Consider the following 71806-nt stretch of genomic DNA (forward strand, 5'->3'; position numbering starts at 1 on the left):
CCCAACCCGGAGGCCTCTGTGGCCCTCAGAGGACCTTCGAGGGCCCGCAGTCCACAGCGGGACTGTGTCGTACCCCCCACCCAGTTCCCAAGTGTGCTCTAGCCCCAGGCCCTTGGGTGGAAGTGGAGCAGAGAAGGGAACAGTTCTGTCAGGAGGGAGGGGAGACGGGAGGGAAGACAGGTGTGGCTCCGGGAGATTCCAGACTTCCATCTCCTGTGCAGCACAGTGTTCCTTGCAAAACCGTCGAGCAGAGCAGCGTGTGACCCCGAGCAGGCTGAGCTGGTGGTCGGCCCTGGCCACTCTGCAGCGTATGGGGTGTCCTGTCCTCGGAGGAAGGCCCTGTCTCCTGGGTTTAGGGACTCCTGCACGTGAAGGCACCCCCCTCTTCCCAGAGAGAAGACTGAGCAGAGCCCGGGCGGTCCTGCAGTGCAGGCGGCTCACAGTCAAGGCGGGGCCGCCCTGCCTCCCAGCAGGCCCCTGCTGAGTGAGCTCCTGGCACCTGCAGGCCCAGGCCTTAGTGCTCAGGGCCTGAGCATCTGTGCTGGGCCTTGTTCAGCCCAGAGTCCGGTGACACGCTCACCTCTGCTTTAATGGGAGACACCAATGGTGCTCAGCTCCGAGCTGTGGGTCTGAGGCTTTTCTGCTGTGGGTTGTCTGAGGCGCCTTTAAAAACACTGAGAGCTGTGCAGACAGTGTTCCAGGCAGACCGGTGATTGTGATCCACGGACTTCCCGTGGGAGAGGGAGGTCAGAGCAGGCGTGGGCCGAAGGGGAGGTGGGGTGCCAAGGGGAAAGCAGAGCAGGTGCAGGCCCTGCCCTGGGACCTGAGAGCGGGCTCCAGGGGGACCCTGGACGCCCCAACCCCAGACAGCCGATCCTGTCCTAGTCAGCTCCACACCCTCGCGTCAGCACTGCCTTCCCCACATACAGGAGTTTTCCAGCTGCTGGGGATGAGCCCTGAGTGTCTGCGGAGCAGCGGGCGGCCTGTTGCTATTGGAGCCAGGAGGGCAGTGCCCTCCCGGGGGCCCTTTTGCTGTGAAATTGCCGATCTTCCAAATGGACAGGCTTTGGCCCGTCTGACAGAGTGAGCTCTCTTTTCTTCTAACAGTGCTGCTCTTTGCCGTGTGTTTCAGCCGACCCCACTTGGGCAGCGCCCCGGACCTCAGGTTCCCTGTGGCGGACCGGCCGGCAGACTCCTTGGGCAACGGGGCGGTGCTGTGGTGCCCCCAGAAAGGCCGGCTGGCAGCGTTGCACGATGAGCCATCCGAGGCAAGGACCCCGCCGCCCCCTTCCCATCCCTGGTGGGCACCTTGTGAGGCACCTGCCCCCTCACACTGTGGTCCTGAGGTGGGTTTGGAACAAAGCGCTGATAGGTCGCTTTACGTCTTCCCATTTTCCTTTTTCTGGCTAAGAGTTTACTTTTAAGGCATGCTTTTTTTCCTTAACCAATTTTAATAATTTGTGGCCTATTGTGAGGCCCAGCATGGTACTAATTAGCACAGTTTTGAAATCGTCCTACGAGTAAATGGATACACATATCCATCAGCTTATAGTGAGAGGAATTCTCATTGGAAGTTTAAGTGCCTTTATGTTTTCACCTCATTCATGCCATGTATTTGTTCATACATGTCTGTGTTTTGAGCTTCCACATTCAGTGAGCAGTTAGTTTGGGCCAGACATGGTCAGAAGTAGGACTCCAGCAGTGAATTAAAAACCGTGTGTGTTCTTTATCCACTGCTACGTAACGAATCATTGCAGAGCTTAGTGACTTCCCAGGGAGCAGCTCACAGTCCTCAGTGCCTGTGCATTGTAGCAAGCGGGCCTGGTTCAGGGCCTCCTGAGGGCACAGACGCGGGAAGGCACCCCAGGGCTGGATGGCAGGCTTTCAGACTCACCTGGCTGCTGGGGACAGGCCGAGGTCCCTGCCGTGTGGCTTTCCCATGGCCTGGCTTTCCTCGGAACACCCTCTGAGAGCGAGAGTGCGGGGTTTAGCCCGGGGCCCTTCACGCCCTGGTCTGGAGGCCGCACACCTTCACTTATGTTTGCGAGAGTGAGCTGCTAAGTCCTGCCTCGCTCAGGGGCTGAGCAGGAGTTGCCCCTTCTGCCTCTTGAAGGGAGGAGGATGGAAGAATTTGTGGACCCCTTTTTAAACCCGCGCAGCCTGTTGAACAGTAATGAGCAGGGAAAGGAGACCAGAGTGCCTGAGTTGTCCAAGGAGGAGGGGACGATCGTGTGTAAACAGGGTGGCCAGTGAGGTGACACCAGGAGGGTGACCTTGAACCAGAGACCCGGAGGCAGGAAGAGAAGTAGCCACTCGGAGATAGAAAAAGGGTCATGTCAACCAGCGGGGACAAGGGAGAGAGCGGGCCACATCAGGGAGGAGCCTGGGCTCAGGCCTGAGCAGCTCGAGGCCAGAGCCTGTTTCCTGAGGTGAGGAGGGCTGCCGGGGCGGGGAGCTAAGAGCCGGGCCTCAGCCCTGTTGAGGTGGACGAGCCCATGGGGTGTCCCGGGGACGTGTCAGGAGAACAGCTGAGTGTTCCGGCCTGCATCCGGGAGAGGACTCATTCAGCTCAGGGTGGACTTGGGGTCATGGGCATACAGATGGCATTTAAAGGCACGAGCATGGTAAAGTCACCAGGCAGGTGCCGGTGGAGAGAGATGGGGTGCAAGGGTAGAGCTGTGGGGCATCCTGCATTCCAAGGTTGAGAAGGGGCGCAAGGGACTGAGGAATAACCGCAGGGAGGGCAGGGCCTGGAGCCCAGGGAGAGACATGCTGGGGGTGGGGGGGTGGCGTGGGGGAGGGCAAGGAAGGGAGGGGGCTTGGTAGCATGGGTTCCTCGAGCCCCCGGGGAGTTGCCCTGCAGGGCGGGGCTCACCGCCTGCTGGCAGAGAAGTGGAGACCGGGCGGGGAGGGGGACCGTAGAGGCCACTCCCAAGGAGCTTTCAGAGACCCGCAGTGGGCGCTGCAGGGAGCCCTGGAGGAGGAATCTGCTGGTTCCCCTTGTGCGATTGGAAGGCGAGAGAAGGGAGAGGACATGCCGACCGGGCTGATGGGGGTGAACCCATAGGCAGCTGGTTCGCTGGAGCAGAGCAGGAATGATGGCAGGTGGTCCTGGAGCCAGCAAATGGGGTAGCCCAGCCCTGGGGCGGGGTCGTGACGAAGACAGGAGGCGAGGGCACTGGCCACAGGGGACAGGGAGCCAGCAAGCCAGCACCTCGAGGCTGCCCCTCAGTTCCTTTGAGGTCATGTCTGGGAAAGAAGGCAGGACCTGGGTGACAGTGTGGCAGGGGGGACGTTTGCAGAGACAAGGGTGTGAGGTGTGAGAGCGGGAGGGCGGCACGGGGCACCGCAGGCACAATCCCATGTGTCTCTGATGACAGAGCCACCCTTGCGGTGCGAGGAGCCATCCCCCAGAACAGCCCGAGGGCCTGTGTCCCGAGAGGAGAGCCGCGGAGGGGCTGGCCCTCCCGTCTCCTGGCTGCCCCTGTTCGCGCCTCTCTGTGGGTGTTCAGACCAGCCTGGGAAACGGAGGACTGGGAGCCTGCGAGGACGGCACACTCTGGTGAACTGGTACCAGTGATGACCGCTGATAGGGACCCAGCGGCTGCCGAGCTGAAGGGTTCTTTTTTCTTATTTTCTTCCAGCCTGGCTGATGGAGGCATGGATGTATTTTTGTAATTTTCGGTTTCTGTCTCTGACTCCATCAGCCCACCCTTGTGAATAACCTCATAGGATTGCCTGCTGTCCATGCTGAGACCTGGGTGTCACCAGGCCATCTAGGAACTGGATTCTCCCCCTGCCTGTTTCTTGAGTCCTGTTCGCTTAAGAGATGGCAGTGTCTCATGAGCATGGCCCATTTATCCACAGTCAGGGCTTCCATGTAAAATTGGGTTCAGTTCCTGATAGACTTGAGCTGCCCTGAATGTCGCTGACGAGACGTGGTCCTCTCATGCCCAGGTGCAGACCCCGAAGGAGCAGGACTGGGAGCGCACGCAGCAAGCCAGCATGCTGGCCGATGTGGCCCAGGCGTTTGAGAGTGACGAGGGCGTGTCTGACGACGAGGGCGACAGGGTCACCCTCTTCAGCTTGGCCACTCAGCTGTCGCCCAGCAGGCAGGCCAATGCCAAGACTCTGACCGTGATGATGCAGGAGCAGCTGGACGCCATCAACGAAGAGATCCGGTGGGTGATCCTGAACTCAGGTCCCCAGAAACTCGGTTTCTCTGAGGAGCTGTCTTCTCCTAGGGATGTCTGAGTGTTCCATAGTAAGAAACCTGACCTCAGGTCTGCTTCAAGAATTTTCAGTTTTGAGATGGCCCTTGATTACAGAGCTCGGGCAGCCGGGGCGTTCTGTCCACGGTGTGGTGTCAGCGCTCTGTGGGGGCGGGGGGGGGGGCGGCGTTGTGGGGTGTCCCCCCTCAGCTCTGAGCCCCAAGGTGGGTGAGGTGCCGAGGCGGTGTCCCCTGCGGCCCGTGGACCCTCCTGTGTCCCTCAGAGCCCCCCACGTTTTGGTGAAAAGCCACCTGGTGAAAGCTGGGGTTTTGGGGTTGGCAAATTCCCACTCAGATCTGCCTTTTCCTTTTTAACTTAATGTAGTATGAAGATTGGCTTGTTGTAAGACAGTGGTCCAAGGACGTGTGTTTGAGTTTTTCTCATCTCATCAGTATATTTAAGATGTTTTCTTTAGACACCATCTTGGCAGGTATAACAATTTTTAAAACAGGATAGAATCCAAAGGCCTGCCTCGTGGTGAGCAGGGGGCCTTGGGTCTGGGTGCAGCCAGGTGGCTGTGGGCCCCGAGGCCTGCCTGGTGCCACACCTGCCCAGCTATGCCCGTGTCCCGAGTCCACGTTCAGAGTGGCCGCAGGCCGGTGACCCTGCACAGGACCAGGCAGAGCTGCTGCTCAGACTGGTCTCATCACGTCAGCCCAGGCCGAGGTGCCCGTTCCTGTCGGCCGAGCGCGGGGCTCCGGGGGAGAGGCAGGGGGTGAACGGGACAACCAGCAAACGCAGGTGGTGTCACCTGCCCATTTCACGCCAAGACAGACAGCTTTGTGGGCCGTGTTTGAGCACAGACGAGCTCAGAAAGATGGTCTTTCTGCATCCCTGCAGGAAATATGGAACGGTTATAGATTAATATTTTTATTTTTACAGCAAGTTTTCAGGTAAAAGTGATTTTTCCTTATGCGACAAGTTGACTTGATGTAAACGGTCAATTCTGTCCATCAACTTGTTATCAACAGTGAAAAACTTTCCAGATGTATGAGTTGAAGTGAAGCTGGAGAGTTTACTTCCTGTAAGAATCTTGTATTTTAATTTGAAAATCATTGTATTTGCATAATCGTATATTTAAACTGCTATATAAAAACATCCACCACACATTAGGGGAGAAGAGCAGAAACTGTGAATTCTAGGTTAATGCAGCACATTGACATGAATCCAGAAACTCACACAAAGCTGGTGGAGAACTTCATCAAGTGATGCGTTTGTATGTATACAACCTTAAAAAAAAAAAAAATGATCAACTCAGCACTTCATCTGGTCTGGAGACTTGTGTTTAGAAACTGCAGCTTGTTTGTGAATTGCTGTTTTGATTATACAGAGTTCCTGATTCCCAGTGGAAAAGACTTGAGGCACTTGACGTGCATCTCTGCCCTGAGAGCAGGGGAGGTAAGGGTTGTCAACTTGAGGTATCTCTTCACAGGAAAGAGAGTTGCCACCGGGGCCCCTTCAGAATGTTAGAGTAAATAAGTGAAATCAAGCGTGGATGGTCAGGGCCAGTTTGTAAGACTCAAGGCTAAGTTATTCTAAGTTTGAGAATATTCCAAAGAGGAAAGGTAGAACCTTTTGTCTGAGATGTTAATTGAGCAACTGTTTCTGGAATTTGCTAATCATGACACAGAATGCCAGCCCAAATTTATTGTCCAGACAGGTTCCTCTGCTGACAAAGGCAGGTGACGCCTTTTATTCTATTTTAGGTTGATCGAAGAAGAGAAGGAGAACACGGAGCAGCGGGCCGAGGAGACTGAGAGCAGGGAGGGCAGGGGGAGCTTAGGCAGCCTCCGTCGTTTTAAATCAGTGAGCTCCCTCAACCTGCTTCCCACCTCCTCGCATGCTGGCTCCTGCCCGCCCCTGCCCAAGGCCAGAAGGAGGCAGCAGAGCCTGGCGCAGGAGGGAGACCAGCTGGGCATCATGACTCTGGTATGTGACTGCCTCCTCCCTGCCGCATCCCTCCCCCAGCATGCTGTTTTTTGTTTGTTTTTTGTTTTTTCTCTTTATACCCAGAAGAAAATCAGGTACATTTGCTACGCTCAGAGGTCTAAAAGTTTTTAAACTGCCTCGTCTTTAATCATTCCACAATGGCACAGCGACAAATTAGTCTTGATATTTGGACCACCACTTAGCACGTCATCATGAACTCAGCCAGAGCCTGCCTCTGTAACGTTGGGCCTGGCCTTGTGCAGGGCACAGCAGCTGCAAGGGAAGTTTCTGTTCTCAGGGAGCAGACAGCTTCGTGAAAGTAACCATAGGCAGCTCTCATGGCATGGGAAAGCCGTGCAGCAGATTTTCCACTGGGGATGCCTGGCTACAGGGTGCAGGGCATGCGGTGGGAACAAAACCAAGAATCTACATTGGTCTGCTTACTGATGGACCTGGCCACGCGCTCAGGCCAGCTCTGCGTGTGAAACCAGGTTAAAAGCCCAGGGCCCAGGGCCCCAGGGAAGACGTCGGGCTGCCTCACTTTTCCGAGTCTAAAACTGGGATGACGACCTAGGGCTTTTGGTGACAGAGTGTGTGGCTCTAAAGCACATGTTCCAGCTTTCTTGCGTGTTTAGCTTAGGTGTTGTGAGTGCATTGCTGTTCACCCCATGAAATCACGTGTACAACATCCTGCTTTGTAACTGGACTTGTATTGTCTCTGTTTTCTGTTACCACCCATTGCATGTTAGCTGCATTGTTAGTCAGCTTATAATTAAATTAACCGCGAATCATTTTAGCGGCCTGTGAAGTGGTAACTAGTCCATTTTGTGGTCTTTTGACACACTGTTTTTATAATTTGCATCATTGGCTAATTAGTTGATATTTAAAATTCTTTGACGATTTCTCTGTGGTTTCATGCTTGATTTCTTTCCGAATATTTGGAAAAGAACAGTTCTGCATGTTTTCCTTGCTGTTGGAGTTCTCTGACAGTGTGTCTGCTTTCATCATTGGTTTTGATTCCCTCTCTCATCCTGTTGTCTGCTTAGTCGTCATGAATCCAGATCCCCCCCCAGCCCTCGAGGCTGTAGTTTACCCATCCATCTCCCCTCCCCCGTCCCCTCACTTGCTCTGGTCATAGCCGTGCTGTGGTCCACAGCGTGTGTCCCCTTAGTCAGGTTTGTGCTTTGTCTTCATGTCTCATTAAATGGTGTTTTTCCCCCATAGCAGTAAGTTGAATTGGTGTATCACTATGCAGTTACAGGAGAAGGCAATGGCAACCCACTCCAGTACTCTTGCCTGGAAAATCCCATGGACGGAGGAACCTGGTAGGCTGCAGTCCATTGGTTCGCACAGAGTCGGACACGACTGAAGCGACTTAGCAGCAGCAGCATGCAGTTATAAGCATAATGTATGTAGATGGATCCTAAACTACATATCATGTATAATTCATAAATGAGATTGTGCTTACATAAAGAAATGACCCTCTTAAGTGTAGACTTAGTAGAGTTTTAGATATGCAGATAACATCACCCTTAAGGCAGAAAGGGAGAGGAACTAGAAAGCCTCTTGATGAAAGTGAAAGAGGAGAGTGAAAAAGTTGGCTGAAAGCTCACCATTCAGAAAACTAAGATCATGGTATCTGGTCCCATCACTTCATAGGAAATAGATGGGGAAACAGTGTCAGACTCTATTTTGGGGGGCTCCAAAATCACTGCAGATGGTGACTGCAGCCATGAACTTAAAAGGCGCTTACTCCTTGGAAGCAAAGTTATGACCAACATAGATAGCGTATTCAAAAACAGAGACATTACTTTGCCAACAAAGGTCCATCTAGTCAAGGCTATGGTTCTTCCAGTTGTCATGTATGGATATGAAAGTTGGACTGTGAAGAAAGCTGAGCATCAAAGAATTGATGCTTTTGAGCTGTGGTGTTGGAGAAGACTCTTGAGAGTGAGTCCCTTGGACTGCAAGGAGATGCAACCAGTCCATTCTAAAGGAGATCAGTCCTGGGTGTTGATTGGAAGGACCGATGCTAAAGCTGAAACTCCAGCACTTTGGCCACCTCAAGTGAAGAGTTGACTTATTGGAAAAGACTCTGATGCTGGGAGGAATTAGGGGCAGGAGGAGAAGGGGACGACAGAGGATGAGATGGCTGGATGGCATCACCAACTCAATGGACATGAGTTTGGGTGAACGCCAAGAGTTGGTGATGGACAGGGGGTCCTGGCATGCTGCGATTCATGGGGTCACAAAGAGTCGGACACGACTGAGCGACTGAACTGAACTGAACTGACACAGTATCCTTTCTGTGTTGGTGCTTGTATTTAAGACTGTAAATCTCATCAGCTTTTGCACAGTTAATGTCTCTATTAGACTCGTTAAAAAAGTATCTTCTATGGTTAATAAAATGTAAAGACTGCACCTGCTATTGTGCTAGCTTTCATTCTTACATATTTTCACAGGGAACTTGCTTTAATGAATTTATTTTGAGAAGTTTTAAATCAAATTCTATGTCAGGATTTTACATGAATGTCCAAGAGGTGGTTAGATTTGTTCAATGTTAAACTAGGTATTATGGTAACTTCCTCATCAGTTAAATTACTAATTTAAAGTGTAACATGTTTTTGATTAAGAGAAACTAACTTATAGAGAGATTTGGCTGAGAATAGACACCTGTTAAGGCCCTTTGTTGTACAGAATGCTGTGCTTTAATAAATCATGATGTTGTAATAGAGTGGTATCTTCCTGAGTAATAATTTATAGTGTTTCTCTAGTAAATCTTGAATAGCTTATTTAACTTCTGTGGTCAAAAAAATGTTCTGTTTCCAGTCACATTTCTCTAAATCTTCATGTCACTTACATGTTTGCCATCATTTTTGCTTTACTGTATTTGCCTCTACGGATTCTTGAAATTTTAGCTTCCAAGTCGCAATGAATCTGGTTTCTCTTCATTTCTTTGCATGCACCTATCAGCCTAGTGATTTAAGGAAGCAGCGTCGAAAGGTAAACTATTGAGTAATTTAGCAGGCCTTTGTTTCTCTGTGAAGTATTGAAGAGTCCTTATCGTTTAACGTGAATGAACAGTGTGTGGTTATGTCCTGGTGAATAATTGACAGTTTAATGGAAGTGATGAAACTCACCCACCACTTAAAATGTGCTGATGGTTCTGTTGGAAATTGGTCATTCGTTGGGACAATTGTAACAGTGTGCCTTTCTCCCACTTGTTGGCCTTCTGTTCATCTCATGCTTGTTTATAATAGACATAGTATTATTTATTATTTTTAAAAATTTCTGTACTTATGTTTTTGGCCATGCTGCACAGCTTATGGGATCTTAGTTCCCCAACCAGGGATCAGACCAATGCCCCGGCAGTGAAAGTGCCAAGTCTTAACCTTTGGACCACCATGGAATTTCCGCTTAGTGTTTTCATATAAGAAATGACTGAATCAGAGCCATAGATGTTAGATTTGCGGGAAGCCAATTTAATGATGGTGGGTAGCAGTGTGCAGGAGACTCTGTGTGCCAGGCACGTGCTTTCTGAGTCTGTCATCTCATCCCCAGGTGAGGTCCAGTCTACTGCTATCCCCATTCAGCAGACATAGACACTGAGGCTTAGGGAGGCCGGGCACCCTGCCCAGGCTCTCACACCCAGCAGCGTGGTGTGGACTGGTCTGATCAGAGCCTGGACACTTAACCGTGGTGCTGTCCAGCCCGCTTTCCTCCAGAGGCTCTCGTGTCCATCACGGCATCCCTGATGGAGGGAGCATCAGGAGGGAGCTCTCTGCCTCTCCCCTCGGGTCACTTGGATGAGCCCCTGTTGTTGGAGTCCAGTGCCCCAAGGGCTGGCCTTCCTTGTCCCTCTCCTGCTCCCAGCCCGCTGGCCGAGCACTCCTGGGCCTTCCCGCAGGACTGGGGTGGCCGTGCTCCAGTTCAGGCGGCTCAGTGCCCAGGAGCCCTTCTGCTGGGCACAGCAGAGCAGCGCCGTCCCCCTGGGGTTGGTGACCTGGGCGTGCCGCTCGCCCGCTCTGTGGCCTGCTTTGCCCTCCTGTTCAGCGAGGACACGGCACTGCCCTTCCTAGCCACATGTGGCACCAGTGGGGCAGCTCCCATCCTGGGGGAGGGCAGCCAGGCTGCACACCCAGAGGCCTTCCTCAGGAGGAGGCCCGGGGGAAGGGGCTGGCCTGGGCCCTGACTCCGAGGCAGGTGTTTGTCTCCACTGAGTCCATAGTCAACCCAGGTGTGTCACTTCCCTGCTCTGTTGGTTGTTGTTTTCTGATTTTTATAAATGCTTATTTTAACTTGAATTTGAGATTGATCCCTGTTCAGTTCCATGTGGAAAATTTCTAGCCTTTGTAGCCTTCTGTTGTCTGAGGGTTCTTGTCAGAGCTCAGGGGAGGGAGCCCAGTTTATCCAGCTGCTGTTAAATGTGTTCAGCTGTATTTTGCACTAAGTTACTTTGTTGTCACCAAGCTTCTCTGGGGCTGCACGGGATCAGTATTCTTTACAGAATCCCACCAAAAAGGCACAGGTTAGTTGGTTAAAACAACGCACTCATTGTTTATAACAATACATGCCATGCATGTTTCCTAAAACCTCCCCAGGTTTAGCCACACACCAAAATGTATCAGTGAGACCTGTTTGGACCCTGCAGGGTTAATCTGTTCCCACACTGTCTTTCCTTTCCTCACACTCAGGACCAGCGGAAACGCTGGGAGTCCAAGAGAAATCATCTTCTTTTTTTTTTTTTTTTTAATTAGTTTATTTTTTAATTGAAAGATAATTGCTTTACAGAATTTTCTTTTCTGTCAAACCTCAACATGAATCAGCCATAGGTATCCATATATCTCCTCCCTTTTGAACCTCCCACCGCTCTAGGGTGATACAAGATCATCTGTTAGTGAAGACCTGGGGGTGCCTTATGGAAACCACTGTGAGCGAATGACACTCGAACTGCGTGTAAGTACTTCAGTGGGTAGTCCCCAGTCTGTATGTTACCAAGAAATATGATCCAGGCACATGGTGTTCGCGTGGAGGGGTTAGGTACCTTTTCTGTGTTTCCCTTGTTGTCATGGGTTCCAGTAACCTGCATCATCACTACAAATGATCTTGGATGGTGGCACAAGCTGTGTCTTTTTCTCCTTCAAACAGAAAGGTCTGGACGGCTTTGCTGAGAGGTTTTGTACTCTAGCTGTGGTGCTTCTGAGCAGCATCTGGCGATGAGCACAGTCCTGTCATCAGGGCAGTTCATGCCGTACAGGATCCACGGTGCCAGCATCGCTCTGCTGTCCTGCCCTACAGGGCCATCTGGTCGCTGGATTCCAGGGAGGGCCGAGGCCGGCTGCAGGGAGGCTCCCGTCCGGGGTCTCTGCACTCAGTCAGATGCTCTCGCTGCCCCATAGCCCCACTTTTTTTGAACAAGACAGTCCCTTAAGATGGCATTAAGCTATAACAAGGGTTTTTTTGTACTTGGGGGAAAGCATAGCTAATAGATTTTCAAATAAGTTTCTGGTTATAATGTAAAGCCTGTGTGATTGCCTTTTTCAGAACAGTCTATTGTTAGCCAATTTGACACTTAGCTCACTCCCTCAGCTGCCAGCTTTACGGGAAGAGGTAGAAGATGACAAGACCACCATCAGATGTGAACCCTCGACCCTCGCCTGGCCGCGGTCCCTTCGGCTGGGCCGCCTGCACACGGGGGCGCTGCGCACAGCCACCCACGAGGACCTCAGGGACGCCCACAAGTAAGCGGCCTGTGTGTGCGTCGTCAGTTTCAGGAGCCCTGCGCCTCTTGTCTTGAAAGAGTTGCAAGGATGATTTTAAAGGAATACCACTGAGTTCGGTGCCTGTGTTTAGTGGTGAACTTCAGGTGCTGGGGAAGAAGAGCTCAGTGACCTCAGTGATTTTAGAAAACGTCCATCTCTACAGATTGACTCCTGTGGGAGCTTTCTTCCTGCTCTTGGTAGAGGTCTGCCCGGCCTGGGGCACGTTCCTGACGGTGACGGCCCCGTGCCTCTCGGGTTCGCTCTTGAGGGTCCCTCCCTTTCCTGCAGGGGTCTCCTCTCAGGAGACCCTGTCCCCTCCTGTGACTGACACTGTCCTCATTCAGACCACCACTTGCTGAGCTCCCGTCCTGAGCCAGGCAGCACTCGATGGAGGGCACATGTGGTCACCTGACCAGCGGCCCTGCACGGTGACCGTCGCTCTCCTGCCACGGCCGGGGATGGTTACCCTGTGGGAGGCGGGGGGATCTACCCAGAGCAGGGGAGCTCGTCTTCTCCTGGAGCGTCGTCACCTGCCGAGCAGCGACCCTAAGGGAGGGTCAGAGCGCCCTCTGCACCAGCTGGCCTGGAGTCAAGCCCTCCTCGCGGGAGAGCTCGAGGCAGAGAATCTCAGCTTCCCAGTGCGGTTGTCTGACGCCGGGAGCCTGCATTGCTTGTGTGGAGTGTGGTTGGTGAAGGAGACTCCAACTGTCAGCTGCGAGGTTGAGGCACGGGTGTTGCTGGGTGCCCGTTTCTATCAGTAGCTCTTGTGGAGGGGTGTGTGTTTGCACAAGGGTGCCAGTTAAAGGTCGTTTTCTCTCCCCGAAGCTCCACAGGCTCTCAGGACAGCCCCGGGAACAACCCCAGCAGCAGCACCAGCAGCCAGGGCTCGCTGCACAAAGCCCCAGAGAAGAAGGGCATCAAGTCCTCCATCAGCCGCTTGTTTCGCAAGAAGGAAAAGGGCCGGCCTGAACACCCCAGCAAGGAGGCGTTAGGACCAGGTGGGTGCTTCACCGTTCAGAGGGAGGAGGGCCTGCAGGCATCTCCCTTCTGTGTCTCCCCCGTCGTCCCCACGAGGCTCCTGTCAATCACGCTGGGGGTCCTCCTGGGAGCAGGAGTAGAGGAGGCATCTGTGTTCTCAATGGGTCTGAGATGATCGGCTGAGTTAATGAGTGGATGGTTGGGTGGATGGATGGATGGATTAGTGAGGGGTGGATGGATGAACAGATGGCTGGCTGGATGGGTGGATGAATGGAGCATGGAATGAATAAAGCAGATGATTGTACTCCAGTGCTAGAAACATATTCTACGCAATTGATTGAGTAGGCGCTGGGCAATGATTGTTTCATCCTAACAGTGACATGTGTTTGGAAACGGCCTAAGTGGTCCTCAGTGAGGGGTGAGGTACAATCTGTGGACACCCCACCAGGAACAGCCCGCCCTCCTTCCTGCCACCTTCCCCATCCCCAGGAGCTCATCAGGGGTTCTGCCCATGCCCCCACCCCACCCCACAGCCACACAGGTCCTCCTGGGGTCCCCTCATCACACAGGGTTATCATCAGGCCCCCATATCACTCAGCTTCCTCTCCTTGAGGACAGACAGCATATGTTCCTGCCTCTTCAGCCACAAATTTGTTGAGTCTTGTTTGTGCTGGGTGTGGGATGTACAGGGGTAAGTAAAGCAGATGTGGTCTGGAGCACAGCTAAGTGACAAGAGAGAAAAAGGAGCAGATTATTAAATGCTATCTCTATTATTAGTAAATACAATGCTGAGATGGATGGTGCATTGATTATGTACCAGATGCTGTGTGTGCCTCTTAGCAAGCAGGTGCTGCCCCCTCCCGATTCACAGAGGAGGACACAGTGACAGTCACGTGGTTAGGGAGCGGTGAGGGCAGGTTCACACCCACCCAGTGGGACCAGGCACTTTGCCGAGCCCCAGCCACCTCTCTCGTGGATGAAACAGGAATGAGATGGCTCTATGGCATGATGGTTCAATGGACATGAGTTGGAGCAAACTCCAGGAGATAGTGAAGGACAGGAAAGCCTGGAGTGCTGCAATCCAAGGAGTGACAAGAGTCGGACACAACTGATCGACTGAACTAAAACCTGAGTGTGTGCTAACCCGCTTCAGTCGTGTCTGACTCTGCGACCCCAGGGACTGTAGCCCGCTAGCTCCTCTGTCCATGGGATTCTCCAGGCAAGAAGACTGGAGTGGGTTGCCATGCTCTCTTCCAGGGCATCTTCTCAACCCAGGGATCGAACCCACATCTCTCGTTATCTATTGCATTGGCAGGCAGGATCTTTACCCCTAGCGCCACCTGGAAAGCCCCAGTGAGTGCTGACAACTAGAAACGCAGAACATAAGGGCCGCTCCTAAGTTAAACTGGAAGAGCAGCAAGCACAGGTTGTAAAGAGGAAAACACACGATGAGCGACAACAGCGAAATATCTGTGCCATTCGGAAGAGGAGCCCGTCAGCCCTTGGAGGGACAGCTGGAACCAGAATGAAAACCGAGGCCATGGTCAGCAGTGCCCACCACACGGCCTGGGTGGCGTGGTGTCACTCACCGGGCTTCCTGCATCCCCAGAGCTGCTGGCAGTAACATCTCTGAGTGCCAGGCCGGGCAGCATCCCCGAGTGAGCTCAGGCATCACCGCTCTCCTTCCAGTGCTGCTCCGGGGCCCTCTGTGGGCGGCCACCCTCATGCCCTGCCCTGCCACTTGCTGGGGCCCGGCTGTCCCCCTGGGATCCTTTCAGCCCTTGAGCTTGGGTGTTCCCAGCCCTCTGCCACACCGGACTGGGACGCAACTCAGGACTTGGGCTTGAGATATCAAGGAGACCGTGAATCTGGAAGGACACCACCCTGGGGCCTGTGAGAGAGCAGGAGAGCAAAGCCCCTACGGGGAGGAAGCAGAGCTGGGGAACGTGCACACAACCTCCACTGCCTCCTGCACAAGTGCCTTTTCTTTGTCTCTCCTTGACCTGAAACAAACGCCAGCTGCTGCTGCTCTGCAGGTGATTCCTAAAGATGCACCTCCTGCCAGAGCTATTGTCCTGCTGCTCTGGGGCTGCCTGAGTGTGCTCAGGGGTACCAGACAAGTTAGGGCTGCCACACCTCATACTGGAGGTGGGGGGCCTGATACTGGGGAAGGGTCGGAGGTGGGGGGAGGGTCTGAGGGTGGGGGAGGGCCTGATGCTGGACTGGGATCTGATGCTGGACTGGGGTCTGATGCTGGACTAGGGTCTGATGCTGAGGGAGGACCTGATGCTGGACTAGGGTGCATCATTCGGGTCCCCGTCAAGGTTGCCCTCGGACACCCCGCCCTGTGACCGATGGCGAGCCTCAACACCTGCACTTTGTTCCCACCCTCAGCCCGCTGCCCACGCCTCAGCAGCAGAGGGGCCCTGTCCCCGCAGATGCTGAAGTGATGGAGCCTCTTGTCTCCGGAGCCAAGGGAATGAACACACCGTCGGGCGCCCTCTAGGGACACCTGTGCTTCCGCCTTCTGGCCTTTCCATTGCATCCGTCCGTTTCTCTTAAGAGAATGTCCGTGGGATGACACGGGCTCCCGTTACCAGCTCTGGTCTGTTCTCAGTGAGAGTACAGCTTACCCTCGGCACTCTTTATTGGCCCTGGGAAATTTTGCTTCAGTACTTGATTGAAAGAAAGCAATAAATAATACTGTGATAAAAATAGTTCAAAAGTAGACTGTACATACTTTGTCACATATTCGGGAAGTTCACAAAAGATTAATAGGAAAATAGAATGATAACAATGAATTGTACAAGTAAATTAAAGGCGGAACCCACATGTAAAGAGACATGCTGTCTCTGTCTACCAAGATACCAGCTGCATAATAAATATCACACTGTGACCTGAACGCATCTCTTGCTGGCTTTTTTAATGTGCTGCTGAAAAAGTAAAGATTACATTTGCTATTTATACAATCCAGAATGGCTATGTCATCACAATCTAAAAATGTACGCCTAGGTCCATTCTTTACACATGTTTACAAACATGTAAAAAGATGATTTACATAAAAATAAGGCCTTTGTCAGAGCTGCACTACCCTGTCTGTCTGGGAAGTGGCACCTTCACTGTCCAGCTCGATGGCTCTGCAGCAGGTGCAGGGCATCGCGATTGGTCCCCAAAGAGTCTCACGGGAGAGGAGGGATCCAGGTCCACAGAGACTAGGTTACAGGAGAGATCTTCATAGTCGTCTTCTAGGCATCCTTTCAGCCCAAATTTCATTAGAAGCTCACATTTAACACCCAGTACTTTTAAATCACTTCACGCTGTGGACAAAAACCATTTCTTGCTAGAAAAAGTACAGTTTAGGCCAGTCGTTAACATCCACCAACAATTGGTTGAAATTAAGTTTGCTTATTTCAGAGTGATTGTTGGAGAGCTTGGTTACATTCTGGAAGGATAATAATGCACACCGTGTCATGATGATTTTATCATCGCAGGAAAACCCCTTCTCTCATGGTTTAACATTGAAAAACAAGAATAATGACAATAAATGCATCATTTACAAAAGCCCTGTGTTTGTTCATAGGATTTATACAGACAAGCACTACAGTACATTCATTTGAAAGACTGAAATCAGGTATCAGAACATGAATGGATCTGAAAGGATATTCATAGCCTGAATATACAAGAAAAAGGAAGTAATTCTATAAATGAAGTCATAAGTTTACATAAATATCAGAAACATTAAATTCTAAAATATTTTTTCTCTATGGTCTTCATGAATTTTTCACTAATTAAAAACCCTGTAATATCTTCGGATCCATGTAACAAGTATTAACAGAGTAAAGATGACATCGAGTTCAAAATGTAGTCTTTGTTGTATACTGGATGCTGTATAAACATCTGGAGAATTCGTGCAGGTAAACTGGAAACAAACACACAGAAAAGTCAGTCCTGGGTTGGCAGCTGGTGCCCCAGCCCCTGCCCCTCCTGACACCCCCACCCCCTACCCCATTTGGGGCTTCAGCTGCTTTGAGAATTCAGAGAAACATGGAGGACCAAGCAGATCAAGGAGAGAACTCTGTGGCTGACTTGATTCTGACATATAGCTAAAAGCTGCTGGTAAAAAAAACCCCTCAAAAGCCCAATCCAGCTTTCTAGCTGAGATGTGAACAGGACAGAGCAGACAGCCTCCTGCCCTCAGAGTTGCTCGAGCAGGGCTGGGCCCCAGGGCCGGACCCACCAGAGGACCACCCAGAGCAGCACCTGCAAGGGAGGGTGGCCCCTTAGTGGCCGCCGAGCCCCAGATGCCGGTGCACCTCCGTGTGAAATGCTGGCCTCTGCACGGAGAGGTCCAGGGCAGGGCAGCCTCGTGAACCCTGACGGTCTGGGCCCTGTTCCCTCCGAGAACGTGCACGCAGGGTGTGGCCGGCAGCACTGCCACTGTGGGAGGGATACCCACGCGTCCCTATGCGAGGGGCCTTGGCCATGCTCTGACCACTCCGGCGGCAGTGGGGCACCAAGGTCACGTTCTCTGCTGTGAGGGTTCTCCCAGGCTAACCTCCGGAGACCCGCTGACCCTCCACTCCCTGGGGCGTGGGCTCCGTGCCCCCGCAGGACCAGGCTGGCCTGTACTCACCCCGAAGCACATCAGGAGCAAGTCCTGACTGTAGCAGAATCCAGCCCCTGCGTTCCCGCCACGCTGCCTGGTCCCATGAGCGTGGGAGGAAGGGTGCAAACACAGAGTGCGGTTAGTCGTGCAATGTCACATGGGGCACGAGGACACACAATGCACACCCGCAGCAGTGCCCACTCCTACTGAGGGTCTGGGGAAACTTGTAGAGGGTGGATGAGCTGGAGAGAGCGAGCCTGGAGGCTGCCACGTGGGGGTCCCTGCCCCCCGGGGTGGGGGGAGGGCGGTCAATGGCACATTTGATAACGTAAACGTGGTCATGGGGACAGATACTCCACATCGGCAGCTGCCAGTCTCTCCTTAGACCTAGGGATTCACAGAGCTCCAGATTCACAGATTCCACATAGTCTATTGTTATTCAATTTTACACTTCCCTCATTCCCTCAGCTGCCAGCTTTACGAGAAAGAGGTACGAGATGACAAGCCCACCATCAAATGGGAGCCCTCGAGATCAGACGAGATCAGGCGCGTTCAGGGTGGTATGGCCGTAGACGGAGGCGGCTGCCGCCGGGCGCCCTAAGAGCCCTGCGCTGCGCCTCCCTTTCGCTCTGACCTGCCGGTCGGGCCAGCCGGCCGCACCTCTCCACGGGGGCGCGCGCTGTACCTGAGCCGAAGGACTCGCGACCAGACTCCGGCCGGCCAATGCCGCCACGCCCCCGAACACCGCCGCCCCGTGGCCAGCAAACGCCTGGCCAGGTTCGGCAGCCCGGAGGGCTTCCAGGACCCCCAGCGGCATGCCGGGCGTGCGTGCGTGCGTGCGGGGCCTGGGGGGTGGGCTGAGGGGCGCGGAGGTCTCGGTGCCCTCCCACCCCGGGCCTCTCCAGGCCCGGCTGCGCTCGGCGAACCGGGCCTCCCCGGATCCCGTTCGCTGCTCAGGGCCGTGCGGCCCAGAGGTGTCTGGCTTTCGGACCCCCCGCCACCCGCTCTCCCGCGGCCCGCGGGCCTCTGAGCCTCCTGTGGGCCTAGGCGCAGCCCAGCCAGGGCCCTGAGCGCCCATCCTGCTGGACACCTGCCGGGTGCCCAAACCCACCGGGAGCCACGGAGGCGCAGTCCTCCCGAGCGCCTCAGTCCCGCCCCTTCGCCCTACCGAGCCCCCCCCCCTTTCCCCCACGCCGCCGGACAAGCACACAACCTTCCTGAGAGAGCAAACGAGCGACAGGCAGTCACACGGACAGACACACAGACAGTCGACAGCCCGCCGTCGCAAGCTCGTCAGCCAGAGCCATAGCACCTGTGAGAGGCTGGGGCCAGAGGAACGGACGGGCCGCCGGGTGTCAGGAGAGACAGAGGCAGAAAGAGATGAAAGTTCAGAGACAGACTCCAAGACTGCGAGAGGGAGATACAGACAGACAGACAGACAGACGCATGCGCACGCGCGTGCACACACACACACACACACACACACACACACACAGGGAGGCAGAGACAGATGGAGACACAGAGCGAGTGACAGAGAGACAGCAAACAGGAGACAGGGGAGAGAGGATGGCATCGGATCTGAGACAGACACACTGGCACAGCCCATGACGCACCTCAGAGGAAGGCCACGCGGAAGAAGCAGCTTCCCCAAGGGAGGGGGCGTCAGCCTTGGGCCGGGCCCCGGCTGGACGCGGTGCCCTGGGGCTGGCGGTCACCCGTGGGGACCCCAAGACTTCCTCGAAGCCGAGGTCTCAAAGGTCCCCTTCGGCCTGGCTACCTAAGGCGAGACCCAGCCCCCACCCCCAGGCCAGAGGGTGAGTGTGTGAGAGTGTGTGTGAGTGTGTCGGTGGGTGAGGGTGGGGTCGGGTCGACTTGGGGCCGGGTGGATACCCAGAGTGGAGGGGGAGGGTGTGGAGGCCGGGGGTTGGGAAGCTTGCGTGTCCTCTTGCTGTCTCTCTCTCCCTCTTTCTCCATCTCGCTTACCTGTGGTTTCTAGCTCTTGACCTGTCTCGGCGGCAGGGTGTGTGTGTGTGTGTGTGTGTGTGTGTGTGTGTGTGTACCTCCAAACCCAAAGCAACTTTCTATGGAGACATAGTGAAGGGTAAATGCACTCTGACTCATCTGATATATGAGTCTAAAACACTGGACATGTCTGGACTCAAACTTCCAGGGCCGCCTTCCTGCCACCTCTGGCAAGCATTGATGGTGCCACTGTAATCCTCTAAAGGACCGAAAGTCCTGTACAAGTCCAGACATCTGCTCTGTACAGTCTCTTCCTACAGTACAGAAAAGTATAGAACAGAATGACACATTCTTTTTTAATTGTACAGATGAATCAGCTGCTATCTGCTGCCTAGTCAACATGGTCAACATGAGGGAGTCAAGCAAGAGTTCCAAATCTCTTGAATGTGGTCCTTGGAAATACTTCTGCTCTTAGTTGCTCAGTTGTGCCCAACTTTTATGCTACCCATGGACTGTGGCCCGTCAGGCTCCTCTGTCCGTGGCATTTCCCAGTCAAGAATACTGGAGTGGGTTGCCATTTCTTTCTCCAGGGGATCTTCCCGACCCAGGGATCAAACCTGAGTCTCCTGCAGGTGGATGCCTTCCCATCTGAGCCACAACTAATTGCCTACTCAAAATACAAAGAAAAGAGCTAGTGTTCTACTAAGTGGAAAGATGATTTAAGAAACGAAAGCTTTCCTTTGTTGGTATATTTGAATCTTCATTTAGTTTTATTTTATTTTTACGATTAAGGCTACTTGAATTCACCAAAAAAAAAAAAAGGCTACTTTAACAAGGCAATGGAGAAACCCCAGAGTTGAAAGGCAATTGACTTTTTAAAAGAAACATGTGGCAGGTGAAACTTTCTTCATTTTTTAGAGTTGGTTCAATGCAAAATCTTTATTCGACAAATATGACTCTTGTGAACTTTATTTCAAATCTCCACGATGAATCACTAAGGCATCAAGGAAGAAAGGAGTAGAGGTGGAGAAAAAAAGAGCAACCTTTCCCCTTGGCTCCATCTCAACCAGCTGCTTAGTTCCTTCATCTCATGGACTATGATCTGGGATAATCTTGTTTGTCTGATTTTTGTTTGGGGACCGTTTCTAGTCACAGGGCTAGAAACAGTGGAGGGGGTAAGCCCTTCTTTCCATTCCACATCAGACCCAGTGGGCAGTCCAGGCCCTGCCCACTGCATTGAGTCTGTAGCAACAGAATCACCAGTGATGTTGGTTAACAATGCATGTTCCTGGAATCCACTCCATTCGCTACTGACTCTTTGAGGTGGTGGTCTGGAACCTATACCTGGAAACTTTCTTAATGATTCCAAATGACACCAAAGTCTGAGGACTATGGAAGATCTTCACATTTCTGGAAGAGCCACACACCTCCAGAAGGAACCACAAGACTTGCCTGAAATGGTAAAGGTATAAGTATTGGGCTGAAAGTTGGAAGGTCTCCACCTTTGCTATGTAAGTAAAATGATCTTTCTTTGAAATGAAAATGGATAATACTAAAAGTTCACATTGTTCTAGAGCATTAAAAAAAACCCTGAATTATAGAAATATGATGTACGAGTTCCTGGAAAGCAAGAACCTATATTTATTGATATGTCTTCATGCCTTAGATCGTGCCTTGAATATAGTGTGCACATCAACAGAAGAAAGAAAAGAACTGAATCGACAAAGATACAAAGAGATCAAAAGCGCTGAGCCAAGTGAAAAGTTGAGGCTTCACAGAACTTTTCCGTCTTTCACACACTGAATAAATATTGAGCACCTACTATGAGCTAGTAGGCATGCAATATGTTTCTGGAAATAGAATGCGGAGAGAAGAAGAAACACAGTTCCTTCTTTCCCTGCGACTAATCTAATGATAAATAACAGGCAGATCCTTTGAGAACTTCTATAGGAGCCTCTTCCCTCACCAAAAACTGGATGTCAGAGAAGGCTTTTCAGACTAATAATTCAGTTGAGATCCATAGGTTGAACCAACGTAAACCAGGGTTGAGATGCAGGAAGAATTTCAGGCAGGTAAAATAGCATCTTGGAAGGCTACGTGACAAGGGAACCTTAGTACATTCAAGAAATGAAAAATGCCCTATGGGATGGAACCAAAAGAGTGCAGAAGGCATTCCAGTGAAAAGAAATCAGAGAAGAAAGTGGGGACCAAGCAATGAAGGGATTTGGTCATATCTTCACTATGATGGGAAAATACAAGAGCAGTTGGAGCAGGGAGGTGATAGAACTGCATCTGCATTTTAAAAAGGTCATCTTGCTCCACATCAGTCATGATTGGACAGACTCAACTCCAAACTACAACGAGGTACCACTTCACATTAGTCAGAATGATCCTCATGGAAAAGTCTGTAGATAACAAATGCTGGAGAGGATGTGGAGAAAAGGGAACTCGCCTCCACCGTTAGTAGGAATGTGAGTTGGTAGAGCCACTATGGAAAAGAGTATGGAGGTTCCTGAAGGAACTAAACCTAGAAGTACCATATGATTCAGCAGTCCCACTCCCAGGCACATATCCACCAAAAGTATAACTGAACAAGATACATGCACCGTCTGTGCACATATATCTGTGTGTGCACGCAGATGCGCGCGAGCTCGGGCGTTCGCCTGCGAGGATGGGGGGTGGGGGTGGGGCTGGGGGTAGGGCTGGGGCTGGGGCTGGGGCTGGGGCTGGGGCTGGAGCTGGTGCAGCCTCCCGGGGATTGCCTGAGGCACGCCAAGGGAGCCCCAGACGGAGACCCGCGGGACGGTCGTCTGGTTTCCTGGAAGCCAAATGTGGAGGGGCTCGCGGGCCGCGCGGAGGCACCCCAGGTCTGCAGCGGGAGTCGGTGCCCTGGCCACCCACCCCCAGGAGGGGTTGGGGTGCGGGAGCCCAAGAGTTGGGACGTGGGGGCGGGGGCTAAAGGAGAGGGAAGGCAAAGAGCCTACAGCACCCGGTATTCCCAGGCAGTCTCCCATCCAAGTAAGAACCAGGCCCGACCCTGCTTAGCTTCCCAGATCGGACGAGATCGGGCGCCTTCAGGCCCATAAGGCCGGAGAGGGACGCGGCTGCCGCGGGGCGCCCTAAGAGCCCTGCACTGCGCCTCCCTTTCGCTCTGACCTGCCGGTCAGCCATTCCGTCTACAAGTAATTTTACTCCCTCCCCTTTCTCTCCCTGCTTTCTGAGAGTCTCTCTCCTTCCATACTCGATGGTGTAATGAATGGATGCCTTAGATCATTTTCCCTCAACATTTTTTTCTCTTTATTTTTACATTGATTTCTATGAATTCATCTTCAAGTTTATGGATTATTTCTGCCAGCATCTCATATGTGCTATTGAACCTATCAATTTTTCATTTCAATTATTTTCGTTTTCAAATCCAGAATTTATGTTAGTTTCCTTAAAAAAAAATAATTTGTAGCTCTTCATTGGGTCTCTCTGTTTGTTGACTTAGTATCATACTGTCATCTAATTCTTCAAACATGGTTCCATTATTTCATTTTGTAGTTATCATTACTTTGATATTTTATCTTTTGACCTTCATACTGAATTTATAAGTGATATACTTATATGAGTTATCAGTGGTATGTTATACAAATGCTTTACTCACCACCATTACAACATTAGAGTTTTCTGATTTTAACTGTATACTTACCTGTCCCAGCAGGTTGATAAAGAGTCCAAGCCTAAAGCCCCTTTAAGGAGGAGGCAAGCTTGCTTGCTTTTTCACATTCTTTGGCCTAAGACAAGTAGGCATTGTAGGGAGCAGTATCTCAGGTTCAAGGACATTCCTCTTTTTGAGCTTTGGATGTATGCTATAGGAAAGGGTCTGGGCAAAACGCTCACATCCTTGAGATGTTTTTTGTCTATTCTCAGAGGCTAGTTGAGACGTATATATGGCCCCACTTAAATTAGTGAGCCCCTTCTGATGTCTGTGTCAGAAGCTTTTTCTGTCACCTTCACTTTAAATAAAATATACACAAAGCTCTGAGTGACTGAGACTGTCTTTGGCCCCAGAGTAATATCTTCTTCTTCAGACACCATGAATCCAGTGGCATCGGTCACCGTTGACTGCTAGGTTATCATCTTGGGGGCTTGTCCAAGATCTTCAAGACAAGGTAAGAACACTCGGAGTTGAGATTCTTTTGCTCGTTTACTGTGGTCTCTACTTTACTACGGAGAAGGCAATGGCACCCCACTCCAGTACTCTTGCCTGGAAAATCCCATGGGCGGAGGAGCCTGGTAGGCTGCAGTCCATGGGGTCGCTAAGAGTTGGACACGACTGAGTGACTTCACTTTCCCTTTTTACTTTCCTGCATTGGAGAAGGAAAGGGCAATCCACTACAGTACTCTTGCCTGGAGAATCCCAGGGGCGGGGGAGCCTGGTGGGCTGCCAACTCTGGGGTCTCACAGAGTCGGACACGACTGAAGCAACTTAGCAGCAGCAGCAGCAGCAGCAGCAGCTACTTTACTAAATCAGAAGCATGTGGACTGAACTTCTTTTCCCCAGTCAGCTTTTCCTGGTCCCTCTGACCATTTCATATCTGCTTGGGGAATTAAAGTTATTAACCTCGTGTGCCGGATTGTAGACTTTCAAGGGACTTGCAATCCATGCTGTTATTGTGCTTTTCTAGCAAGGCCCCCATTCCAAGTTTTACAGGACACTGCAGACAGGAGCACTTTAGGGAGCGAGCTGGAGCTCTAGCTCCAGGGACATCTCTCAGACTGGAAATCACCATCCTGACCCCACAGACACACAGGCAAGTTCTTGTCGTGGCTATGCCTCTGGACTATATGGATTGAGGCATTGCTGGTGAGCATGAGATTCCTGAGGACACAGATTGGGACACCCCAGATTTGGGCAGATTGAAAGTGCATTGGGCTTCTTCCCTTAGTAGCGCTAGCTCTTAGCAGAGCAGACGAAGCCCTCCAGTGGCTCTTGTCTCAACTCCTTAGGTATTCTTTTTGTACAGTCTGAGGGACAGGAATCAAAAGGATGATGTTGGCACTCCATGCATATGAAGGATTAGTTTTTCCTCGCAGGCGGGCCCTCCATCGCCTCCTTTGTTATTAAATAGACTCGTGTGGCCACTCTCAGGAGGATGTCTTGGGTTTTCTGTTCATCCCTTTATGACTTGCCACCTATACTGTTATGAGGAATGTGCGCAGGTACACAGAAGTTGGGTGCTTCCCCTAGTGGTCTTGGCTCGGCGAGCATCCGGAAAACTACTCTGTTCCACCCCAGGTGGTGCCGGAATAAAAGGGAAATCAAACCAAGGTTTTAATGGTGAGGACCTGGACATCAATCTGGGATGCCATCAGGTCTAACCCTGGTGCATCTCCACCATGCCTGGGTGGTAGAATGAGGGGGGGTGGGAGTAGGACACCTTCACCTGTAAGAGATAGGTTAGCTCTGGCCAGGGAAGGAAGCTTAGGTGGAAAATCAGTCTCCAACCCCGTCTAGAGCAGGGGCAGACACCTCTGGTAGAAAAAAGCCATGGCACTGGGCACTGCTTTTTTCTCTCTTACAGATGGGGCCTAACAGTCCAGAACCACCACCCCCCCTTGAATAATATCTTGAAAAACTGGGATAATTTTGATCCTCAAGGCCTAAAAATCCCTTATATATGGGGTTTCTTTGCTTTAAGAGACGACCTCACCTGCCCAGAGAGATAATCCCTGCTGGGACATCTTCTCGATCGGTCTACCCCTGTCATCAGAGCCAATTTGAGCACTCTCTGGTTTAAATTTTAGCTATGAAGCTATGACTACATGAAGGAGAAATGACATTTTGAACCCTGAATGGCCATGTGTATTCTTTAGACTCCGGAGAAAACTAGGTAAAATGGAATCTTTTTGAAATTGCAAAACTGGTTCCTTTTGCACATGTAATTACTAAAAGTTTGACTTGTGAAAATACTCTTTTGGGGAGCTCTGATCCTGCCTGAGAAACAGAAACATGCCTGGGGAAAAACCTGAGTTAACTCTTATCATGTCCTTGAGATACACAGCCCACTCGATCCGGGACTCCAGCCATGAGCTGGAACTCAAGCCAAGAAAATAAAAGGGACAAAGAGACAATTTAAATTTCAGGTGGAAAACTGTGAGGTTTCTGTCTGTCCAGATTTGTGTGTGTCTCGGTGTATGTCTCCATCCTTGGAAAAAATTGCTAAAGGCTAAGTGGTTCAATGAGCTCTAATTAATTGGCCTAAAGAGAAGTAAGTGCTTACAAATCAAACAATTCTAAATTCAAGGAAATTAAAGTAAATGAATTTGAGGCTTGTGTGAACTGGGAAATAATCATTATTGTATTGATACATGATACTGATGTTTGTTTATTGATCTAATTAACAGAGACATTGTGCAGATACTTTTATAAATGATATAACTTTGGGTGATTTATCCTTACCGATCAACAGAATGATGATATAAAGTACAAGTTATGGTTTCTGAAGAAAAGTAAGATGTGTGTTTTTAATAAAAAGTAATAAGGAATGGAATTACATTCTATTAAGGAAAAGCAAAGTAAGTCTAAACGTACAGGTGGCTGTCCTCTAAGTGGACAAATGAAGTGACGAATACAGAAAGTGCAAAAAGGTGTGTTGCAAGTGAAAGAAGAGTTTTGTGCATGCTACAAGTTTGTTAAGACATTAAACTGCCTTTGAAGTCTTATTGTGACTATGACTAAGTGAATAACTATTGTTTCCCAGTGAATATAAGCTGTTACCAAACTGGAATTTGGTTTTCTCTCACTGATTAAAAGAACAAAGTTTTCTTGGAATGTGGCTTTTGATAACAGACTACAGCACATATGAACACAGCTCATTCTGCTTCTACAAAAGTTAACGCCTCTTCAGGGAATTTAAAATGGATTAAAAATGGCCATAAACCAAAGGGTTGGGGCTATGAGAGGTCCAACGTGGCCACTTGGCTTTTCCTGGCTCCCTGACAAACCTCATTTTTATTTGATAATGCCTTTCCTGGCTTCAGAATTAATATCTCAGAATAGAAAAAATGGTTAAAAGGTGCTTTCCACAATCTCCAGTGATCAGGGCACCCACTTTGCTGGACAGGTCATACAGACATTCACAAAAGCTTCATGAGTTTCTTCGAGACTACTGCTTTCACTGATGTCCTTGGCCATTGGGCAAGGACAGCAGAACAAAGGGATCAATTGCATGGGATGGAGTAGACTGCTAAATATGACCGCAATTTTCACGACTTTTTGTCTGACATATTGTTGATTTTTACTCTGTGTTTTCAGATATAAAGAAGCACTTCTCCTCGAGTTACTGATCATTTAAAACAATCTAGTGATTTACTCCTACGGGTGAAATTATACCTTTTTTCTCTCTGCCTCATCCCTCCAGAAGCTGGAGACACTTGGGTTCTGAACAGCCTTATCAGGTAAATAAAAAGACTGTCTCCCGACATATACAGAAATCTCAACGTATACTGGGGAGCTCTAAAAGAAAAATCCACCTAACTGATGTCAGGCCTATGGCATCTATTATGTTTCACTGAATATTAAGTTCCAGTTTTTTAAGTTAAGGTCTGTATTTACTAAGACGCACTCCTGAGATAGTTCCTTGTGGTTATGTTACATTGCTAAGAGGTTTAATTAAGTTGTTAAAAAGGACATTCTGAGTTTGTTTCTAAAGCTTATCTCAATAACCAGTCTTTGAATCAAGATCAGATGCTCAGGATCTACAACCAGGATATCAACAGCAAGCTATAGTCATTTAGCAAACTAAGTCAGATGACATGGAGATGTCACTGGGCTACACCTACTAGAAGTTCTTGACTTAACTTCTTACTTATGATTCTACTATTACTGCTATTGTTTTCTATATTGCCTGTTTCAAGAAGTGTTGTTCCTTACATTATCAAGTGTGTGACTGAGCCACTAAGTGAGTCACTGTATGACTTAGCTGGAAAAAGAAGAGAAGTGAAAAGCAAAGGAGATAAGGAAAGATATAAGCCTCTGAATGCAGAGTTCCAAAGAACAGCAAGGAGAGATAAGCAAGCCTTCCTCAGTGATCAATGCAAAGAAATAGAGGAAAACAACAGAATGGGAAAGACTAGAGATCTCTTCAAGAAAATTAGAGATACCAAGGGGACATTTCATGCAAAGATGGGCTCGTAAAGGACAGAAATGGTATGGACCTAACAGAAGCAGCAGATATTAAGAAGAGGTGGCAAGAATACACAGAAGAACTGTGCAGAAAAGATCTTCACGACCCAGATAATCACGACGGTGTGATCACTGACCTAGAGCCAGACATGCTGGAATGTGAAGTCAAGTGGGCCTTAGAAAGCATCACTACGAACAAAGCTAGTGGAGGTGATGGAATTCCAGAGGAGCTGTTTCAAATCCTGAAAGATGATGCTGTGAAAGTGCTGCACTCAATATGCCAGCAAATTTGGAAAACTCAGCAGTGGCCACAGGACTGGAAAAGGTCAGTTTTCATTCCAATCCCAAAGAAAGCAATGCGAAAGAATGCTCAGACTACCGCACAATTGCACTCATCTCACATGCTAGTAAAGTAATGCTCAAAATTCTCCAAGCCAGGCTTCAGCAATACACGAACCGTGAACTTCCAGATGTTCAAGCTGGTTTTAGAAAAGGCAGAGGAACCAGAGATCAAATTGCCAACATCTGCTGGATCATGGAAAAAGCAAGAGAGTTCCAGAAAAACATCTATTTCTGCTTTATTGACGATGCCAAAGCCTTTGACTGCATGGATCACAATAAACTGTATAAAATTCTGAAAGAGATGGGAATACCAGAACACCTGACCTGCCTCTTAAGAAATCTGTATGCAGGTCAGGAAGCAACAGTTAGAACTGGACATGGGAAAACAGACTGGGTCCAAATAGGAAAAGGAGTACGTCAAGGCTGTATATTGTCACCCTGCTTATTTAATTTCTATGCAGAATACATCATGAGAAACGCTGGACTGGAAGAAACACAAGCTGGAATCAAGATTGCCGGGATAATATCAATAACCTCAGATATGCAGATGACACCACCCTTATGGCAGAAAGTGAAGAGGAACTCAAAAGCCTCTTGATGAAAGTGAAAGTGGAGAGTGAAAAACGGCTTAAAGCTCGACACACAGAAAACGAAGATCACGGCATCTGGTCCCATCGCTTCATGGGAACTAGATGGGGAAATAGTGGAAACAGTATCAGACTTTATTTTGGGGGGCTCCAAAATCACTGCAGATGGTGACTGCAGCCATGAAATTAAAAGACGCTTACTCCTTGGAAGAAAAGTTATGAACAACCTAGATAGCATATTCAAAAGCAGAGACATTACTTTGCCAACAAAGGTCCGTCTAGTCAAGGCTATGGTTTTCCTGTAGTCATGTATGGATGTGAGAGTTGGACCATGAAGAAGGCTGAGCACCGAAGAACTGATGCTTTTGAACTGTGGTGTTGGAGAAGACTCCTGAGAGTCCCTTGGACTGCAAGGAGATGCAACCAGTCCATTCTGAAGGAGATCAGCCCTGGGATTTCTTTGGAAGGAATGATGCTGAAGCTGAAACTCCAGTACTTTGGCCACCTCATGCAAAGAGTTGACTCTTTGGAAAAGACCCTGATGCTGGGAGGGATTGGGGGCAAGAGGAGAAGGGGACGACAGAGGATGAGATGGCTGGATGGCATCACTGACTCGATGGACGTGAGTCTGAGTGAAGTCCAGGAGTTGGTGATGGAGAGGGAGGCCTGGCGTGCTGCGATTCATGGGGTCACGAAGAGTCGGACACGACTGAGCGACTGAACTGAACTGAACTGACATAACATAAGAAATCCCCACATAATAGGAATTAAACTCAATATATGAGTTTTCTCATACAGTGTGATTTACTAGCGAAAAGCAACCACCACCCCACAACCTGAACTGCTCATGAATCCAGACTGAATGAGGCAGGCAGAATAATGTCTTATTTTAAGCCTCATTCCGAGAGAGAGAGATTTGTATGAATGATGTCTCTGTGAAATGAAGCAATATATTCCGGCCTCTTTATTTCCTAGTACTTGTATTTATTAACAGGAGAGATAAGAATGGCATATATTGTAAGCATCTTTTTTAAAAATTCCTCACCCAAAATATCTGGTATTAAACTCTGTAGTTCATGGCTGAAGGTCATGGATTATGGTTTCTGCTTAATTTACACATGAAGGCAGAGCTGAGGTCTCTATGGAAGGCTGTTAAACACTATAAGCAAACACAGAGATGGGGATATTGAAAAATATCAGTTATTACCAGATATTCGCAACTATCTGGGAAGACGAATGGATGATCTTTATGAAAATGTAACTCCAAACAACTGATCCACTTGAGGAGATAATTCAATTGGGAAATTAAGTAAGATTTGGTTGATTTACATTATTTACAACATATTCATTCAGTTACTTTGATAACTTCTGCCTCCTTAAGATTATTATTTACAATTCTGAAACACCATTCTTTTTTGACATTTAAATATTCAGCAAAATATGCAAAATAATATTTGCAAAGTATCTTGCAAGTACAAAAATAAGACACATACATATTCAGTTCAGTTCAGGCCCTCAGTCGTGTCTGACTCTTTGAGACCCCATGTACTGCAGCACACCAGGCCTCCCCGTCCCGTCACCAACTCCCGGAGTCCACCCAAACCCATGTCCATTGAGTCCGTGATGCCATCCAGCCATCTCATCCTCTGTTGTCCCCTTCTCCTCCTCCCCTCAACCTTTCCAAGCATCAGGGTCTTTTCAAATGCGTCAGCTCTTCTCATCAGGTGGCCAAAGTGTTGGAGTTTTAGCTTCAACATCAGTCCTTCCAATGGACACCCAGGACTGATCTCCTTTAGGATGGACTGATTGGATCTCCTTGCAGTCCAAGGGACTCTCAAGAGTCTTCTCCAACACCACAGTTCAAAAGCATCAATCCTTCGGCCCTCAGCTTTCTTTATAGTCCAACTCTCACATCCATACATGACTGCTGGAAAAACTATAGCTTTGACTAGACAGATCTTTGTTGCTCGTAAAGTAATGCTCAAAATTCTCCAAGCCAGGCTTCAGCAATACGTGCACCAAGAACTTCCAGATGTTCAAGCTGGTTTTAGAAAAGACAGAGGAACCAGAGGTCAAATTGCCAACACCTGCTGGATCATCGAAAAAGCAAGAGAGTTCCAGAAAAACGTCTATTTCTGCTTTATTGACTATGCCATAGCCTTTGACTGTGTGAGTCACAATAAACTGTGGAAAATTCTGAAGGAGACACACACATAATATAGCCAAATATTAATATGGCCTATCTTTGTGTGGAGAACAGTTAACAACATTTTTATGACATAGTAATAATATGATTCTTTAAAATCCATCATCTGTCCTATTAATTCTAAAAAATATTACATTATTTGAGAGAGAAACATTAGAAAATATCCTATTACCTAAAATAAATCTATAGTATTAAATATAGTTTAACTCATTATATAGAATACAAATCTATACTATTAATAGTTACATTTTATATCCAAAACTATGCACATTTTCATAAGAAAATGCAGCAATCTTAAAAATGTATTTCAAACAAAATGTATACTTTGCCCTAGAAAATCATGAAAATCCTATATGTATGGATGTATACACATTAGACTTCCCTGGTAGCTCAACTGGTAAAGAATCCACCTGCAATGCAGGAGACCCCTGGTTGATTCCTGGGTCGGGAAAATCCCCTGGGGAAGAGATAGGCTACCCACTCCAGTATACTTGGGCTTCCCTGATGGCTCAGTTGGTAAAGAGTCTGCCTGCAATGTGGGAGACCTGGGTTCAGTCCCTGGCTTGGGAAGATCCCCTGGAGGAGAACATGGCAACCCACTCCGATATTTGTGTCTGGAGAATCCCCATGGACAGAGAAGCCTGGTGGGCTACAGTCCATGTGGCCACAGAGTCAGAAACACCTAAGCACAGCAGCAGAATATATATATATATATATATATATATATTCCCATCACTGAGTCTGATCTATATTTTGTCAAATATTATTTTAGGATTATTCTACACTTGAATTTAGATAGTAAGTGAAAGTCTTTTACTTTGAGATTAATCATCTTTTTTGAGGAACTAAAGGATTTATATTTTCTTCTTTTTTGTAGCAAAGTCAGTTGTAGTTTATTTATTCCTTGATCATGTATACTTAATGTCAAACCCAGTTCAAATAGCATGAGTTTGTATATATATATATATATATATATATATATATATATATATATATATATATATACACACACATACACATACATTTCCCCCAATACTTACAATGTTACTTCACAAACAGATCACACAGTGACTTGCTTTTCAGACTGTAAGACTTGCCATGTCGACTATAAGGCTGGACTTTACACTATGTTGTATTTAGATCTATATATTCTTTTCACTTAAGTAAAATAATAGCAGTTCACAAATACACACAAAAAAATCTCTAGGTACTTGATTAAAAGAAATCTAGAGTTGTAGGATACGAGGCTAGGTATATAGTTCTGAAAGGAGTTTGCAGTATGTGATTGTTCTTATTTTCCTATAACTGCCTTTTTGTTTTTGTTTAGTCGCTGAATCATGTCCAGCTGTTTTGCATCCCCATGGGCTGTAGCCCACCAGATTCCTCTCTCCATGGGATTTCCCAGGCAAAAACACTGGAGTGGGTAGCCATTTCCTTCTCCAGAGGATCTTCCTGGCCCAAGGATTGAACATGTGTCTCCTGCATTAGCAGGTGGATTCTTTAACTGTCTTTTACCTTGTAACATATTATTACCTTTTATACCTTGAGGCCAAGTATTTTGAGAGCGAAGTCTCCCCCAGGTTTAGCCTTCAATACAGGCAGGATCACTCTCCCTCCAGATTTTTCAGTGTGTTTTTACTCTGTAAAAAGTTTCCTTTTCTTTTTTTTTAAACAAAGGGGATTATTAGTGAAAAGTGAAATCAAGGAAAACGCATTGAGAGGAAAATAAAGAAGGAAACACTGAAGGCAAGCTGTTGTTGGAGGCTTGGCTTTTACACATTCTGCCTGATTTTCCCATTAGCAGGAGAGACTCAGCAACAGAGGGAGTGATGAGAAGACAGTCACTGGCGTCAGAGATGAATGACCTTCAGATCATTAAGCTCCTTTCCCAGAACCTTTTATTGCACCAAACTCTTCTTATGGAATTTTTCATCTCCATGTTTCTAAGTGTGTAGATAAGCGGGTTGAGCATGGGGACAATAATTGTGTAGAAGAGCATAAACACTTTATCCTCTGGTAATGTTGTGGCAGGTCTAATGTAAACAAAGGTGACAGGTGTGAAAAAGAGGATCACGGACTGTGATGTAGGAACTACAGGTGGAAAGTGCTTTATGGTGGCTTTCTGCAGAATATGTGCACACATTATACAGAATCAAAATGTAGGAGGCCATCAAAACCACAAAGAGCACCAGTCCCATCAAGCCAGAATTGGCAATGACAAAAAAGCCAATTTTGTGTGTATCAGTGCAGGCTAGTTTCAACAAAAGATATGCATCACAGAAATAGTGGTCTATTTCACTGGGGCCACAGAAAGGTGAAACAATCGCAAGAAGAAAGAGACCAAGAGAATGAAGAAGTCCCCCTGCACACGACGCTATGAGAATTGAGTGACGTTTTTGCCTGTTCATGGTGATGGCGTCGTGGAGAGGTTTGCTGATGACCACATAGCAGTCACAGGCCATCCCTGTGAGGGTGAAGACCTCATTCCCCCCTCCCCAAAGAAGTAGGTGGTGAAAAGCTGTGTCATGCAGTTTTTATAGGAAATGGCCTTTTTTCCATCAGTAAGTCAGTCATGAGTTTGGGTGTCACAGTGGAGGTGTAGAAGAGATCTGAGAGTGCAAGGCAGTTAAGGAAGAAGTACATGGGCTGGGTGATTAGCTGACTGCATGTAATAGAAGTCACAATGATCAAATTCCCCAACCAAATAGCCAGGTAACAGAATAAGAAAAATAAAAAGCAGAGGATCTGGACTTTCTTGTCCATAGAAAGTTCTAAGAGGATAAATTCAGTAACATTATTTCTATCTTCCATGATCTGATGTTCAAGAAAGTTATCTGAAATGACAAAACCAATGAAATGAATCATTGATGAGAAAATGGAAACCTAATATCTACTTTAAATGGCACCAATGTGCCGGTGCTAGACGGCAAAGTCGATCAGGTCCCGAGAACGTGCACAGCGGGGCTGAGAAAAGAAACAAAAGCAAGAGAAATCTCCAACGAAGATGGGGTCGAGAGGTTCAGACACGTCTCCACGAAGGGACGCAGTCTGACACCAACTTTATTCAGCATCTCACATTTATACAGAAGAGCGTGAGAAAGACAAGACAGTTAACATTTTCTTTGTTTGACCTACACATCTTACAAACAGTCACAAGAAATCTTGAGAGCATGGGAATGGCACCCTGTTATTATTTCTTACACCAGATAATATTTCTCTGTGAGTGAGAAGTTTGCACAGAACTCCAGGTGCCTGCAGTAAATAAGCGCCTAATCTCTGGGGTGGCGGGACAGAGAGCTATGTTTGCAAGCAAACCCTCAAGGACTGAGGCAGCTCCCAGAGCTGTGTCCTTCGGACAAAGGACCCCGTTCTGACGGGCAGCTCCCCGCACCAATGCCTTTTAAAGACAAGTTCTTTTGAGACCCACTGAAATCATTTTCATTTAATACGAGTCTTTTGAATATCTAGTACTAATATTCCTCGAAGAGCTAAGAATACAGTGATAAATTAGACAAAGTTCCAGTTTTTATATAATTTAAATTATTTTGTGAGGAAGCCAGGAATTATATTTATCAAGAATTTTTAAAAAAGAGATAATCTTAATAGTGTTAAGTAGGGCGACATATAATGTGCCAATTTAGGATGTAAAATAGAGGTAACTATAGAATTTGCTTGATTAAGTGGTTTCTAATGAAGTCACAAAATTGGTGTAGGGTGAGTGGGTGGGTTTTGCAGTGCTGGCACAGAGTCAATGTTAAATAAATATCAATTAAATAAAAATCTGGAAAGTGAACAATGTGCTATAATTTTGAAGGAATAATACAATACAGAATCATCCTTTAGTCAGGTAATTCATGATAAAACTGAAGAACAAATCATTTTTATGAGTGGACTCATGATCCTTTTTGACTTTTAAGTTAGTTAAGTTGCTCAGTAGTATCTGACTCTTCGCGACCCAGTGGACTGTAGCCCACCAGGCTCCTCCATCCATGGGATTCTCCAGGCAAGAATACTGGAGTGGGTTGCCATTTCCTTCTCCAGGGGATCTTTCTGACTCAGGGATCAAACCCAGGTCTTCTGCATTGCAGGCAGATGCTTTAACCTCTGAGCCACCAGGGAAGCCCTTTTGACTTTTAAGAGGAAATAATTCCTTCATGTGAAATACTCCATGAAACTTTCATATTTCTTAAACAATATTTGTAGCATCTCTAGGTTAATATATTGACAACTATGCTTTTCCTGTTTGTCTATATTTCTCTTGCAAGATTATTTCCTCTTTCAAAATCAATTAACATTCAGAAGTTATTTGAGTTACATCTTATCAGACTGTAATTATACTTGCCTAGTTTGGAAATCATATACTGAGAAATGGGCTCCTCTAATTCCAAAATAGTTCCCCCCAAACACAATACAATAAACAAGATGTAGCACTCCTTCCCTTAATTTCTTAGAGAATTCACCCACACAATCTGCATGTGGAGTAGAGTTCCCTTTGGTCCACATCTTCTCTAGCATTCGTTATTGACAGACTTTGCAATGAGGACTATTCGAACTCGTGGAAGTGGTCCCTCCTTGTAACTTGGAGTTGAGTCGCTCCAAACATTACTGTTATGGAGCAAGATGACATTTTGGAAATGCAGAGAAATTCTATCATCTCCCTGCCCCAACTGCTCTTGTATTTTCCCATCATATTGAATATATGATCACATCCCTTCATGCTTGTTCCCCACGTTACTCTCTGATGTCTTTTAACTGGAATGCCCTCTGCACTCTTTGGCTTCCATCCCATAGGGCATTTTCATTTCTTGAACGTCCTAAGTTTCCCTGGTCGCATAGCCTTCCAAGATGCTATTTTCCCTGCCTGAAATTCTTCCTGCATCTTAACCCTGGTTTACGTAGGTTCAACCTATGGACCTCAACTCAATTGTTACTCTGAAAAGCCTTCCCTGACACCCAGGTTTTGGTGAGGGTAGAGGCCCCTCGACAAGTTCTCCAAGGATCTGCCTGTGATGTATCATTAGATTCGTCTCAGTGAAAGCAGGAACTCTGTGTCTGCTTCTCTCCGCCTTCTAGTTCCAGAAACTTATTACATGCCTCCCAGCTCATCGTAGGTGCTCAGGATTTACTTAGCGTGTGAAAGACAGAAAAGTTCTTGGAAGCGTCAAGGTGTCACTTGGCTCGGCACTTTTGATCTCTTTGTATATTTGGCGATTCAATTCTTTATTTCCTGGGTTGACGTGTACACTATAATCAAGGCACAATCTAAGGCACTAAGACATATCCATAAATATAGGTTATTGCTTTCAAGGAACTCGTACAGCAGATTTCTACAATTTAGGTTCTTGCTTTCAAGGAACTCGTACAGCAGATTTCTACAATTTAGGGCTTCTCAAAAGCTCTACAAGAACGTGAACGTTGAGTATGATCCATTTTCACTTCAAAGAAAGATATTTTGATTTCCATAGAAAAGGTGGAGACCTTCCAACCTTTAGTCCAATACTTATACCTTGACCATTTCAAGCAAGTCTTCTGGTTCCTTCTGGAGGTTTGTGGCTCTTGCAGAAATGTGAAGATCTTCCATCGTCCTCAGACTTTGGTGTCATTTGCAATCATAAAGAAAGCTTCCAGATATAGGTTCCAGACCACCACCACACACAGTCAGTAGCCAAAGGAGTGGATTCCAGGAATATGCATTGTTAAACAGCATCACCGTTGATATTTCTGCTGCACACTCAATGCAGTAGCAAGGGCCTGGATTGTCCACTGGGTCTCATGTGGAATGGAAAGAAGGGCTTCCCCCCACTCCCAAACATCCACCCCACTCTTGACAGCCTTGTGACTAGAAACGGGCCCCGAAACAAGAATCAGACAAACCAGATAAGCCCAGATGGTAGTCCATGAGATGAAGGAACTAAGCAGCTGGTTGGGATGGCACCAAGGGGAAAGGTTGCTCTTTTTGTCTCCCGCTCTACTCCTTTCTTCCTGGACGCCTTAGGGGTTCATCATGGAGATTTGAAATAAAGTTCACCAAAGTCATATGTGTTGAATCAAGATTTTGCATTTCACCATCTCTCAAAAACGAAGAGTGCTTAACCTGCACAGGTTTCTTTCAAAAAAGTCAATTGCTTTTCAGTTCTGGGGTTTCTCTCTTGCCTTGTTCAAGTAGCCTTAAGAGTAAAAATCAACGAAAACTAAAGAAAGATTCCAAGATACCAGCAAAGGACACCTTCTGTTTCTTCAATCATCTTTCCACTTAGTAGCACACGAGCTCTTTTCTTTGTATTTTGCCTAGGGAATTCGCAATGTGCTGGTTCAGATGGCAAGGCATCCGCCCGCAGGAGACTCGGGTTTGATCCCTGGGTCGGGAAGATCCCCTGGAGAAGGTAATGGCAACCCACTCCAGTATTCTCGCCTGGGAAATGCCACGGACAGAGGAGCCTGATGGGCCGCACTCCATGGGTCCTATAAGAGTTGGGCTCAACCCAGCAACTACGAACAGAAGTATTTCCAAAGACCACACTCGTGTGTTTGTGTGTGTGTGTGTGTGTGTCTGTCTGTCTGTCTGTCTGTGTGCCTGCCTGTGGTTCGTCTGCTCTCTCAGGAAGGTCGGGTGCTTGGCGGGCGGCGTGGGGACAAGGGGGGCGCCTCGGTAGGGCAAAGGGGCGGTGCTGAGGCGCTCCAGTCGACCGCGCCTCTGTGGCTCCCGGTGGGTTTGGGCAGCGGGCAGGTGCCGGGCAAGTTGGGCGCTCAAGATTCGCTGCGCCTAGGCCCGCAGGAGGTTCAGAGGCCCCCGGACCGCGGGGATCTGGAGGCGGCGGGCCCCGAAGACCGACACCTCCGGGGTCGCGCGGCCCTGAGCAGCGAACGGGATGGGAGGGGGGGGAGGCCCCGCTCAGCCAGCGCGGCCGGGTCTGGAGTGGCCGGGGGTGGGAGGGCGCCGAGACCTCCGCACCCCTCAGCCCACCCCCCAGGCCCCGCGCGCACGCACGCACGCCCTCCCGGTCACAGGGGGGTCCTGGAAGCCCATCGGGCCCCCGGGCCCGGCCAGGCGGTTGCTGGTCTGGTGTTGGCGGTGTTCGGGGGCCGGGCCGGCGTCAGCAGGCTGGAGTGCGGTCGCGGGTCGTGCGGCTCAAGTACAGCACGGCCCCCCGAGGAGAGGGGCGGCCCGTTGGCCCGACCTGCAGGTCAGAGCGAAAGGGAGGCGAAGCGCAAGGCTCTTAGGGCGCCCCGCGGCGGCCGCGTCCGTCTCCGGCCCTACCGGCCTGAAGGCGCCCGATCTCGTCTGATCTCGGAAGCTAAGCAGGGTCGGGCCTGTTTAGTATCTTGGAAGGGAGACCACCTGGGAATTCCGGGTGCTGGAGGCTTTTTTGCCTACCAGAAGAGGTCCTTTAGCCCCCGCCCCGCGTCCCAATTCTTGGACCCACACCCCCCTCGCCCCCCCGCCACCCCCGCAGCCCCAGCCCCTCCCGGGGCGGGGGGAGTGAGTGGGTGGCCGGGGCCCCGACTCCCGCTGCAGACCTGGGTTGCCTCCCCGCGGCCCGCGAGCCCCTCCGCCTTCGCATTCGGCTTTCAGGAAACCAGACGACCGGCCGTCCCGTCTCCCTCTGGGGCTCCTTTGGCTTGCCTCAGGCAATCCCGGGGCTTGCACCGACTCCAGCCAGAGCCCCAGCCCCCGCCCCACCCCCAGCCTCGCAGGCGATCGCGCATGCGCATGCGAGCGCGCGCACAGATCGATGTGCCCAAACGGGGCATCTGGCTTGTTGGCTTGGACTGGGGGTGGATCTATGCCTGGGAGTGGGACTGCTGAACCATAGGCTACTTCTACTTTTAGTTCCTTCGCGAACCTCCATACTCTTTTCCATCCCGGCTGTACCAACTCCCATTCCTACTCAGCGTGGAGGAGAGTTCCCTTTGCTCCACAGCTTCTCCAGCATCTGCTATGGACAGACGTTGCAATGAGGCCCAGTCGGACTCGGGCGAAGTGGTCCCTCCTTGGCGTTCGGAGTTGAGTCTCTCCAATCATTAGTGACGTGGAGCAAGATGACCGTTTGGAAATGCAGATGCAATTCTGTCACCATCCTGCTCCAACGGCTCTTGTATTTTCCCATCATATTGAAGATACGACCAATTCCCTTCATGCCTGCTCCTCACGTTCTTCTCGGATGTCTTTTCCCTGGAATGCCCTCTGCACTCTTTGGCTTCCATCCCATAGGGCATTTTCATTTCTTGAACGTCCTAAGTTTCCCTGGTCACGTAGACTTCCAGGATGCTGTTTTCCCTGCCTGAAATTCTTCCTGCATCTCAACCCTGGTTTACGTAGGTTCAACCTATGGACCTCAACGCAATGGTTACTCTGAAAAGCCTTCCCTGACACCCAGGTTTTGGTGAGGGTAGAGGCCCCTCGACAAGTTCTCAAAGGATCTGCCTGTGATGTATCATTAGATTCGTCTCAGTGAAAGCAGGAACTCGGTGTCTGCTTCTCTCCGCCTTCTAGTTCCAGAAACTTATTACATGCCTCCCAGCTCATCGTAGGTGCTCAGGATTTACTTAGCGTGTGAAAGACAGAAAAGTTCTTGGAAGCCTCAAGGTGTCACTTGGCTCGGCACTTTTGATCTCTTTGTATATTTGGCGATTCCATTCTTTCCTTTCCTGGGTTCATGTGTACGCTATATTCAAGGCACAATCTAAGGCATTAAGACATATCCATCAGTATGGGTTCTTGCTTTCAAGGAACTCGTACAGCAGATTTCTACAGTTTAGGGCTTTTCAAATGCTCTAGAAGAATGTGAACGTTCAGTGTGATCCATTTTCATTTCCAAGAAAGATCGTTTGACTTCCATAGCAAAGGTGGAGACCTTCCGACGTGTAGTCCAATACTTAGACCTTGACCATGTCAGGCAAGTCTTGCGGTTCCTTCTGGAGGTGTGTGGCTCTTGCAGAAACGTGAAGATCTTCCATCGTCCTCGGACTTTGGTGTCATTTGCAATCATCAAGAAAGCTTCCAGGTATAGGTTCCAGACCACCACCGCACACACTCAGTAGCCAACGGAGTGGATTCCAGGAATATGCGTTGTTAACCAGCATCACCGTTGATATTGTTGCTGCACGCTCTATGCAGTGGCCAGGGCCTGGATTGTCCACTGGGTCTCATGTGGAATGGAAAGAAGGGCTTCCCCCCCACCCCACCCCACCCCCCACTGTTGACAGCCTTGTGACTAGAAACGGGCCCCGAAACAAGAATCAGACAAACCAGATAAGCCCAGATGGTAGTCCATGAGATGAAGGAACTAAGCAGCTGGTTGGGATGGCGCCAAGGGGAAAGGTTGCTCTTTTTGTCTCCCGCTCTACTCCTTTCTTCCTGGACGCCTTAGGGGTTCATCATGGAGATTTGAAATAAAGTTCACCAAAGTCATATGTGTTGAATCAAGATTTTGCGTTTCACCATCTCTCAAAAACGAAGAGTGCTTAACCTGCACAGGTTTCTTTCAAAAAAGTCAATTGCTTTTCAGTTCTGGGGTTTCTCTCTTGCCTTGTTCAAGTAGCCTTAAGAGTAAAAATCAACGAAAACTAAAGAAAGATTCCAAGATACCAACAAAGGACACCTTCTGTTTCTTCAATCATCTTTCCACTTAGTAGCACACGAGCTCTTTTCTTTGTATTTTGCCTAGGGAATTCGCAATGTGCTGGTTCAGATGGCAAGGCATCCGCCCGCAGGAGACTCGGGTTTGACCCCTGGGTCGGGAAGATCCCCTGGAGAAGGTAATGGCAACCCACTCCAGTATTCTCGCCTGGGAAATGCCACGGACAGAGGAGCCTGATGGGCCGCACTCCATGGGTCGTATAAGAGTTGGGCTCAACCCAGCAACTACGAACAGAAGTATTTCCAAAGACCACACTCGTGTGTTTGTGTGTGTGTGTGTGTGTGTGTGTCTGTCTGTGTGCCTGCCTGTGGTTCGTCTGCTCTCTCAGGAAGGTCGGGTGCTTGGCGGGCGGCGTGGGGACAAGGGGGGCGCCTCGGTAGGGCAAAGGGGCGGGGCTGAGGCGCTCCGGTCGACCGCGCCTCCGTGGCTCCCGGTGGGTTTGGGCAGCGGGCAGGTGCCGGGCAAGTTGGGCGCTCAAGATTCGCTGCGCCTAGGCCCGCAGGAGGTTCAGAGGCCCCCGGGCCGCGGGGATCGGGAGGCGGCGGGCCCCTAAGACCGACACCTCCGGGGTCGCGCGGCCCTGAGCAGCGAAGGGGATGGGGGGGGAGGCCCCGCTCAGCCAGCGCGGCCGGGTCTGGAGTGGCCGGGAGTGGGAGGGCGCCGAGACCTCCGCACCCCTCAGCCCACCCCCCAGGCCCCGCGCGCGCGCACGCACGCCCTCCCGGTCACTGGGGGGTCCTGGAAGCCCATCGGGCCCCCGGGCCCGGCCAGGCGGTTGCTGGTCTGGTGTTGGCGGTGTTCGGGGGCCGGGCCGGCGTCAGCAGGCTGGAGTGCGGTCGCGGGTCGTGCGGCTCAAGTACAGCACGGCCCCCCGAGGAGAGGGGCGGCCCGTTGGCCCGACCTGCAGGTCAGAGCGAAAGGGAGGCGAAGCGCAAGGCTCTTAGGGCGCCCCGCGGCGGCCGCGTCCGTCTCCGGCCCTACCGGCCTGAAGGCGCCCGATCTCGTCTGATCTCGGAAGCTAAGCAGGGTCGGGCCTGTTTAGTATCTTGGAAGGGAGACCACCTGGGAATTCCGGGTGCTGGAGGCTTTTTTGCCTACCAGAAGAGGTCCTTTAGCCCCCGCCCCGCGTCCCAATTCTTGGACCCACACCCCCCTCGCCCCCCCGCCACCCCCGCAGCCCCAGCCCCTCCCGGGGCGGGGGGAGTGAGTGGGTGGCCGGGGCCCCGACTCCCGCTGCAGACCTGGGTTGCCTCCCCGCGGCCCGCGAGCCCCTCCGCCTTCGCATTCGGCTTTCAGGAAACCAGACGACCGGCCGTCCCGTCTCCCTCTGGGGCTCCTTTGGCTTGCCTCAGGCAATCCCGGGGCTTGCACCGACTCCAGCCAGAGCCCCAGCCCCCGCCCCACCCCCAGCCTCGCAGGCGATCGCGCATGCGCATGCGAGCGCGCGCACAGATCGATGTGCCCAAACGGGGCATCTGGCTTGTTGGCTTGGACTGGGGGTGGATCTATGCCTGGGAGTGGGACTGCTGAACCATAGGCTACTTCTACTTTTAGTTCCTTCGCGAACCTCCATACTCTTTTCCATCCCGGCTGTACCAACTCCCATTCCTACTCAGCGTGGAGGAGAGTTCCCTTTGCTCCACAGCTTCTCCAGCATCTGCTATGGACAGACGTTGCAATGAGGCCCAGTCGGACTCGGGCGAAGTGGTCCCTCCTTGGCGTTCGGAGTTGAGTCTCTCCAATCATTAGTGACGTGGAGCAAGATGACCGTTTGGAAATGCAGATGCAATTCTGTCACCATCCTGCTCCAACGGCTCTTGTATTTTCCCATCATATTGAAGATACGACCAATTCCCTTCATGCCTGCTCCTCACGTTCTTCTCGGATGTCTTTTCCCTGGAATGCCCTCTGCACTCTTTGGCTTCCATCCCATAGGGCATTTTCATTTCTTGAACGTCCTAAGTTTCCCTGGTCACGTAGACTTCCAGGATGCTGTTTTCCCTGCCTGAAATTCTTCCTGCATCTCAACCCTGGTTTACGTAGGTTCAACCTATGGACCTCAACGCAATGGTTACTCTGAAAAGCCTTCCCTGACACCCAGGTTTTGGTGAGGGTAGAGGCCCCTCGACAAGTTCTCAAAGGATCTGCCTGTGATGTATCATTAGATTCGTCTCAGTGAAAGCAGGAACTCGGTGTCTGCTTCTCTCCGCCTTCTAGTTCCAGAAACTTATTACATGCCTCCCAGCTCATCGTAGGTGCTCAGGATTTACTTAGCGTGTGAAAGACAGAAAAGTTCTTGGAAGCCTCAAGGTGTCACTTGGCTCGGCACTTTTGATCTCTTTGTATATTTGGCGATTCCATTCTTTCCTTTCCTGGGTTCATGTGTACGCTATATTCAAGGCACAATCTAAGGCATTAAGACATATCCATCAGTATGGGTTCTTGCTTTCAAGGAACTCGTACAGCAGATTTCTACAGTTTAGGGCTTTGCAAATGCTCTAGAAGAATGTGAACGTTCAGTGTGATCCATTTTCATTTCCAAGAAAGATCGTTTGACTTCCATAGCAAAGGTGGAGACCTTCCGACGTGTAGTCCAATACTTAGACCTTGACCATGTCAGGCAAGTCTTGCGGTTCCTTCTGGAGGTGTGTGGCTCTTGCAGAAACGTGAAGATCTTCCATCGTCCTCGGACTTTGGTGTCATTTGCAATCATCAAGAAAGCTTCCAGGTATAGGTTCCAGACCACCACCGCACACACTCAGTAGCCAACGGAGTGGATTCCAGGAATATGCGTTGTTAACCAGCATCACCGTTGATATTGTTGCTGCACGCTCTATGCAGTGGCCAGGGCCTGGATTGTCCACTGGGTCTCATGTGGAATGGAAAGAAGGGCTTCCCCCACCCCCCACCCCACCCCCCACTCTTGACAGCCTTGTGACTAGAAACGGGCCCCGAAACAAGAATCAGACAAACCAGATAAGCCCAGATGGTAGTCCATGAGATGAAGGAACTAAGCAGCTGGTTGGGATGGCGCCAAGGGGAAAGGTTGCTCTTTTTGTCTCCCGCTCTACTCCTTTCTTCCTGGACGCCTTAGGGGTTCATCATGGAGATTTGAAATAAAGTTCACCAAAGTCATATGTGTTGAATCAAGATTTTGCGTTTCACCATCTCTCAAAAACGAAGAGTGCTTAACCTGCACAGGTTTCTTTCAAAAAAGTCAATTGCTTTTCAGTTCTGGGGTTTCTCTCTTGCCTTGTTCAAGTAGCCTTAAGAGTAAAAATCAACGAAAACTAAAGAAAGATTCCAAGATACCAACAAAGGACACCTTCTGTTTCTTCAATCATCTTTCCACTTAGTAGCACACGAGCTCTTTTCTTTGTATTTTGCCTAGGGAATTCGCAATGTGCTGGTTCAGATGGCAAGGCATCCGCCCGCAGGAGACTCGGGTTTGACCCCTGGGTCGGGAAGATCCCCTGGAGAAGGTAATGGCAACCCACTCCAGTATTCTCGCCTGGGAAATGCCACGGACAGAGGAGCCTGATGGGCCGCACTCCATGGGTCGTATAAGAGTTGGGCTCAACCCAGCAACTACGAACAGAAGTATTTCCAAAGACCACACTCGTGTGTTTGTGTGTGTGTGTGTGTGTGTGTGTCTGTCTGTGTGCCTGCCTGTGGTTCGTCTGCTCTCTCAGGAAGGTCGGGTGCTTGGCGGGCGGCGTGGGGACAAGGGGGGCGCCTCGGTAGGGCAAAGGGGCGGGGCTGAGGCGCTCCGGTCGACCGCGCCTCCGTGGCTCCCGGTGGGTTTGGGCAGCGGGCAGGTGCCGGGCAAGTTGGGCGCTCAAGATTCGCTGCGCCTAGGCCCGCAGGAGGTTCAGAGGCCCCCGGGCCGCGGGGATCGGGAGGCGGCGGGCCCCTAAGACCGACACCTCCGGGGTCGCGCGGCCCTGAGCAGCGAAGGGGATGGGGGGGGAGGCCCCGCTCAGCCAGCGCGGCCGGGTCTGGAGTGGCCGGGAGTGGGAGGGCGCCGAGACCTCCGCACCCCTCAGCCCACCCCCCAGGCCCCGCGCGCGCGCACGCACGCCCTCCCGGTCACTGGGGGGTCCTGGAAGCCCATCGGGCCCCCGGGCCCGGCCAGGCGGTTGCTGGTCTGGTGTTGGCGGTGTTCGGGGGCCGGGCCGGCGTCAGCAGGCTGGAGTGCGGTCGCGGGTCGTGCGGCTCAAGTACAGCACGGCCCCCCGAGGAGAGGGGCGGCCCGTTGGCCCGACCTGCAGGTCAGAGCGAAAGGGAGGCGAAGCGCAAGGCTCTTAGGGCGCCCCGCGGCGGCCGCGTCCGTCTCCGGCCCTACCGGCCTGAAGGCGCCCGATCTCGTCTGATCTCGGAAGCTAAGCAGGGTCGGGCCTGTTTAGTATCTTGGAAGGGAGACCACCTGGGAATTCCGGGTGCTGGAGGCTTTTTTGCCTACCAGAAGAGGTCCTTTAGCCCCCGCCCCGCGTCCCAATTCTTGGACCCACACCCCCCTCGCCCCCCCGCCACCCCCGCAGCCCCAGCCCCTCCCGGGGCGGGGGGAGTGAGTGGGTGGCCGGGGCCCCGACTCCCGCTGCAGACCTGGGTTGCCTCCCCGCGGCCCGCGAGCCCCTCCGCCTTCGCATTCGGCTTTCAGGAAACCAGACGACCGGCCGTCCCGTCTCCCTCTGGGGCTCCTTTGGCTTGCCTCAGGCAATCCCGGGGCTTGCACCGACTCCAGCCAGAGCCCCAGCCCCCGCCCCACCCCCAGCCTCGCAGGCGATCGCGCATGCGCATGCGAGCGCGCGCACAGATCGATGTGCCCAAACGGGGCATCTGGCTTGTTGGCTTGGACTGGGGGTGGATCTATGCCTGGGAGTGGGACTGCTGAACCATAGGCTACTTCTACTTTTAGTTCCTTCGCGAACCTCCATACTCTTTTCCATCCCGGCTGTACCAACTCCCATTCCTACTCAGCGTGGAGGAGAGTTCCCTTTGCTCCACAGCTTCTCCAGCATCTGCTATGGACAGACATTGCAATGAGGCCCAGTCGGACTCGGGCGAAGTGGTCCCTCCTTGGCGTTCGGAGTTGAGTCTCTCCAATCATTAGTGACGTGGAGCAAGATGACCGTTTGGAAATGCAGATGCAATTCTGTCACCATCCTGCTCCAACGGCTCTTGTATTTTCCCATCATATTGAAGATACGACCAATTCCCTTCATGCCTGCTCCTCACGTTCTTCTCGGATGTCTTTTCCCTGGAATGCCCTCTGCACTCTTTGGCTTCCATCCCATAGGGCATTTTCATTTCTTGAACGTCCTAAGTTTCCCTGGTCACGTAGACTTCCAGGATGCTGTTTTCCCTGCCTGAAATTCTTCCTGCATCTCAACCCTGGTTTACGTAGGTTCAACCTATGGACCTCAACGCAATGGTTACTCTGAAAAGCCTTCCCTGACACCCAGGTTTTGGTGAGGGTAGAGGCCCCTCGACAAGTTCTCAAAGGATCTGCCTGTGATGTATCATTAGATTCGTCTCAGTGAAAGCAGGAACTCGGTGTCTGCTTCTCTCCGCCTTCTAGTTCCAGAAACTTATTACATGCCTCCCAGCTCATCGTAGGTGCTCAGGATTTACTTAGCGTGTGAAAGACAGAAAAGTTCTTGGAAGCCTCAAGGTGTCACTTGGCTCGGCACTTTTGATCTCTTTGTATATTTGGCGATTCCATTCTTTCCTTTCCTGGGTTCATGTGTACGCTATATTCAAGGCACAATCTAAGGCATTAAGACATATCCATCAGTATGGGTTCTTGCTTTCAAGGAACTCGTACAGCAGATTTCTACAGTTTAGGGCTTTGCAAATGCTCTAGAAGAATGTGAACGTTCAGTGTGATCCATTTTCATTTCCAAGAAAGATCGTTTGACTTCCATAGCAAAGGTGGAGACCTTCCGACGTGTAGTCCAATACTTAGACCTTGACCATGTCAGGCAAGTCTTGCGGTTCCTTCTGGAGGTGTGTGGCTCTTGCAGAAACGTGAAGATCTTCCATCGTCCTCGGACTTTGGTGTCATTTGCAATCATCAAGAAAGCTTCCAGGTATAGGTTCCAGACCACCACCGCACACACTCAGTAGCCAACGGAGTGGATTCCAGGAATATGCGTTGTTAACCAGCATCACCGTTGATATTGTTGCTGCACGCTCTATGCAGTGGCCAGGGCCTGGATTGTCCACTGGGTCTCATGTGGAATGGAAAGAAGGGCTTCCCCCACCCCCCACCCCACCCCCCACTCTTGACAGCCTTGTGACTAGAAACGGGCCCCGAAACAAGAATCAGACAAACCAGATAAGCCCAGATGGTAGTCCATGAGATGAAGGAACTAAGCAGCTGGTTGGGATGGCGCCAAGGGGAAAGGTTGCTCTTTTTGTCTCCCGCTCTACTCCTTTCTTCCTGGACGCCTTAGGGGTTCATCATGGAGATTTGAAATAAAGTTCACCAAAGTCATATGTGTTGAATCAAGATTTTGCGTTTCACCATCTCTCAAAAACGAAGAGTGCTTAACCTGCACAGGTTTCTTTCAAAAAAGTCAATTGCTTTTCAGTTCTGGGGTTTCTCTCTTGCCTTGTTCAAGTAGCCTTAAGAGTAAAAATCAACGAAAACTAAAGAAAGATTCCAAGATACCAACAAAGGACACCTTCTGTTTCTTCAATCATCTTTCCACTTAGTAGCACACGAGCTCTTTTCTTTGTATTTTGCCTAGGGAATTCGCAATGTGCTGGTTCAGATGGCAAGGCATCCGCCCACAGGAGACTCGGGTTTGACCCCTGGGTCGGGAAGATCCCCTGGAGAAGGTAATGGCAACCCACTCCAGTATTCTCGCCTGGGAAATGCCACGGACAGAGGAGCCTGATGGGCCGCACTCCATGGGTCGTATAAGAGTTGGGCTCAACCCAGCAACTACGAACAGAAGTATTTCCAAAGACCACACTCGTGTGTTTGTGTGTGTGTGTGTGTGTGTGTGTCTGTCTGTGTGCCTGCCTGTGGTTCGTCTGCTCTCTCAGGAAGGTCGGGTGCTTGGCGGGCGGCGTGGGGACAAGGGGGGCGCCTCGGTAGGGCAAAGGGGCGGGGCTGAGGCGCTCCGGTCGACCGCGCCTCCGTGGCTCCCGGTGGGTTTGGGCAGCGGGCAGGTGCCGGGCAAGTTGGGCGCTCAAGATTCGCTGCGCCTAGGCCCGCAGGAGGTTCAGAGGCCCCCGGGCCGCGGGGATCGGGAGGCGGCGGGCCCCGAAGACCGACACCTCCGGGGTCGCGCGGCCCTGAGCAGCGAAGGGGATGGGGGGGGAGGCCCCGCTCAGCCAGCGCGGCCGGGTCTGGAGTGGCCGGGGGTGGGAGGGCGCCGAGACCTCCGCACCCCTCAGCCCACCCCCCAGGCCCCGCGCGCACGCACGCACGCCCTCCCGGTCACTGGGGGGTCCTGGAAGCCCATCGGGCCCCCGGGCCCGGCCAGGCGGTTGCTGGTCTGGTGTTGGCGGTGTTCGGGGGCCGGGCCGGCGTCAGCAGGCTGGAGTGCGGTCGCGGGTCGTGCGGCTCAAGTACAGCACGGCCCCCCGAGGAGAGGGGCGGCCCGTTGGCCCGACCTGCAGGTCAGAGCGAAAGGGAGGCGAAGCGCAAGGCTCTTTGGGCGCCCCGCGGCGGCCGCGTCCGTCTCCGGCCCTACCGGCCTGAAGGCGCCCGATCTCGTCTGATCTCGGAAGCTAAGCAGGGTCGGGCCTGTTTAGTATCTTGGATGGGAGACCACCTGGGAATTCCGGGTGCTGGAGGCTTTTTTGCCTACCAGAAGAGGTCCTTTAGCCCCCGCCCCGCGTCCCAATTCTTGGACCCACACCCCCCTCGCCCCCCCGCCACCCCCGCAGCCCCAGCCCCTCCCGGGGCGGGGGGAGTGAGTGGGTGGCCGGGGCCCCGACTCCCGCTGCAGACCTGGGTTGCCTCCCCGCGGCCCGCGAGCCCCTCCGCCTTCGCATTCGGCTTTCAGGAAACCAGACGACCGGCCGTCCCGTCTCCCTCTGGGGCTCCTTTGGCTTGCCTCAGGCAATCCCGGGGCTTGCACCGACTCCAGCCAGAGCCCCAGCCCCCGCCCCACCCCCAGCCTCGCAGGCGATCGCGCATGCGCATGCGAGCGCGCGCACAGATCGATGTGCCCAAACGGGGCATCTGGCTTGTTGGCTTGGACTGGGGGTGGATCTATGCCTGGGAGTGGGACTGCTGAACCATAGGCTACTTCTACTTTTAGTTCCTTCGCGAACCTCCATACTCTTTTCCATCCCGGCTGTACCAACTCCCATTCCTACTCAGCGTGGAGGAGAGTTCCCTTTGCTCCACAGCTTCTCCAGCATCTGCTATGGACAGACATTGCAATGAGGCCCAGTCGGACTCGGGCGAAGTGGTCCCTCCTTGGCGTTTGGAGTTGAGTCTCTCCAATCATTAGTGACGTGGAGCAAGATGACCGTTTGGAAATGCAGATGCAATTCTGTCACCATCCTGCTCCAACGGCTCTTCTATTTTCCCACCATATTGAAGATACGACCAATTCCCTTCATGCTTGCTCCTCACGTTCTTCTCGGATGTCTTTTCCCTGGAGATTATTTAGTATAGCTGATCTGGAACCCGTGTTTTTTTAATTCTCAGCATTACTGTTCTTTGCTCGCTTTTACTTATATTTGTTTTTTAAATGCTTAAATATTGCAGTGTATAGGGTAAAAAAAAAAGAAAAAAACTCTCTCTTCCAACAGACTTCCCTCCCACTCTTCCATGTTGTCCAACATTTTAGGGGAAACCACTATTGATAGTTGGGCTTCTCTGGTGGCTCAACCGGTAAAGAACCCACCTGCTGATGCAGGAGACATAAAGAGACGTGGGTTTAATCCCTGGGATGGGAAGATTCCCTGGAGGAGGGCATGGCGACCCACTCTAATATTCTTGCCTGGAAAATTCCACGGACAGAGGAGCCTGGAGGCCTACAGTCTGTGGAGTTGCAAAGAGTCAGACAAGACTGGGTACTTGTGCACTCACTATTATCAGTTTGCTGTATACATATGCAATTTCCATGTGTGTGTCTTAAGTACTGATACATTCATTCACATACATATGGGTATATACACGGTCCAAGATTTTTTAAATTTGTATTATATTTAATTTTTATTGAATTATAATTGACATACAATATAATGTTAGTTTCAGGTGTACAACATAGTGATTTGACAGTTTTTTAATTTTAATTATTTTTTTATTGAAGGATTTTGCTTGACAGAATTTTGTTGTTTTCTATCAAACCTCAACATGAATCAGCCATAGGTATGCATATATCCCCTCCCTTTGGAACCTCCCTCCCCTCTCTCTTGGAGAAGGCGATGGCACCCCACTCCAGTACTCTTGCCTGGAGAATCCCATGGACGGAGGAGCCTGGTAGGCTGCAGTCCATGGGGTCGCGAAGAGTCGAACACGACTGAGCGACTTCACTTTCACTTTTCACTTGCATGCATTGGAGAAGGAAATGGCAACCCACTCCAGTGTTCTTGCCTGGAGAATCCCAGGGACCGGGGAGCCTGTTGGGCTGCCGTCTATGGGGTCGCACAGAGTCGGACACGACTGAAGTGACTTGGCAGCCCCTCTCTCTCCCCACCCCACCCCTCTAGGTTGATACAGTGCCCCTGTGTGAGTTTCCTGAGCCATGCAGCAAATTCCCATTGCCTATCTATTTTACATATGGCAGGCTAAGATTTTTGAAAATAGTTTTACTCCAAACTAGAACCTAACTGAACCAAACTAAAAATGGCGGGGGAGGGTGATAAAATGGGAGTTCTGAACAACAAAATAAATATCATTTCTAATAGAAATTGTTATTTCTCTTATCATTGCTCATCTAGAAATAATCATGAAATTTTTAAACATTTTTATTTATTTGACTGCACTGGGTCTTAGTTGTGCCATGTGGGTTCTTTAGCTGCAGCATGCAAACTCTTGCGGCATGTGGGATCTAGTTTCCTGAACGCAGATGGAACCCAGCCCCCTGCATTGGGAACACAGACTGAGCCACTGGGCCACCAGGGAATTCCCTAGAAATTCTCATAAAATTTGACAAAAGCTTTTCAGGCTTCCCAGGTGGAGCCAGTGTTAAAGAACTCACCTGCTGGGACTTCCCTGGTGGTCCAGGGGCTAAGACTCCATGCTCCCAATGCAGGGGGCCTGGGTTTGATTTCTGGTCAGGGAACTAGATCCCACATGCTTCAACTAAGGGTTCACATGCTTCAACAAAATTGCAACCAAATAAATTAAAAAAAGAAAACTCACTTGCTAATGCAGGTGATATAAAGGACACTGGGTTCGATCCGTGGGTCATGAAGATCCCTTGGAGGAGGTCATGGCAACCTACTCCAGTATTCTTGCCTGGAGAATCCCACAGACAGAGGAGCCTGGCCAGCTATAGTCCATGGGGTCTCCAAGAGTCGGACATGACTCGGTGACTAACACACATGAAGGGGTCCTCAGTGCTATGCATGGTGGGTAGGGTGGAATTTATTCTTTGGAACAGTCTGTTATCTCTTGCTTCATAGGATTAGTTTGGTACTTTAGAAAGATCATTCTGGGACCAGAATAGAGGATGGATTAGAGACAGTGAAACCAGCTGAGGGGTTACTGCAATGTGCCAGGCAAAGGGGGGTGAGTGTGTGAACTGAGAACGTGGAGCTGGATGTGCACAAGTCAAAGGAGAAAAGGGGTCTGGATGAAGAGACCTCGGAGGAAGACTCACAGAACCTGAAAACCAGTTGGATATGGAGGTGAAGGGGAGCTGGTAGACACTCTTCCTTCTCATCTCCTAAATCTTTAAAAAATGTTTATTAATTTATTTGACTGTGCTGGGTCTTAGTTGCAGCACACAAGGTCTTTAGTTGCAGTATGTGGGATTGAATTTCCTGGCCAGTGATAGAACCTGGGCCCCAGCCCTGGGAGCAAAGAGTCTTAGCCACTGGACCACCAGGGAAGTCCCTAAGATCTTTCTTTCTAAGCAGGAACTTTGTATCTCTTGCCAACTCTGGCCAGGTAACTGGGGCTCAATTAAAGTTTTCTTTATTTTTGTTCTAAATGTATTTCAGTTTTTTTCAATTAAAATTTTTGAAGAAATCCTTCATTTTGTTTTTTGTTTTTGTTTTTTTTTTTTATCCACTATACAATCCTAAGCAATTCCTGTTCATGTTTTGATTACCAAAATTTTAATGCTTTTTTTCCCTTCAAAGTATGATTTCAACTAATACAATAGTTCTTATTACTCACCCGGTCATTCAAAAGCTGATGGTTTAGGGGTGTCCAGGTACTCATCTTTGTCTGCATTTTGGGACCATTTGTGTTTTTTGGAGGTGGAAATGCCATCATGAAATAACTGAATATTCTTCTGTAAGAAAAACTATGTCTTCAGAAGAAATGAATCATACAATCTTCAGAATACTAAAAATACTAATACCATATAATCTTTTTCAGTACACTGGGACAGGGACTAGCGGGAGAGTGACATTTACTGGGAGTATTTTATATGTCAGGCACTTAACAGGTTTGTTCAGTTAAACCCATAACAATATGGTAAGGTGGTGGGTTTTAGCTTATTTTACAGATGAAGAAAATGAGGCTCCCTTTGCTTTGCCCAGAGTTATACAGACAGTAGGTGGTGAAACAGAGAATCAGACCCAGGTCTGTTTAACTCTGTTTGATTTTCACTGGACCAAGCGGGAAAAATCAGAATCACTCTTAGCTAAGAACATACCATATTGGTCAGAAAGAAGTATTTATAAAATCACTGTGCAATCTGATCTACTCCATTTTGTCCCTTGTGACCTCCTTCTTCCTCTGTTAACTTTCTGACATCTAGCTAACAAGGGCTCTAGCTTGCTACCATGTTTAAGAAGTAGAATAGTACAATGGACAAGGCCAAGAATTTATATATGGACAGATTTGGGTTTATTGAGAAAAATACACTGGGGAAAATATAAAGTACACCCAGTACTGTATATGTCTGCCTTCATTTTTGTGGCCTCACGGCATGTGGGATCTCAGTTCTCCCACCGGAGATGAACTCACATCCCTTGTATTGGAAATGTTGAGTCTTAACCATGACTGCTGTTGTTCAGTCACTAAGTTGTGCCCAGCTCTTTGCAACTCCATGGACTGAAGTACACCAGGCTTCCCTGTCCTTCACTATCTCCAAGTTTGCTCAGACTCATGTCCATTGAGTTCGTGATGCCATCCAACCATCTCATCCTCTTTTGCCTCCCTTCTCCTCCTGCCTTCAATCTTTGCCAGCATCGGGGTCTTTTCCAAGGAGTCGGCTCTTTGCATCAGGTGGCCAAAGTTCTGGAGCTTCAGCTGCAGCATCAGTCCTCCCAATGAATATTCAGGGTTGATTTCCTTTAGGATGGACTCATTTGATCTCCTTGCTGTCCAAGGGAGTCTCAAAGGTCTTCTCCAGTACCACAATTAAAAGGCATCGATTCTTCAATGCTCAACCTTCTTTATGATCCAATTCTAACCATTGGACAGCCAGGGAAGTCCCTATGTATGTCTTCATTGGATTAAAGCACTCTAATTTCCACGAGGGATTACTTTTCCCTCAGTGTTTAGGGTCTGCTGGGTTGGTTAATCGAGGCGGCCTCCCCTTGCCCAGTCATAAGACTAAGCTAGGCCAGGTAACTGATGCTGGCTTATCCTTGCTTTACAGCCAAGGTGATCATTCAAAGTACCATAGATGCTCTGAGTAGACTGTTAAGCTGTTCTTAGACTCTTCTTGGAGGGGCTTCCTTGGTGGTGCTAGTGGTAAAGAATCTGCCTGCCAATTCTGGAGACAGAAGAGATGCAGGTTTGATCCCTGGGCCAGGAAGATCCCCTGGAGGAGGCCATGGCAGCCCACTCCAGTATTCTTGCCTGGAGAATCCCTGGGGCAGAGGACCCTGGTGGGTTATGGTCCACAGGGTCACAAAGAATCAGACACGACTGAAGCAACTTAGCATGCATGCATGTCCTTTTCTATCCATTTTGTGGGCCACCTGATAGCCTTCAATAAATTTCACCTACATTAGCTAGAAGACCCTTCTTGTAGGGGCATCCCTGGTGGCTCAGATGGTAAGGAATCTGCCTGCAGTGCGGGAGACCTGAATTCGATCCCTGGGTTGGGAAGAGTCCTTGGAGGAGGGCATGGCAACCCACTCCAGCATTCTTGGCTGGAGAATCCCCATGGACGGAGGAGCCTGGCGGGTGACAAAGAGTTGGAAACAACTGAGCGACTAAGCACACAGCACACACACATTAGCTAGAATCTATTTCTGTTGTTTGCAACCAAAACTTTTTACATTACACAGTTTGGATCCTGGCTCTAAAACTTACTAGCTTTGAAACTTTTTGCAAGTAGTCACTCAGTTATGTCTGACTAACTCCATGGACTGCAGCATGCCAGGCTTCCCTGTCCTTTCCCATCTCCCGGAGGTTACTCAAACTCATGTCCATTGAGTCAGTTATGCCATCCAACCATCTCGTCCTCTGGCATCCCCTTCTCCTCCTGCCTTCAATCTTTCCCAGCATCAGGGTCTTTTCTAATGCGTGGGCTCTTCGCATCAAGTGGCCAAAGAATTGGAGCTTCAGCTTCAGCATCAGTCCTTCCAATGAATATTCAGAACTGATCTCCTTTAGGATTGACTTGGGCAGGTACACACTGCTATACTTAAAATGGATAACCAACAGGGACCCATGATATAGCACAAGGAACTGTGCTCAATGGCAGCCTGGCTGGGGGAGAATGGATACATGTATATGTATGGGTGAGACCCTTCATTGTTCATGTGAAACTACCACAACACTGTTAATTGGTTATACTCCAACACAAAATAAAAAGTTAAAAAAAAATAAAATAGCATCACCACAGACTTTCTTAGAACTTCCTGTTATTTCCAGAGTTCTTCAAAGCCTCTCCTTGAAGGGGGCACAACAAAATATTTTAAGGTAAAAATATTTAAAGCAGATGGATGGCATTTTTCAGTATATAGCTTCAGTGTTTCTGTTTGTTTGTGCCTTCTTCCTCTCTGAAGGTATGTTTCAGATCCAAAGCAGTGGTGCTGAGTTGGAGCCTGCACAGGATTTGCCTACCTGACCCAGGGCTCCAAAAAGTATAGCAACAAATATAAGACAATTTAAAAAAAGATTTCTTTTTATTTATTTATCTGGCTGAGCCAGGTCTTTGTTAGGGCATGTGGGATGTAGTTCCCTGACCAGGGATAGAACCCAGGTCCCCTGGACCACCAGGGAATTCACCCAGACAATATTTTGATCCACATGCCACAACGAAGACCTGGCACAGCCAAATAAATAAAAACAAATATATATTTTTTAAATTAACCGTTAGTTTTGGACTTACAGAGGATTCCCCCAAATGCTAGATCTGAAATTTTGTGACTCTCACTTGACATGTAATATTCCCTCTCAGGTTTAAATTAGAGCTGAAGAGAAAGCCAATAGTTTTAAAACCTCAGGGTTTTAAACCATAGATAATGTCTTCCTGCAGTTGCCTGCTGATACCACTCCACTGGAATAAGGGGAAATAAAGGAGGTTCAGATGAGCCCTCACATTCTTAGCTCCTAACAGCTAAGTTGCAAAGATGTAAGAAATGATTTCATTACAGTATTATTAATTGGCTGCTATAAAAATACACATGAACAGGCAAATATATAAAGCATGGTCACTGAGTCTAGATCTGCTCAGTTAAAAATCACATATTTCCTTTTTTATTGCTATTTATTCATGGTTGATGTTTCTTCTATTTAAATTGATTGAAGTTGTGTGTACACAACAATTTTTATTTATCTGTTTAGGCTAAGCCACTCGGCTTGCAAAATCTTAGTCCCCAACCAGGGATTGACCCTGGTCCTCGGCAATGAACATACAGAGTCCTAACCTCTGGACTGCCAGGGAATTCCTTAAACCAATTGTTTTCCATCTTTTATTTTATTTTTTTCAGGCCTATAAAACTCTTTGAGGATATGATGAAAACTATGAATCTTCTCCCTAGAAAAATTCATATTAACATTGCTGCTGCTGCTGCTAAGTCACTTCAGTCGTGTCCAACTCTGTGTGATCCTACAGACGGCAGCCAGCAGGCTCCCCCGTCCCTGGGATTCTCCAGGCAAGAACACTGGAGTGGGCTGCCATTTCCTTCTCCAATGCATGAAAGTGAAAAGTGAAAGGGAAGTCACTCAGTCATGTCCGACTCTTAGTGACCCCATGGACTGAAGCCTACCAAGCTCCTCCATCCATGGGATTTTCCAGGCAAAGTACTGGAGTGGGGTGCCATTGCCTTCTCCGCATATTAACATTACATTTTGCTTATACCAGGTTAAAACCTTCTGTTGTAAGCTCAGAAACTCTCTTTTCCCAGTTTGAGTAGAAAACAATCTGACTGATTCTAAGCACGATTTCTGATTAAGACAAAGTAGTTTTTCCAGGTCCTCCCTAAGGTTTTGCTGGGTTTTTTTTGTTTTTTTTTTTTTTTTTTTTTTCCTTCCTGGTTCTTCAGAGCTAGAAATCATTTGAATTAGGCTTTTTTTTTTCAAGTCAATTTGAGTAAAGTTTGGTTTTCAGGAGATGGGCCTGGCTGAGCAAAAGAGCCCTCTTGGTAATAGTCTTCCTGAAGCAGGCATATGGAGGTATCCTGCCCTGGTTTTTGTCATTATCCTTTTACAGTTTTTTTCCTCTGTCCACTCTAGAAGATGGGCAGTGTGCATATCTGCATGTCCACACTGGTTCACAGTATAGACCACTCAGACGCTTTCATACAACATACCAAAAAATTACAAGACAAAGCAAGTTGCCTTCCCTCCTTCTACATACAAACCTGGCTGTTGTTTTTTCATGACCTCTTTCCCCCTTAATGGCTGTCCTTGCATGTTCCCCTTTAATTTTTCTTTGGATAAAGGGGAAGAAAAAGGGCTTCTGGCCCTTACCCCCAGTGTGTGCTTCTAGTGTCATGCTTAAAGGCAAGGCTAGGTCCTCTGGTCAAGTTCCAGTGGTAACACACCTCCAATCCCATCTTCAAAGCCATTCTTCACACTGTCACCATTGCACAACTTCACTAAAGACTTATTAGGTCTGTATTACAGGCATAAAGACAAGTCTTGCCTGTAATGGAGATTACAGTCTACTACAAGAGGGTTTTTTTAACAAAAAAAATGTATATATTTAAGGTGATGTTTTAGTATATGTACACATTGTGGGATGCTTACCACAATCAAACTATGTAACATATCCATCACCTCCCATAGTTACTGTGTGTGTGTGCATGTGTGCGTGTGTGTGCATGTGTGTGCTTCTGTGTGTGTGATTACCCTTGAGATCTACTCTTCTAGTAAATTTCAAGTATATAATATATTATTATTAACTATAGTCACCATGATCCCTGGGCAGGAAGATCCCCTGAAGAAGTTAATGGCAACCCACTCCAGTGTTCTTGCCTGGAGAATCCCATGGACAGAGGAACCTGGTGGGCTACAGTCCATGGGGTTGCAAGAGTGGGACACAACTTAGCGACTAAACTACCACCACCATCACCACATAGTCACCATGCTGTACATAAGGTCTCTAGAACTTATTCCTTTTATAACTGAAGGTTTGTACCCTTTGATCAATATCTCCACACTTCCCTCCTCCCCAACTTTGGCTAACCACTACTCTATTCAGGGAAGTATTTTTTTAAAGGTCTGTTTGTCATTTGTCAGCTCAAAAACCTTCAGAGACTCAGTAATGGCTACAGAATCCTTAGCATGCTGATCTAGGTGCACCATGAATTTACCTTTTTGGTTCATCCTCCTTCCTCTCCCTTCATGCACTATCTGTACAGACACACTGAACTTCAGATCAGAGAATGTGGTACAAAACTGGTGCTTCTCTGCTAATGTGGTTTTCTGAATGTGCTCACCTGAATCCTAAACTCAGTAGTACACAGTAGGTGCTCAATAAAACCTTGTCTCAATCAGCGGAATGAATGAACACAATAGTGGAGGTGAGGTGGTTTAAGGATTAAAGCTAGTGGCAAAGAAGGTACAACTCAACATTAGGAACCGAACATTGGGGTTAGACTCAGGATAATCGGGTTTTTATTTGGCGTTTACAGAGCAGAACACGGTTGAGTTTCTCCACTAACACACAGCTCACCCATTGTACGCTGCAGTATCATCAGAGAAGGAAATAGAGATTGCCAGGAAATGATCAGGAAATAGGGTACGGATGTGAGAGTTGGACTGTGAAGAAGGCTGAGCACCGAAGAATGGATGCTTTTGAACTGTGGTGTTGGAGAAGACTCTTGAGAGTCCCTTGGACTGCAAGGAGATCCAACCAGTCCATTCTGAAGGAGATCAGCCCTGGGATTTCTTTGGAAGGAATGATGCTAAAGTTGAAACTCCAGTACTTTGGCCACCTCATGCGAAGAGTTGACTCATTGGAAAAGACTCGGATGCTGGGAGGGATTGGGGGCAAGAGGAGAAGGGGACGACAGAGGATGAGATGGCTGGATGGCATCACTGACTCGATGGACGTGAGTCTCAGTGAACTCCGGGAGTTGGAGATGGACAGGGAGGCCTGGCGTGCTGCGATTCATGGGGTCGCAAAGAGTCGCACATGACTGAGCGACTGATCTGATCTGATCTGATCTAGATTTAAATATGAATTCATCTTATATTCAACTAGGTGGAAACAAAGAGAAACTATAAGACAATGCAAAGACCTAGTGCTTTGATAAGCACAGAAGTAATTATTTGTTGGTTGTTAATTTCATATATACGATGCACCTGGTCATTTAACTGCTAATACACAGCAAAATGTAATTCCCGGGGTCACTGCCAAGCCTCGTGAGAAGCCCAGGAGGACCTGAGAGAAGAGCTCTCAAAAGAGTCTCCATCTTTTTCATGCAGCGATCACTGCTCTCACCTCTTTAAGGCTTTCTCTTCAAGTCTTTCTCCTCAAGCCTCTAGCGCTGGTGTTGCCATAGCTCCTGTTTCTGTGACTCCGTCTAGCCCCCACCCCTTCCAGTAGGCCAATCACTACCTATAAATCTTTTCGCTGGCATCCGGGGTCTCTTAGGCAACAATGTGTGGTCTCTTGATTGGCTGGGAGATCCTGGAGGGCTGGCTCCAAATTTGGGCACGGGGACAAAATGGAAAAGTGGGAGGGCCCAGAGGGTGGGAAAGGCTGCCATCTCTCAATAGAGTGCCAGGACGAATATGCAGCCAATCCTGAAACAAACAGCATTAAATGCCCCCTTTCAAGCTGTAAGTATGTTCCAAATCAGGCCAACCTACTGAGCATGCCCAGTTATATCGTTCTGGTCACACTGGGGTTCTGAAACGTAAACTCCGTTTCTCCGGGTTTTTAGAGTGGCCAACAGGTAAAAGAAGGTTGCAGGAAAAACAATTCTGGAGAGGTTCAATGAAAGAATAGCACCTGCACACAGGAAGTGAAAGAACGTGGGAAAATTGCCCAACACACAAACTCAGCAATGCTTCCACATGAATTGTACTTGATTGGATTAAGGAATTCAGGCCGACTAACAGATACACCAGGGAACCAGCAGATGGCATGCCTGAATAAGGATAACTCCAAATTTGGGGAATTTTTCAATCTGGTCTAATTTCATTAATGAAATTTATGAAGCATCTACCATGTAATGAGAGGCAGAGTGAGAATGCAAGAATAAAAAAAAAGAAATCTAATGAGGATTTGAAAGTACAATGTAGAAATAACTACTGGTATAGAACTATAAACTAATGCTGGAGAAAAACAACATTTCAGAAGGGACATCTGGGAAGTGTAAAACAGTTCTTACGGGCAGCAGCTAACCAAATTCAAAAAAGAAGACTTTTCTCATTATCTCACGTTCTCTAAAATACATAAAAATGTACTCTCTTCCAAGGTAAATAAATGTAAACCCTATGTTTATATTGTTTCATTGTTTTGAAATAGGCAGCATTCGTATATCTCCCGTTTAAAAAAAAATGAAAAGTAAAGCTCATAGAGGTTGCTGCCTTCTTTAGAGTTGACAAAGGCTCGGTAAGTGGCCAAACTGAAACTTATGGTGTCTGAATTCCATCCCAGTGGTTTTAAGTATGGTTGTATGTTTTATGATCAGGTTGTACGTAAAATGAATAAACAAAGACTTTTGCAGGGGTGGAGGCCTGGGGGAGGTAAGTAGATGCAATACTGAATTACCATGTATTACCGGTTAACATGGATGGTTTCAAAATGGGTTCATCCAGAAAGAGACCAGTTTTAACAACTCCCTGGGAGAGTGTTGGGTCTCGGTGAAGTTCCTGAGCTACCAGGGAAGCCCTAAAGACTTTCTATTGGTGGTTATAACATTGAATGAAAGAAAGATGGGATTAAAGAGAGCCCGACACTTTATCCCTGTTAGATCTGAATATTTTTATCCCTGAAAATAAGGTCCCTTTCATTGATCCTCTTAACTAGCATTCTCTGGACCTCTCCTTGTTCAGCCCTTCATCAGTGTGACTGCTGATCCCCCAGTGAACACCACCATTCACATTGTGTTCATGGTGAGCACATTGGCTCAATGTCCTTGAAAATTTAACATTACTTTCATTTAATTTTTTTTTTAATTCCTTTTAAAAATATTTATTTGGCTGCACTGGATCTTAGTTGCAGCACACAAGATCTTGGATCTTTAGTTGCAGTTTGTGGAATCTAGTTCCCAGTTGTTCTTCAGTCGCTAAGTCGTGTGTGACTCTGAAACCCCATCAACTGCAGCACTCCAGGCTTCCCTGTCTTTCACTAGTTCCCAGACCAGGGATTAAACCTAGGTCCTCTGCATTGGGAGGGTGGAATCTTAGTTACTGGACCACCAGGGAAGCCCCTCAACATTATTTTTAAAGGAAACATTTCAACCATAAAGAAAAGTTTACAGACTTGCCTAAGAAACACCCTTTTCTCCCTGCAGAGATTTTTTAAAAATGTTAACATTTTGCTTCATGTGTGTGATTAAGAGTTGAAGCCTGTTTTACATGCTGCCCAGATCTCATTTCCCACCCTGCCTGCCTAGTAGCATCCACTGTCAAAAAATTTAGTGTGCTGCCTACTTGTCCACTTTTTTTGCTTATTATATATACATGTTTGGCCTTGTAAACAGTGTGACTGTTTTAAAGAGCTATCATAATTTACATACTTTGTAGTTCGCTTCTTTCACTCAGTGGTCTATTTCTGAGATGTGATCATGTTGATACATTCAACGATAATTTCTACATCATTCCCACCTCCCACTAGGAGCCAAGATATGTTCTATGCCTGACAGTTTTCACAAGACCATGTGTAAACTGCATAAAAATGCGAGAGCAGCACATCTCTAGAGGATCTGAAGGTACAAGGGATCTAGAAGTACCCGAAGCAGGTCTATACTGCTTTTCATAAATGCTCTTAGCTGCTTCACTCACCTTCAGTAGAGGCAGTGTTGGCTCCACAACACACAATGACTTGATAAGAATCAGCCTATGGATCAATGTTATTTTTTTTTTAGAAAGTATTACTGCATTAGTATTTATTAACGAAATTGAAAATGTCATTTCAGATCCCCTTTATGGTGCAATTCGCATAGCTCATCTGACATTAAACGATATTTATGACTGTCTAAGCTCAGTATTTATTGTCATTTAGGGAGCATCTTCAAAACAGATTGTTTCACTGGTGGCTCAAACAGTAAAGAATCTGGCTGCAATGCAGGAGACCTGGGTTCCATCCCTGGGTCGGGAAGATCCCCTGGAGAAGGGAATGGCAACCCACTTCAGTATTCTTGCCTGGAGAAGTCCATGGACAGAGGAACCTGGTGGGCTACAGTCCATTGGATCACTCACAAAGAGTCGGACACGACTGAGGGACTAACACTTCCACTTTTCTTTGTATAAAATAGTTGCCTATAATTAAAGAGGCCACAGAGATGTGTCCCAAGGGTTTGGACAAACCACAGATTATATAGCTGTTTTTGGTCAGTCTCCTAACATGGGGTGGCAAAGATTCAGACAGAAGATCATACTAAAATACACCATTTTAACCAAGTGTACAGTTGAAGAACCTTAAGTACAGTCATACTATGCTACAAGATCAAAGTATTTCTTTAAGTCCTGTGTGCTACCATAGAACAAAATGATGCCTGTGAAGTCTAGGTTGAAAAGGGAGGGAAAGGAAGAGAAAGGAAGGTAGGTAAAATGATAGAGGCAAAGGTAACAGCTTTGGCTTGGAATGAGTGAATCCAGACTCAGCCCTTAAAACGCTGCCTGGCTTTGGCTAAGTCTTTTTAACCTTTCTGGACCATTCTTTTCCACGTCTGAATAATGAGAGGTTAGGTTTAGATGATTTCTAAGGAATCTTTAAGTTCTGAAATAGCTTAGGTAGAAAAAAATAAAATCACTTACGAAGAAAAAGAGAGAAGAAACATTTCTCAAAGAACAGAAGATGGGGCATGTCACCAATAACCTCAAGCCCCACCTGCTCACTAAAGTGGGTGTTGGTAAAGAGGGTATCTGCTCTGCTGCTTCAGCCTGGAGCTCTGCAATATGAAAGCTGACTACCTCTATCTGCACCCAGTACCACTCTCAGCACCCGCCTCTTAATCAATTCCAATCCCCGGGTTCCCAGGGGGCACGCTGGTTCTCAAACAGGTTTTGGTGGTCTCTCAATAATAGCGTTCCAGGCTTGAGTGATGCGAGTCGCTGCACTGTCTCAGCAGGGAAGGGAGGGAGAGCTTTGCAAAGGGGACTGAGGGCATTTAAGAAAAGCTTCCAGAGCGCGGAACGACTCCGCCGGAGCAGGACAGGGCCGGGCATCAGCCTCGGCGCGAGGTCAAGAGCAACGAAACCTGCAGACGGGTATCCAGAAGCCGGGCTCAAACTAGGAGCGCTCGGCCGAGTGTGCGCAGCGCGCCTGCGCCGTACGTGCGTGCGCATGTGCCGCGGCCATCGCGAAAGCTCTCGGTCGCTCGGAGGCGCACGCTGGTGGTCCTCGCTGGCTCTGTTTACCTGAGGGACCTGCGGCTGCCCCCGGCCGGCGCCGCAGCCCCCCGGGAGCCCGGCCCCGATGTGTGAGGTGAGCCCCGGGTCGTGCAGGCCACTTCCTGTCCTGCTCAGCGGGAAAAGGACTTGGGAGTGGGGACTGAGGAGGTGCCGCGGCAGCTGCCCGCTCCTCGGTCTAAGCCTGTGCCGAAGAGCCACGAGCAGCTGTGGCACCTCCTCCTCAAGGATCGTTATTCTCGTCTCCGACAAAACAAAAGCCTTGGGCGCTGTGCTGTGGAGGGGTGTCTCCGGGCTTTCTCGGGGTGGGTGGCGGGCCGGCGGGGGAGCCCGAGTTTGGCGCTGGGCGGGCTGTGCGCGCGGACTGGATTAACCCTCTCGGTCCCGAATCTGCGCCGAGCAACCGGTTCGAGTGTGGCCCGCGCTCCCTGCACGCTGCCCTCGGCCCAGCCCTGGGGCTCGGTCGGCGCCGCAGGGGCGTGTGGCGCTCCCGGGCCACTGGGGGCTGTGGGTGGAGCACGCGGCTGCTTGCGGGGAGGACGATGCACGGAGGGCTGGGTGCGGGGGTGCGGGCGGCATCGCAGCATCTGGACTGCTTCCTGTTTCTAGTCCTGAAAGTTGTCCCCTCTCCTCCCTCCCATCAGTTTTGCAAAGTCTGCATATTCCTCCTCGAGGCTTTCCCCTCTGCCCCCTTGGACGCTCCGTGTGTTTGCCCTGGGGTACCTCGGGGAGGTTCATCCATAGCCTCTGAAATAAGGTTCTGTTAAACATTTCAAGACATTTTAACATCTTCCTAGAGGCCTTTTTCAGAATTAGTTGCCTTCCTCAATAAGAGAATAAGGGGTGGTTTTTTCTTTCTTTCTTTCTTAAAAGAACAAAAGCATATGCCACTAATTTAGGCAGAGGAGTCAACTCGAAGTTGCAAAATATCTAGGAAGGACAAAAGGTCTGGTTCTGGGCCCAGAATAAATGAAATTTTGAATTTTTGTTCCCTTCTGAATGTAGGCAGACAGAGCAGCAGAGCAGACCAGCAGCTATAGAAATAAATGACTGCTCGATAAGATTGGTCAAACAATATCTTATTTTATAGAAGTAGTTTGGAGAGACCTGTAACGTTTATGTACGGGAATTGGGTTACTTGGCAAAGCCAATACCGCAGGAGCAAGGAAACAAACACTTGACGAGGGGGATGTTAACCTCCCTCTTGAGCCTTCTTTTAGCCTTTAGTGGCATGCTAACAGTCAAAGGGATGGATAAATCCGTAGTTCTGTTATTAAGAACCATTTACTCCTCAAGATAATGATTTCCCTCCATCCTTTTTTTCCCCCTCATCGGTGCTTTTAAGCAAATCAATACCATCTTTTTACTCCATAAGAAGAAGGGGAAAAAAAAGTGTTTGTTTGAAGTACCAAACCACAACATAGAGGTAATAAGATAGGAAAGTGATGTAAAAGTTTAAGTGGGCAGGCTTGCAAGGATGTCACTAAAAATAAAAGATAATTAAGATGCAGTTCTTCTTACAGTGTTGCCTTTTATTTAGTGAAATAAGAGATTCCTCCTCTACCCCCCTCCCCCCAAATGCTTTGAAATGTCAGGAAAATAAGGTAATTAGTTTTCAGGAAGCATTTAACAGGAGGCTTCCTGTGTGCTCTTTTGGATCTGTCAGAAATTCTCTGTTCCTTACTAATTCCTAAATACTCAAGTGTCTCCCGGGGGCTGAGAAATCCAGGCATTTCCTTCACTAGATTTTCTATATGAAGGTTAAGTACCCTCTTCCTTCTTGTGAACCATACGGTAAAAGTGATTGTTTACAACTCTCTCTCTCTTTAATATGGATCACCTATGTTTTGTAAGTCTGGAATTTTAATCTTTATCTTTGCTGAGAAAAACTACCTTGTAAGACAGTCTATATGCCCACACCATGTTAATTAAAACACCTTTGCTCCATCAGAGCTCTGATCCCCATGTCTTTCTTTTTCTCTCTCTATCAGGCTATTTCTTTGGAGCACAGAGGCCCTCTGAATTCACTTTTCTGCCCGGGCTGCTAAGACCCTCTTGAGAAGGCGCTTTTCTTGCTGCCTGTAGGAGGGTATTTTTGTGTCCCTTGGCTTGTTATTTAATCAACAGCCAGTAAATCATTGATTCAAGTAGTAGTATTGTCAGCACACATTCATAGATTTAGCACTTAATGTTCCCATACATAAATAACATGCGACAGACTTTAAAATAACATTGCAGCATTTATAATACTTTACTACTTTTTTGTTTTGTTTTTGTTTTTTGACCACGCTGTGCAGCTTGTGGGCCCTTAATTCCCTGACCAGTGATGAAATTCGAGCTCCCTGACATAGAAGTGTGGAGTCCTAATCACTGGATTGCCAGGGAAGTCCCTATAATATTGTATTTTTAAACAGTTCAGGTAGTTTTATTCTGTTCCGTGTATGTATATTTTTGACAGAAGTGGGAGACTATATGCTGTTTTGTAAACCATTTAAAATTTTATTTTTCAGTTTTTGTAGTGTTACTGTCGTTTGAAGTCAGTATATACAGATCCTGCTCATCATTTTTAGTGAGTGTGTTATGGGTTGGTTGTACCTTAGTTTAACCAATTCCATATTGGCAGACTTTCAGATTGTCTCTGGGTTTTTGTACTAACATTTCAGTTATACATCATGTGTACTTGTGTTTACTTTCTTAGCATAAATTGTAGAATAGGTCTGCTGAATCAAATTATATACATTTTAAGGGCTTTTGATGTCCATAGCTATTTTTTTGAAATACCAACTACTTTGCTTTTCCTCCAGTAGTATTTGAAAATGGAGAATTTCCTGGCGGTCTAGTGGTTAGACACTCCACTACTCTAGCCCGGGTTCAGTCCTTGTTTGGGGAACTAAGATTCTGCAAGCCGTGTGGGACAGCCAAAAAAAAAAAAAAAGTACTTCCATGTGTTGGAATGTTGAATATATTCCTTTTTCTGCACCCTCTCCTATACTGTGTTCTCTTATTCTTACTTTGCTCATCTGATTGGCAAAAATGTTAAATATCATGTTTGTCTGTTTTTATTAGTAAAGTTGAGTATCTTTTCATATGTTTGTTGGCCATTTGTAAATTTATGTCCTTTTTCGATTTTTCTATTAAGGTAGTATTCTTTATCTGCTTTAAAAAAAATTCATTTTATATATTACTTTTGCTAAGCACATAATTATGTGCAAATATCCTGTACTGTTTTGAGTTATTCTATTTTAGGATAGCATTTCTCAAAATATAACTTATAGATCACTTGTAACAGTACAGAGATAATCATTAGAATGCATGTATATCATTCATTTTCCAGAGGTTTGGATTTCTTAGACCCGTGGGGTTGCTATGAATCTACTGCACATTAAAATTAGGGAACCTCTAATTTGGAAGAAATATGAATTCCTTAATATTTTTACTGTTCCTATTTTTCTTCTTGTCTCATGGCATTCTACTGTTTTTTCTTATTTATCTTAATAATCGTAAACTACAGTCTTAATGTATTAAGGTTTTATCCTATCCCAGGCTAACAATAATTTTACAAAAATGTTTGGATATATGGAATTTGAATGTTAAAGTGCATAAAGGAAAGCACTTTTGTAAGTCTGTGAGAAGCATTGTTTGTAAATGAGGCAAAAGGAATAACTGAGGGAAAAACAAGTAAAATAGAGTAGACAGAAGTATAAGGGGGTTTCTCATCTGGTTTAAAAAACTCAATATTACCTTGTTTCTGCCTCAAGTTTTGTGTGGTCATCTTCTTTGAACCGTAAATTTAGAACCCATACAGCTTGAATAATAGTCTAAATGAAAAATTTGAAATTCTCATTGTTATACACATATTCAGTAGGGAGCAATGTCCCCTTTAATTTTTTTTAAGTTGCAAGCAGATGAACATGCTGCATAAGGAGCAAACTACAAAAATGGAACTTCTATGGATGTTTGATACTGTAGCCAAATAAAGCTTTCAGGGCTTATTTGACACATGTAATGATATGCATAATTGGTACCGTGCTGCATGATAATTAAGCTTAAATATACATGACTGTGTTTAATATCTCTTTTCCATAGCCAGACATCACATTTCTGGGCCCAGCTTGAAGGAGGAAAGAAAATGGCAGGCCAAGAAGCTTTAACAAATATTTCTGATTTAGAGATTTCCGTATTAGAGAGATGAAACGTTTGGGGCAGAGGTTGCTTGTGACTTCGGTGTCTCTAATTCCTAAGGTTGTAGACTTTTCTTTTCTCTTCTTCTACTCAAGACCATATGCTTGGGGGAGAAATTGGCAAGATTCAGCCATGGCTTTACTTTCTCCAAATAGTTTTTTCTGCCCAGTAATGAAAGCCTGGGAGGCAGAGGTCCCTGTCATTGGTAGTGCGCAAAGGACAGTTTCTTTCTCTGCTTTAGCCAAGACGGTTCAAGTTCTCTGTCACAGGCCCTAATATCTATTTGAGTTGTCCTGTTAACCTGGGTCTCTGAGAATTTCTGAACCTGACTTTCTCATGTTTTCCCAGCTGAGGTTGTGTACTTCAAACAGAAATATTTGACATCTGTGAAGCAAAAATAAAGTAAAAGCAGACTTAACATCATTACAAAACCAAATGGAAGTATGATAGTTTTAGAATATGCTTTTTTCCTACCAATCCTGCCTTCCGCTCTACCTACCCTTCCAGCCCCAAAAGAGATGCATATTTTTGTCCCTAGAAAAAAAAGTGAATGTGAAAGTTGCATCCAACTCTCCGCGACCCCACGGACTGTAGCCTGCCAGGCTCCTCTGTCCATGGCATTCTCCAGGCAAGAATACTGGAGTGGGTTGCCATTTCCTCCTCCAGGGAATCTTCCCAACCCAGGGATCGAACCCATGTCTCTAGCATTGCAGGCGGATTCTTTACCGTCTGAGCCACCAGGGAAGCCCCCAGGAAAGGCAGTGTCAAATCCAACTCTGAAACTTGGTAGAAACTCTTAACTGGAAATCATTCCTATTCCATGCTGTAACTCTCTAGAGTTGACTCTTCTCTGCAGCCTGACTGTGTATAATGAGGCATTTGTTGATCAAACGTTTTCTCCATCTATGTACTGAATTTTTGTACTATCTAAAAGGATGAAGCATTGTTGGGAAAATGTCCTGATGCTACTTTTAGAATCTTCTGTTTGCCAGTTCAGTATTGGTTGATAGAAGTAAGTCTTTGTATCTGCTGTCATTCAGTAATAAAACGACCTAAAGTTTGATGTTGCTTTACCTTTTATAGAGGGCATTATTTTATAATTCACTCATACATCTTTGACAGGGAGGTGCAGTTTTTAGAAAGGAAAATTCTGAGCTCAGAGAAGTTAAGTGATTCACATAGTTGGAAAGAGGCTTCAATCCATATCTTTTGATTTCTTTAGAGTTTACACCTTTCACAGGTACCATCTGCTGAATCATGTAATGATTAAAACGTATATAATAACATTTAAATAACTTGTTATTAAGTGTGGCAGATATTTAAATAAAATTTAGGACAGCAGCATGCAAGGTTTTCAAAATGGATCAATTATGTCTTGTGACAAATGAAAAACTACCACTGTAGATGGGAAATTAAACTATATGTTATATAAACAACTGAGGGAGGAAATAGTGCTTTCCTTTAAATGCTGTTTATGGATTCTCTTGTATATCTATAGCAAGAATGAGAAGGTAGAGAAACTGTCGTATCTTTTCTGAAATATCCATGTATTTTATCTGTAAGGCAGTCAAAGTTTGTGATCGTTGTTGTTGTTGTTAGCCACACGCCTGGCACTTGGAATTTTACTTCTCCACCAGGGAGTGCACTGGAGCTCATCAGTGGATGTGTGCAGTTTTAATCACTGGACCACCAGAAAGTCCCAAAGGCAGTATTTTAAAATTTCTCTTTCTAGTAGCTGATTGTTAGTGTGTAGAAACGCAACTGATTTTTGTATACTGATTTTGTATCCTGCAACTTTACTGAGCTAATCAAAGTTTTAATATCAAGCTTGTAATATTTTAAGAGGAAATTGCTAATTTCACCCATTTTTTTTTTCAATTATTTTTCAGATATTTCAGTCAAAGGAAGAAATAGCTCTTCTCCTAAGATGGAATCTGTTGTTTGGGAATGTGGTTGATCAACTTGACACGTTGGCCACATGGTACCCGATGTAAGAAAATGAAAAGAAGAGGCAAGATGATGTCATTTTCCCATATTGTGAAACCAAAAACAAATGCCTTTTGTGAGACCAAGCTAACAAACCTCTGACGGTGCAGAGTAATTCTGTTTGAAGAACTTAACAGTAAGATAGAAGAAGTACTTTCAAGCTGAGACCTGTAGGTGTACAAAGATCTAAAATACATCTTGAGTAGGCCTGATCATCTGAATCCCATTCAATCGAGAAAGCGTGGCTATGAGTTGGATCATCTTTTAACTGTGGCCCTTGACTATGTTTGTGGGCCATACAGGTAGGCACAGTTTATTTTCTTTGAGCCTATTACCTTGAGGGTGTGCCAGGATTTGCCTTATAACACTGCCTTCATGCCCAATCTTCTGAATCACTATGACCAACAGATGGTAGTTTCAGCAATGGAGGTAAGACTTCATCTATTATTTGGCATATTGTAGAAAATTATTCTTGTATTGCCCTTTTAATCAGTCTAATGAATGTGTTTGATAAACAACAGGAACAACTAACATGTTATTTTTAACTGCATCTTGTACATTAAAAAGTTATGTATTTACGCTCAGACTCTGATAGATTGACGATTTCATGTTTGGGGGATGTTACTTATCTTAGTTTTCAGATATTATTCTTTTATGAAGAACTTTGAAACATTGGAACTGGGGAAGTAATAGCTTTTCAGAAGTTTAAATTGTCCAAGTTATGGTTACATCTTTTCTGTTATTTGATAATAAGACTTTAAAGAGCAGACTATAATAATACTCTTCATAATTCACTTAGTAAATATTGAAGGTAACATGATTTTGAAAATGGGTTCTTTGGTTCAGCCTTTAGGCTGGTGGGTTTACAGTATTTACATTGTCTTAAATACTTAAGATGGTATCCTGGTCTTACTATCTTTACATCAATTTAAGAACAGTAACTCCCAAGCAGTGATAGAGGTTTTGTTGTGTGAATTATCTGTTGTTGACCTCTCAATACGTCCTGAAAATCGGTTGCCTTACTTGAATTTTTCTAATGATAATTCTTTAGGCACTTTTATTTATTTATTTATTATTATTATTATTTTTTTTTGTTACTTTACAATATTGTATTGGTTTTGCCATACATCAACATGCATCCATCACGGGTATACACGTGTTCCCCATCCTGAACCCCCCTCCCACCTCCCTTCCCATACCATCCCTCTGGGTCATCCCAGTGCACCAGCCCCAAGCTTCCTGTATCCTGCATTGAACCCGGACTGGCGATTCATTTCTTATATGATATTATGCATGTTTTCATGCCATTTTCCCAAATCATCCCCGCCTCCCTCTCCCACAGAGTCCAAAAAACTGTTCTATACATCTGTGTCTCTTTTGCTGTCTCGCATACAGGGTTGTTGTTACCATCTTTAGGCACTTTTTAATTATCTTACTTTAGAAGCTATGACAAATTAATGGATACAGTTAATAATAGGTTTAAATAATTGTGTATGTGTTTCAACAGTGGTTTTAGAATTGTGGACAAAGGTATGTTTACCAGATAGGAATTAGGGGGCAGTAAACTGTGACGACAAGAGGTAAAAGCTTTGGAAGTGTATAAACTGCAGCAGCAGCTACCACTTTCTATCTGTATTACTTTGGTCAAGTTACTTGGGCTTTCTTACCATTGTCACTTTGCTTGTAAAATAGAGTTAACACTTTGGAAGATACAAAATGAAGCGTTTATACAAAATGAAGCATTTATAAAGTATTTGGCACAGTACTTTTGGAGTAAGTTCTGTGAAAGTGATAGCTTTTACCGTTTTCTCATATTCTAATATTAATGTAGCTACATAGTACCTAGAATTTAAAGTTGTTGTTGTTGTTGTCTTAATTTTAGTCTTTAATCCTTTGTTACAGTGCTTTCAGCAAATCGAATACTACTTGTTTTGGAATCTTCATTTTATTGTAAAATTCAAAGATTTAATACTTCCAAGTAAACTAGCATAAATCTGGGAAATTTTGTAGAAAGATGATTATTGATAGATTTTGAAACGTAGAGGGCAACTTGTATAGTCCAAATACTTGAAAATATTGTAGAGGTTGAATAAAATATTTCTGCTCTTCCACTGACCACACACAGTCTAACTGGTAAGGAGAGATTTGGTATAGACTGTGGGTATTGGTTTAATATAGGAATTTGGTTCCTTGCATGGTAGTCCCTGTTGGGTGTTAAAACTACCCAGTTCTCTCACCAAAAAAATGCAGGAGGACTATCTTTGGTTCTGGTATCATTTTAAGTCAGTATAATCCCTTTGGAAAGCAAATAGAGTTGTAAGAAAGAAGTCATAAAGATTTATATACTGATTTGGGTTTAACTTTTGCCTCTTTCACATAGTAGCTTTCAGACTTTGAACTTTTTTTTTTTAGTTTATTTTTTATTTTTTTTTAAATTTTATTTTATTTTTAAACTGTACATAATTGTATTAGTTTTGCCAAATATCAAAATGAATCCGCCACAGGTATACATGTGTTCCCCATCCTGAACCCTCCTCCCTCCCCATACCATCCCTCTGGCTTTGAAATTAAGTCACCTAACATCTCTGTGATCTGGAGAAGGAAACCCACTCCAGTCCTCTTGCCTGGAAAAGCCCATGGACGGAGGAGCCTGGTAGGCAACAGTCCATGGGGTCGCAAAGAGTCAGACACGACTGAGTCACTTCACTTCACTTCAACATCTTTGTGAAAATCATTTGTGAAAAGGCACTAATAACAAAAATACTTTGAATGGCTATTAGGATTAAGTGAGAGATTTAAGTAGCTAGCACAATGCATGATGCAGAATAGATGGTCCAGAAGTGTTCATTCTATTCCAGATTTCATTTCTAAGTGACCCTAGAGAGAAAGTACTAGAAAGACGATGTATTTGTTTCATATGAATTTGCATCTCTCATTGTGGGCTCCTGGGGCTTTCATAATGGTGGTGGCATGGTGAGCTGTCTCTGTCCTCTCTTCAAACATGCCCATATAGGCTAGACATTTTGCTGGCAGTGAGACTGCATCTTTTTGAATTTCACTCATTCTAGGGAGAGCACCTAGATGTGTAAGAGAAAGCTCT

General features: G+C 47.7%; 4 pseudogenes; all 4 read left to right on the top strand.

The window, feature by feature from the left end:
- Window positions 1–38057: 38057 nt before the first annotated feature.
- LOC129633398 (uncharacterized) lies at window positions 38058–38177 on the top strand (annotated as a pseudogene).
- A 3244-nt stretch (window positions 38178–41421) lies between these two features.
- LOC129633399 (uncharacterized) lies at window positions 41422–41541 on the top strand (annotated as a pseudogene).
- A 3244-nt stretch (window positions 41542–44785) lies between these two features.
- On the top strand, window positions 44786–44905 carry LOC129633400 (uncharacterized; annotated as a pseudogene).
- A 3244-nt stretch (window positions 44906–48149) lies between these two features.
- Window positions 48150–48269, top strand: LOC129633449 (uncharacterized; annotated as a pseudogene).
- The last annotated feature ends 23537 nt before the right edge of the window (window positions 48270–71806 follow it).

The sequence above is a fragment of the Bubalus kerabau genome, chromosome 18 (assembly GCF_029407905.1).
Source record: "Bubalus kerabau isolate K-KA32 ecotype Philippines breed swamp buffalo chromosome 18, PCC_UOA_SB_1v2, whole genome shotgun sequence".
Taxonomy (NCBI): domain Eukaryota; kingdom Metazoa; phylum Chordata; class Mammalia; order Artiodactyla; family Bovidae; genus Bubalus; species Bubalus kerabau.